This window comes from Crassostrea angulata, chromosome 4 (genome assembly GCF_025612915.1).
Source record: "Crassostrea angulata isolate pt1a10 chromosome 4, ASM2561291v2, whole genome shotgun sequence".
Lineage (NCBI taxonomy): Eukaryota > Metazoa > Mollusca > Bivalvia > Ostreida > Ostreidae > Magallana > Magallana angulata.
Window position 1 is genome coordinate 14,340,514 of NC_069114.1, and position 72,089 is coordinate 14,412,602.

Consider the following 72,089-nt stretch of genomic DNA (forward strand, 5'->3'; position numbering starts at 1 on the left):
GTGACTGGGTCTCCTCCTTGCCTGCAGGTAGGTATGCACGAGAGAGCATGTTCGCAATGACAAGTTCTTGCCCAGTCGGTATTTGAAGTTGAAAGTATACTTCTGTAGTCTGAGTAACAATCTCTGCAATCTAGGCGGTGCCTTTGATAGTGATTTCTTCAAAATGGATTCAAGCGGTTTGTGGTCATTTTCCACGACAATATCCACTCCATATGTGTATTGGTTAAAACGATTATGTCCAATTGTCACTGCAAGTAACTCTTTTTCTATCTGAGCGTATCTGGTTTCTGCATCGGTGAGAGCTCTTGAAGCGTAAGCACTTGATTTGTTTTCTTGTAGAATCACAGCTAATAGACCAAATTTCGAGGCCTCAACACTCACTACGACCGGTTCTTGACATCAAAGAAGGTAATTATGGGTGCTTCTGATAAAAAAAAATTGATGTCCTTAAACGCATCTTCCTGAGGTCGTTCCCAGTGGAATGTGATGTCCCTCCTTAAGAGCGTTCTGATCGGCTGTGTGACTCTAGATATGTTTGGTATGAACTTTGCTAAGTAGTTGATTGTCCCCAGTAGTCGTTCTACACCTTTCTTGTCCTCTGGTGGGAATATCTTGGTGATCGCTTCTATCTTCTTGTGGTCAGGTCTCACACCTTCACTACTAATGATGTGTCCTATGTAGCTCACTTCTGGACTACGAAACATACATTTCTCCTTGTTGAGAGTCAAGTTTATCTCCTTGCACCTTTCTAGCACTTTTCAAAGTCTCTGATCATGTTGTTCTCTGTTTCCTCCTCAGACTAAAATGTCATCTATGTCCACTTCTACTCCAGGTATGTGTATGAAGTGTTGTGAAATCCTCTTCTGGAATAACTATTGAGCGCTTATGACTCATCCTCGCAATCAACAACATTCACATGTTTTGATCTGCAGCATTTTTGGTAATGATTCGCTCCGTTACACCTATGACAACGTTTTCCGAATGCTGGACATTTCTTTTCCTCATGTGTATTACCACACCTTCCCCGTGACTTTTTGGCCCATCGATGCGGGTGAGCCTTCAGGTATATAGGCTGTTGTAGACTGTCCTGGTTGTTTTTGTTCCTCCAGTTTCCACAAGCTGAATGTTTGTCTTTCGGTTTATTAAACACTGTTACTGCTGTCGCTTCTTCACTGTGTAGGTCTTTTAGATGGATCACAGACTCTTCGCTGGCTCTGCATACACTTAAAGCACTATCTAAGGTCATTTGTTATCGCAAAGCAGTCTCTCTTTGACCTTTTCCGAATTTACTCCTCACACAATGCGATCTCGCAACATATCATTTTCCAGTGTCCCGAATTTACAGTTTTTAGCAATTACACGCAAATCAACACATACTGATCTATTGTTTCAGTCTTACCTTGCTGTCGCGTGTAGAATTTATGACGCCACACCATGATATTTTCACGTGATGCAGAGTAATCCTTGTATTTTTTAAACAAGGGTTCAATTTCCAAGGTACGGGGGGAGGGGGGGGGTCCAGGCAGTATTAATTTGTCGCTCCACTAAACACAGATCGCTATCATCAACACCGCTCCTATCACAGGATGAACCTCCGCCATTCAGTTAACTAAAAGGTGCTACAAGATTGCCGTTAAAAAAATTCTTTAATTTTTTTTAAAAATTTGTATTTGGTTTCAAAATTATTTTAGGCCTTTTTTCTATTAAATTAAAAGATGTTTTAAAAGCTTAAGGTGGCTTAAAGGTAACTTAAAGAAGTTTGGACATTAAGGCCCTATAAGTTGTTAAAGATAGTCTTTAAGCTGCCTTTAAGCCATTTTTACTCTTTCTTTAGGCCACCTTTAAGCAACACATATAGCTTAAAGGTGGCTTAAAGATCGTCTTTAAGCTACCTTTAAGCACCTTTATGCTATATTTAAGGAGAACTTAAAAGATGGTCATTCATCCTGTGAAAAAGTCTCAATTTATAAATATAGATATTATCTTTTATCTGTAATATAATTGATATATAATGATTAAGTTAAAGTAAATCCAACCTCCTGTGACGTCATACATTTTACATAAACCATGAATTCATTAAAATTCTTGCAAGTAGATTTGTAATTTCTATGTTATCAAAGGTGCACATCAAAAACTCAAATCATTGTTTACTTGGAGATATTCAATAATCGTTTTTCATCCTTATATTCGACATAATTCAATAATGAAAAAGGGAAATAACTCTTTTCTATTTTTCTCTAAGTGATATATCTAAATGCTATAATTTTTCTAATGTAAACAATTTTTTTTCTATTTTTTTAATTAATTTTAGTTTTCGGGCATAGTAAACAATAAAATTTTAAATAGAGAAACAAGTATCCATCCACTTATATTTAATTTTAAAACAAAAAAAGTGTGATTTTCAGATGATAATTTCAGCCTTTGGTTTTTATTCCCTTACATCTTAAATAGTATGGATAAATATATATTTTATTTATTTTTTGATGAAATTCAAGTCCAATAAGTAAAAAAAAAAAAGTTAATTTTTTAACTTTGAACCTATCATAGGTACGGAGTTACCTTAAGTTTGATGAATTATCCCACACACAGTATAAACAGTTAAATAAGTGATAACACCTTGAGCTTTGCGAATCGAAGTGATATTGCTTGTCCTGCACGATTCCCCCCAGATACATTTCAACCCGAAGTGTTTTAGCCCCGATCATGTAAAAACAACGAGAGAGAGAGGTTTATGATTTGGCGGGTAATTTCAAACATTTATGTGTGGCTTCAACAGGTATGTACGTAATTATTGTTAAACATGACTCTTATTTATGTTCGTTCCCATAGACGAGGGTGAGATTTTTACGTACAGATCGTATTCTTCCATTGATCCAACACAACAATTTTTAACATGCGTCGAGTTTGATTTGCGTTATTTTTTATCCATTGATTTTAAATTATTAATATTTAAAAATATTTCATAATAATGATCTGATTAGAGCTAAACTGGTGCATCTTTTTTCCCAAAGGAACCCCAATGGACCCAAAGATGATGACGAAATTCATATTAAACAACTCATTTTTCATTTCTAATCTGAGATGTCCTTTTGATAAAAATCCTGAACCAAATTTCCTCCACACCTATTTAGCAAATAAAGTTACGATTGTTTCAAAACTTGTATGATTGTGCAATGTTCTTAAAATGCATATTATAGTAAATACATATTAATATGAAAAATAATTAAAGTTTTCAATTACACTATAGCTTCCATCATTTATGCCCATGCGATAGCTTAAAACAAATCTCAAAGCATGTACATGTAATTCTACTTATCTTATCTGGGGTTTTTCATTTTGAAAATATTGATTGTCATCTCTTTTGACCATCAACACTTTTTAAAAAAAGATTCACAATGATAATGAAGTCAGAATACCAGAAAAAGATTTTGTAGACTTTGATTATGAAAATAAAAGAAGTGCTAATGGTGTCACGATTTTCATAATAACAGTTGTAAAAGCACAATAATTCGGTGTTAATTTATACTTTCCAACAAAATAGTTAACAAAAATGTAACAGCTTTTAAAGATATCAATAACATTGGCTAGAAAAAAATTGTCATTTGATAATTATTTGTTCGCTGAAATTAGAGTTTTGTGCTGACTTTTTTTGCTAAATAAACAAGAAATATATTTTTAAGACAATTTTTTGAAAAATATCACAAAGTCAAGAAAATTGACAGTTTTCCATTTTTGTTTCAAAATGCCACCGAAAGATAGAAAAAGGCTTTAAGGAATCCGTACTGTGAAAAAGAAAAAAAAAATTTCCGAAACACTTTGACTTGCAAACGCGCTAAGATTAAATAATATACAATTTCAACGGATCCAGAGGCGTGAAGAGAAGACGAATATTATTTACGCTTATAACAATTGTTAACAGAAAGCTTCTACACAATACTTCAAAACATCCTCCTCGAGGAAACTGTTGCAGGACTGTGCATACATATTTTAATAAAACTCAGATAATAACGCCACTACCAATTTTCGTGAGTAAACAGAGTACGTTCTCCATTTTATAAAAAATAAATTAGCATCTTTTATGACAATGGAAACATTTGCAAATAACTATTTTTGATGATATCAAGATCATAATAAGAGAAAAAACGATCGCAGACTTTGATAAATTTAAGAATAAAAAAAATATAAATGATGTCACTTTCAAAAAAAAAAAGTAGATGAGTTCGATATGAATTTTTACTCTTAATTGGACGACGTTTTGTAGAAGCTATTTCGAAGAAATTGTAAATCCCCCTTGTGGTATTTTTGGTTTTTTATATGCTTTAATTCATTAGAGAACGTTAAGTATACATGTTTTTTTTTTGTATTTTTTAGTCATTCTTAAACAGGGCTTCTAGTGGAGAATCCTTTAGAAAAACGACAGCGAGAAAATATAATTAAACAATCGTTTTCTTTTCTAGCGAAATACAAAAATTGGGTTTAAAAAAAATAACTTCTATGAAATATCTTTTAGTTGTTTTACTGCAAGCATTTAAAATCTACCTGGACTCTTAGTTGTGTGTGTCGTTACGCATCCATTGACCGCGGCCGAGGAGATCAAAACTTATCAAATATACACATAATTTGTGCATTCTCAACCCTCTTCAGTTTGTGGTGTATCGAATCAATATCAAAAATATTTATTTTTGTCGGAATGTCTTGTGCCAGTTATACCAGAAATACCAAGAAAGTGATCCCAAATATACTAAAGCAGCGATATCATAAGAACTACTGTCAAAGTCGCTACATCAAAGATTAAAATCCTTTGTGACAAAGACTTTTTTCCCTACCTCATCTCATTTTGTTGATACCACAAGTCCAATTATAAACAGGCGTTTTTTTTTTATATTTTTCGCAACGAAATTTTAAAAAGAGATCCGTAATACCCCAAATGACTGTTATTTTCCCCTTTATTTTATAAGTATTCGTTGAGTTAGCTTTAAATTTGCTTGGGACCGACAATTTTTTCCAAAATTCACCCATTTTTATATTTAACGTAAATGGACAAAAATGTAAAGGTTAAATCATCTATCATTATTTTTCATCAATGAGCAGACATTTAAGAATAAAAATATTCTTTTTTTATCAAATTAAAAATTGCTGATAGTTATTAGTTATTAATCCTAAACAAACACAACATAATATATAATTATATTCTTCTTGTTTCATCGTTAATGCGCTGATAAATCACTATTAAAATCCAGGTAAAATCTTGGATTGAAAGCAGACTACAGTTGTTATCACATCACAAATCACATCTATTGTTCTAACCCAATTATTAAATGTGTGCAAAACGGGAACACACCGGTCGCAGCCGGTTAATAATTACAAACGCGATCAGTGGTTATTTAATACACAATATCTGCAGCTTACTTGTGGGTTTGTTTAGCCGTTGACACAAAGAATTGTTTCAAAGAGTGTTTAAGAAATATAAATTTAAAGCAATATTATTTCTAATCTGAAACAACGTCAGACATATATCAATTGCGGGTATCTAAGTCTAAAAAAATGTAATGTATTTTAATTAGTAAACTGCATACATTACAAATCTACATGTACCTGGGTTCTTGTGTGTATATATCCGCGAAGGAGATCGTTCGCAGCTGGACTGCTTAGGTAAAAGGTGAAGGTCAGGTTCCAGATCTCATATTCTCCGAAGTTGACCGAATCTTGCTCATATATTTATGTCACATACTTACCTGTACCTCTAATACTTCAGCTTTAGAGCGCCTACGTTAAATGGTACGATATCCAGTGATCTCAAACAATGTTTCTTCGTCAAACGTCAGGGTCATATAAAACCTGTTTGGAAAATCCTTGTCTAACCATAAATGTATTTTTCTTCCAATGATTATGTTTGGCTCATACATTGCTATAAGTGCTTGTAAGTAAAAAGATGTACAGTGACCTTGAATCAAGATACATTTTCTTTTGAAATGGCATGGTCACATCACAGACCCCTTTGTCAATTTTCAATAAATTCTTAGTCAAAATTTGAGACTACAATAAAGTTTCATGCAAAGCTTTAATTCAAAAGTTCATTATTTAAGCAGCTGGGTCCTTTGAGAGAGACACTATTTAAATAATGTCAGGAACATTGCAGTATAACTCAAGATTTTGTTTTGCGTAAAGGGCCTTCAATGTCTATGTAGAGAGCCAATCTCATAGCATACAACTTAATATACTGCAGTCTTGACTGAGTGTTCTCTCTCATGGCAAAAATCTAGCTCATGCTTCTTACAAACAGTGCTTGATCTTAAATTCAGTTTATAATTTAAAGGTCAAAATCAAAGTTAACATCAATAAAACAGATGTCTATTCTATTTTGTCTCCTTCTTGTGTCAAATCTAGTTTTAGTTTCACCAAGGATATAAGTGGTGTGTTGTGACCTTGAAGAACTTTTTCAGTGAATAGTTACGCAAAGTGTCTTTCAATATCAGGCTATTTAGAAGTTCAAAACTCCAATGATGTATGATATAGTTGTGAAATACAAATAATAGATAAATCATAATTTGTATCTAAAATCTTTTAACGGTCTTTGTGGTAAAAAATTATTATTATAAATATGGCATTTGCTGTTAAGCAGTTTTTGATAAATTCGATCTTAATACAAGTATTTTGCACACATTTTTAATCATTTATACGCTATCAAATGTACTAGCTTGTATTTTTACATAACTTCACCAGTTCAGAGGAATGTGTTGCATTCTACGTCTCAATAAGAAAAAAAAAATGTAGTCTGGTAAAGGAAAACATCATAAAGTAAATTTGCTGTAGTTATTATAACGGATTCGTTATAAGGATATATTAACGAGTTACGAATATAACAAAGTTAATCCGTTGGTCCCTTTGGCTTCACTATAACCGAGATTTACTGTAAAAAGGAACAACTATCCAGACATCCTATTTTAATGTGCATTCAAAGGAAAGACCTTTCATTGCTCGCAATCGTGTCTAGTTAATCTTATTTTTATTTTCTGACCTAGAAGTGAAAAAATGTGCAATTTCCATAGATGAAGGATTACTATTTGTTCCTCTCATTTAGTTTTCAGGTTTTATTTCTATTTTATCTTCTTCATATTATTAGATATCATTTTATCAATATTTATCTTTAACTCATATACGCTGTAAATTGTTTGCAAGATATTCAAAACTTCAAAACCTGACTCTTCATCATAAAGGAAACACATTGCATCATCAGCTAATTGACATTTTTTCAATAGTGTTACCTGCTCTCCTACCTCCATTGTTTTGTACCATAGCTGTTGCTAGAAATTCCGCATAAACAAAAAATAAGAAGTGGACAATGCACTTGCTTTTCACCGCTGCGACCCGAGTTCGATCGCCGTGAATGACAGTGGTTGCATGAGATAGGTTATAGCGGTCGCCTGCGTCGTGTGGGTTCTCTCCGGGTACTCCGGCTTCTTCCTACACCAATGACCCCCTCGCGCTTACATCCGTGCCAACGAGAGATACTGATATAAGTTGTAGAACTGGTATATCAATCGTTGTAAAATAAGTAAAGTTCATTTTAAAGAAAAATTAGCATGGTGATAATGAACAGTCCTGTCTGACTCCTCAACCAAGGTCATCTTTGAATTTGCTGGTGAAAATATCGGTGCATAAAATTTTGACCCATAATTGAAAACTATATTTCGAGCACAATTTTCTTAAAACCTCATTAAAATAGGACCTCTTAAATATATCAAAGGCTTAAATAATCTAAAAGGTTCAAGCCTGTGCTGTTCTTAAGTTTTGTAAATGTACATGTGATATGGTCAGATAGAGTCCCTTATCTTCATATATCAAGTTTGATCAGAGTCATTAAGTTTAGGAAGAATACAAATTCGACTTGGCTGAAAAAATATTTTATATCGTATAAAGAATGTTGCCTACATCACAGTAAGACTAACGTCAAAAACATATTAATCTGCATGACGTTATTTGAATTTTGTACAATTTAATGTCAATTTAAAGGTCAAAAGACCGTTTGAATCTAAATTAAAAAAATTAAATTATAAGGAATGAATTCAAAAGCTACCCAATTTATACTTATATAAATTGGGTTGGAACAGTTTACGTTTCTTTATTAACCGCTTTGAGGTTTATAAAGCGTAAACTGTCCCAACCCATTTTATATTAGTATAAATTGAGTAGCTATTGGATTCATTCCTTAAATTCATCCCAAACCACTATTGAAATAAATTGTTTCAATAGTGGTTGTAATAAAACACATCCCTAATTACGATTGAAAAAAATATTACAATAGTGATTGTATTTCAATAGTAGTTGCAAAAAAATTCTTATAATTAAATATACCCCTAACCACTATTATAATAATGTGTTTTAATAGTTGTAAACGAAAGTGTTACACATAAACAGCATTATAAACGGATAAACAGTCACACTGACAGACCCAACATTTATATCTACGACTGTGAGTGAAAGCGGAGGACATATTTCAGTTTTAGTTTTGTTTCTATGGTTTGAACATATTTTCTTGTATATAAAATATACAATGGGTTTGAACACATTTTTTTTGCAACTAACTAGGTACTCACCCTATTACAAATAATTTACAATTGTCATAATCTATAGAATGAGATAATGACACACATATTATACATTAATAAATCTGCAAGAACTGATTATATCGGTAAGTTTATGCAGAGAAGTGAAATGTTGATATAAGTGTCATTATCAAAATTTTATTATCCACTAGTATAAAATGCTAATCTATAATACCAAAAATGTGTATTTTGAATAGTTGGTTAATCAAGTCTATTTCTTGCATTCTTAAATCTTTTTCAAACAAATACAAAGTTATTAACATCTTCTTTCTTACCACTTGTGTTTATATATAGGTTGCAAAGTTAATTTAATATATGAAATCATCCCAACTTCTGTTGAAAGGATTATTTCAGTAAGGCCATCTATTGAATAGTGGTTGCAAAGTGCTTCTTATGATGACATTAAAATGACATTCGCAACCACTATTATAAACTTATAAATAAGATACAAATAACTTTTACATGTACTTTCCAGACGTCCTTCTAATTTAACGTCAAATGATCTAACAGGTTCATTTTTGTTCTATTGTAAACATTTCAAAGAAATGCTTCGTAAGCGCAAGTCTACAGGAGGAGCTGTGCCTTCAACACAAGCAAAGAAAGCGAAGAAGCGTTTAACTGCTCAAGACAAACTAACACTGCAGAACAGTGAAACCCAGGAAACCAAGCAACCTAGAGAAGGTATCTTACCCTTTCAAACTATTCACTGTTAACTTTGGTATTCATGTGAGTGATTTAACCAAGCAGAACATGGTTCAAAACACATTTATTAAGGTCTTCAGTTTCGAACGAGAGACCTTTTATTGATTCTGATGGTAATTGTTCGTTTTTGTTATTCTTCTTCTAGACGTTTTTTAAAACTTTAATAACTGTTTGGTTTGTCATCCGATTTCATTCAAATTTTCAAGGTGTATTGTAAACTAGATTTAGTTTTTAAGTCACGAAAAGATGAGAAATAGTAACTTCCGGGTTCGAGTTATTCCCCTTTTATTCAAAATTTAAGACGCATTTGTTTCCGGCCAAGGCTCCGAAATGGTCCACAGCAAATCATCTAAAGTTAGAAATCTTTAAAATTGACACTTTGAATGTTTTTCTCTGATTTTTGTATTTTTTTTTTCAATTGTACCTCTTGAAGTATATAATCGATATCTAAATTTGAGAAATCTTTAAAATTGACACTTTGAATGTTTTTCTCTGATTTTTGTATTTTTTTTTTCAATTGTACCTCTTGAAGTATATAATCGATATCTAAATTTTAAAAATTTTGCTAATTGTTACTCATGTTTTTGCTTCGTAACGTTTTAGTTTGAATTATTTTCTAAATGCATATAGAAAAAAGTTGTTTTTAAATTAAAGGGCTTTCATTTGAGACCAGATAAAGGGGGCTTGCCGCTTAAATAAGGGATCTTGGCACCTGGAAAGTCTTTGCTGTATAACTAAAGAACGATACATGCTACGATAATGATGTCGCTGGAAAAGTTGTTTTTCATTATCTTATAAATCTAACTGTAATATAGTATTGTTTGGATATTGCATAACGTGCATACCCGCTTTCTTTTTGCTTTTGGGCAATAGCTCCCTGTGCGTAATAAAGTCGCAGTCAATACTTTTCTTGTCTAAATATATACCCAACTTATCACAGACATCCCTTTATCTGTTTTACGTGAAATCTAACTCTTCAATGCTCTGCAGTCTGGGAGTTAAATTTATGCATAGAAAATACGCATGGACTAATTTTCAAGAGTTCAAATTGATTTTCTAAAGCCCTGATTGGTCATAAGTTAAGGTAGTTTGGAAAGATCTCTTATCAATATATGTAAGTCCCTGGCAAGTGTAAGGAGAAGAGAGGGGTTTTATAAAGACTGATTGACAATCCTTTCTTGACTTGAAGCTGTAACGGAAGACCCCCTCGTTGCTTGCAACGAACTCGGCTCTAGCTGAACTTTTGCCACCTTCTGGGGGTCAAGGGGTTACCACTAGTCACAAGCGACTTCACCTGTGTAGTGAAGGGGGGGGGGGTTAATACCAAAGAGACTGCTACAAATAGAAAAATTGACAAGTTACATGCAAATTTTACCATCCATATAAATTATTTGACTGCACATCCCTCTACGTCAGCTTAATAACTTAAACCTATTTACACAGTTAAATAAGGGACAACAATTAGGCACATAGATTTTAGGAGTATTATACACAGTACATACTTTTCTATGGAACGCCTAGAGTGTCTTATTATGGCAAAAATAAATTCATTACGTGCTAATATCATTATGTACCGTGCATTATTACACTACTGGCTCTAAAAACCCCTGTCCGTATGAAAATCCCCTGTCTTCCCCTGTCACCCCCTGTGTTTTCACTGTCATCCCCTGTACATCCCCTGTGTGCCACTGTACAGAACCCCTGTGTACCCTGTCATCCCCTGTGCGCCCCTGTACACATCCCCCTGTGTGCCACTGTAAGCCCCTGTCACCCCCTGTACGCCCCTGTCATCCCCTGTAAGCCACTGTATACCCCTGTGCATGCCCCTGACATCCCCTGTACGGCTTTTGACTTTTTTTTTTAATATCATTTTCTTAATTCAGCTATTGAAATCACATGTGTCATATTTTGAGCTATATTTGCACTCAACAGCGCCGAATCACAAGACACACTGTTATCGTAATTTTAGAAATCACATGTTTTAGTTGATAATTTATTGATACTTTAATAATCATGCTAACAAAAAAAGATTTGAGATTCACCTGGTGGTAAACCTCAGGTGAAGGCGGGAATTATTTTTTATATTAGGTGTTCAAGCCTCAGTGCATGTTGTCCTTTGGAGCTCGGGAACATCGCTACTCCCTAATGTTCGAAAAAAAGACATAAGAATACAACCTAGAGTGAATTATTCATTTTTTTGAATTGTCTACAGATATATGTACACTTTACTTATGAATATCTTAAGCCTTTGAATCATATGATTCTTGGTAATAAACAACACACTAGAGACTAAGATCAAGAGCGGCACATGGTTTTTAATTTTGTATATATCTAAACATATAGGAGCGAACTAAAACCAATAAATCAGTCAGAATATAGAATTTATAATCAGCTATGTAACGATAGAGTACACCTTTCTTCTTTTTTCTAACCAAGTTCTTTGTTATACCTTTATTAATTTCCCGTGCATAGCAAAATAAAGCTTCAATAGCTTATATAAATTTGCCTAAGAAATTAGTTCATTATGTTTGTTCAATACGTTTCTGACCGGCTAATTGGAGAGAGAGAGAAAGAAAGAGAGAGAGAGAGAGAAAGAGAGAGTTTGCATTGATTTTGAATTAAATTTATTAATTATATAGTTTACCCTGGAATTAATTTCCTAGTAAAAATGCAATCCTAATTTTTATTACCTATTCTTTATCATTCCGCAGCCCTGGTCAGAACATACACAACATACATGTAAATGTAGAACTAGTGTGTTCTTTACATGTAGCCTAAGGAGTTTATACAGAGAGAGAGAGAGAGAGAGAGAGAGAGAGAGAGAGAGAGAGAGAGAGAGAGAGATTGCATTGATTTTTAATGAAAAGTTACTAATAGTTTAATCGGGAATTAATTTCCTAATATGTAAACATGCAATCCTAATTAATTTTCATAACCAATTTTCTATAATTATTTAGATTAACTTAGAGCTGTCATATTGATTTTTAATACATCAATGTTTTATACTAGACCAGATCAATTGATCAAAATACTTGAAGACACATGCTTAACAACTAGCTGATTGAAGCTACAGTTTTCAAAGGAGAAGATGTTGACATTATTTCACTCGGTCAGTGATTATATAATAGCTACTGTACACAGCCCTTCTTGACAATTTGCAGTTCACGGTAGCAAGAGATGATAGACACACGTGTACACGTATATATACACACAGTTCCTCAGATCTGAATGGTCGGTCAGTGATTATATAATAGCTATATACTGTATACAGCCCTTCTTGCCAATTTGCAGTGCACGGCAGCGAGATTAATAACAATGAGGTGACAGACACACGTGTACTTGTATATACACACACGTTCTCAGGTCTGGATGCTCGATAATGCTACACAATAATGCAATATGTTGTTCAAACACACCTTATGAACTTTTTTCCCAGTCTGCCAAGTAAAGAAACAAGAAATTGAAAATTTCAATTTTTCAGTTCTGAGAATTTCAAACATGAAATGATTGAAGAGCTTTAAATTCAGAACATTATTTGGCACAGTGATATTAATTAAAACTGTATATTGCTCTTTTATATTTTTCATTTTTCAAATGAAATAAAATTTAAATAAATGCCTGATATTTTTCTGATCCGAAACCCAGACCATTGTTTAAGATAATACATGTGTGTATAATTAAATGGTACCCCGTTACCGGCATTTGCATACAGTCACGCATTAAATCATCCATTAACGGTATCATTGCTCTACAGTGTATATGCATGAGGACAATTCTATAGAATAATGCATATAGATAACTCAACTGGAAAATGCACACTAGCTGATAGAAGTTAAAAGTGTCAATGGACCGGTCTAATCCCCCTTTCCGAAAAAAATCAACTCTCTCTCTCTCTCTCTTTCTCTCTCTCTCATGATTTATAAAAAAAACAATACTGACAGCAATTATCAGCGATTTACATGAACTTCATTAAGGCTGTTTAATTCTATGCATCATTACACTGGTCAAAACATTCAAAATATATCATTTCATCATTTCGATCGGTGTGTGGTTATCTGCACGTGCTGATCATGTTATACAGGGCACAGAACATTGCAGATTTCACGCACTCCTCCACTTATTTTTCTTTCTTTCTTTTTTTTTATACAAATTACAGAACACGGTCATTTGTATAAACTTAATGCATGTAATAAAAAAAGCGGTTTATCGGTATACAAGTATATCTTGATTTGTGTCAATGTTGAGACAAAATTATTTACGTTTGTAATATTGCCCTCTATGAAATGCAAAGAAAAACAAGCACCGTCTAAAACATGAATGCTTAATATAAATTTTTAAAAATCCGAATTAATTAACAGCTTTTTATTTACTTAGCGAACAGTAAAAAACAGTACAGGGGATGTCAGGGGCATGCACAGGGGTATACAGTGGCTTACAGGGGATGACAGGGGCGTACAGGGGGTGACAGGGGCTTACAGTGGCACACAGGGGTTGTGTACAGTGGCGCACAGGGGATGACAGGGTATACAGGGGCTCTGTACAGTGGCACACAGGGGATGTACAGGGGATGGCAGTGAAAACACAGGGGGTGACAGGGGAAGACAGGGGATTTTCATACGGACAGGGGTTTTTAGAGCCAGTAGTGTTAGTTATGTGGTGTCCTTGTATCATAAGGTGGTGTGCTGTGCTTTATCTTTATGTGGTGTATGTTGTTCAAATGAAGGGCCACACCCTCTTTCAAGGGGAGATAATTAAGATATATTGAAAATTTGTTTTTTGATTTTTTTCAAATATCTTCTTCTCAAAACTATAAGGCCAGAAAAGCTGTAATATGTACTAAAGCATCCTTAGGTAGTGTTGATTCCAGTTTGTTCAAATCTTGGTCCCCGGGGGTAGGATGGGGCCACAATGGGGGATGGATTTTTACATAGGAGTGTATAGAGAAAGTCTTTAAAAATCTTATTCTCAAAAACTATTTGGACAGAAAAGCTTAAACTTGTGTTGAGGCATCCTCAAATAGTATAGACTCAAGTTTGTTCAAATCGTGGTCCCCAAAGGGTAGGATTGGGCAATCAAATTTTTACATAGGAATATATAGAGAAATCTTTAAAAATCTGTTTCTCCAAAACTATTTGGTCAGAAAAGCTCTAATTGGAATTAAGTCATCTTCCGATAGTGTAGGTTAATGATTGTTCAAATCATGGTCCCTAAGAATACAATATAGTTGTATTTTTTTTTTAAAATGTTAGGTTAGAAGTACATGCAAATCATAAGTCATGCAGTTATATGCCCGATGCTGCAGTCTTATCTTTGTATTGAAAACCTATAAATATATAATAATAAATAAACCTAAAAAGGAACTTTGGCACAGCTAATAAAGAAAAGTGTCTTTTGTAATTTCTAATCTCTTACCATGGTTATACTACAAAAATATTTGTCTTCATGTTTGTATTACACCGTTTACATCATTCGCCAATTTTCCGTTTTGCGCCCGTCATATAACACGGGCATTTTGGATATGGGACAAATGAAGTCCGGCTTTAAGACAATCCGGGACTCATGTAAAAAAAAAGACAGATATTTAAGACAAAGACAGCAGTGCTTTTTGCTCTTAAATGCCGACTATGTCAATAAGGATTTGAGAGATATGCTCACTTCCTCGCTCATTAGATTTAGCTGTACAACAGCAATAGTGTTTCGGCAGTGTGATACGAGGTTCATGATTTGTCTATTTATTTTAATTTTTACGTTTTATATTTAATCTGCAAATCCGCCATATGTTGTCGAAGCAAGTGATTTAAAGTGCGTGGCAGATGAGATCCACTTTCTTAAAAAAAAGTATGTGTCAGTAAGAGTTTTGCATCGTTAGCCCATTTACGTTTGCACCCGTAAAGTTTGTAAACAAATTAGGAAGATAAATATCAGTTTTGAATTTTGCCGCTGGATCTACGTCAGCCAACTGTTAATTTTAAAAATTGTCACGTGACTTTGTTCTTTATCATAAGAAGTTTGTACACCACATAATAGAGTTTGTACATACATGTAACATAAAGATGTTTGAACATGACGTGATGAACAAAAACATTCATCGCTTAAAGAAAAAACCATGTCACATAATGATGCTAAACACATTATGTAAAGACACATAATGCCAAATGCAGATCACACATGGCTAAATATGCAATACTTGATAATGAATGCACATGCCATAATAATGAATGCCTATCACATAATTGACGAAGGACACCACTGAACGATTAAAGCACACTACATAATGATATAAGCACTTAACGAATTTAATTTTGCTATGATTAGACAATTTAGGTGTTCCATACTTTTCAATGCCATTAGCCCTTCCAGGTCTTTAAAGGGGCATGGTTCCGATTTTTGATCAACATTTTTTTCTCCCGATTTTAATGTTAACAATGCTTCAGTGAGGCAATTCTAATAGGCAACCAAACTTTGCATTTGAGAGTCATTTGGTGAGTTATTGGATAGTTACAGAGCTTACAATTCTTTGTTATGTAAACAGTGCTTTTGATTACATTTTGAATGTTGAAGTGAAGATTCCAGTTTTAGACCCAACATAAATATGTTAATTGTTAGGGACTGTTATTTATGCTTGAAATGAATAATAAGATAGACAAATCAGATTGAAAAAAGATTTTATACCGATATATTGAACCTATGTAAACAAAAACAGGACACGAGCCTTGTTTACAAGACAAAGAATTGTGAGCCATGCATCTTGCTTGTAAATCTGGGACTGACTCTCAAATTTCAATTTATCATTAGAAATGCAATCCTAAAGCATTAATAATGATAAAAACAGTAAAAAAAAATTGACCAAAATCGTGACCATGCCCATTTAAACATTTTGTATCATGGATAGTGTATTTGCATTTCAAAGCCTACTGGTCTGGTAATAAAATCCTCCCAATTTAATCGTACAACCTTACTATTATTCTGAAAAAAAGTCTGATTTGAATCTTCTTTTTTTATCTTAATATTTTGCTCGTTTATACACCGATTGTTTTGAGTATTTAAGATATGATAACATGCCTTGCGATGTTGACATTATGTATTCTATCGATTGAATTTCCTATCCAGCTTCGAATTATTCCCCTTTTAGTAAAATTAGAGAAACATACTAGATTTCGTTACTCGTAACGATTATGTCTTATTTTCAAACAGCTTGATTTGTTTGAACCCTTGCGGTGGGGACTGGAAGTGACGGTTGACAAAATAAAAGCGATTATATGCATTTTCTATCGAATGGTTTTTATCTATTTAAGTTTCGTGTATTGATCTTTTGACTTTCTGAGATCTCGTGGGTAAAACATTTATTCAAAAAACGCTTTCTGAGATATTTGAGATATCTCACCGGAAGTAGATTTTTTTTTAATTTAACATCGGATAGATGACATATGTTAGGATTATTACCTGTATTTCAATTCTATATAAAACAAATTAAATGCAAAAGATTTTTTTTTGAAGTGCTCCCGGTGACGATCGAAAGTTATGACAAATAAAACAAAATAATTAAATGACATATACAACTATAGGTCTATAATCCTACTTAGTATGAAGGCTCAAGTCCTTATCATTTTTCAGATCTCAATGTCACACTCTTTCTGTTGATGACCAGGAAGTGGACGACAGGAAATGAACTTTAAAAAAAATGAAAAATTGATACTCGAGATAATATTTTTTTCTATCACTCCTGAAAATTTACAAAAAAACTATTGAGCCATCTCTGAGAAATTGTGGAATTGATAAGAATCATCAATGCAAGCATTTTCTCTTCTACAATGCATAACAAAATATGTCTCCCTCTCTAGATATATTGCGTCAAAGTTTAAGTACTTTGGCACGTACAAATCCCTTATTACGTAATAACTGGGCGTTGCAACGATTTTTCCTGATATATATTGTTACGATCAACAACTTTGCTTCTATAATGCATCACAAAATCTTTATCGTTTTTAAGTTATTCGTAATAGACTTTACGAGTCGCTTGGCCCCTAAATAAAAAGGCCAGCCCTTTTTTTGATTTTGTTGGAAAGAACATTTAATTTTTTACCACTTTTGTTATATATGTTTTAACAAAATATCAACTTGTAAAAAGATACAGATAAAAACATATGCAAATTTTTTTATGAAAATTCGTACCCAATTTTCGAGCCTAGGCGAGGTAAAAAAAATTGCACCACTGGCGTAAAATACAATAATAGTGCACAACTTCAATCTATAGCCTACCTTTTCTAAAATGTCATAGTCATAGTCATATCTCTGATAGTTTCTGAGATCAGCTCTGCACAAAATACGTTAAAAATTAGAAAATCGGCCTTTAATCAAGACCGGAAGTGCCAACAACAAAACAATCAATGATATATAAAATTCAGATAATGTCCCATCACCTGAGAAAACATTGTTGAGATCGGTCGATTAATTTTCAAGATATTGCGTGCATAAAATTTTGGGAAAAGAATTATAATAAACAGTATGGATACAATAAGGTCTTCCGCTAGAAACGGAAGACCTCAATAAGAAACAGTACGAAAACAATAAGGTCTTCCGTTGGAAACGGAAGATCTTAATAATAAGAAACTGCACCAAAACTATTAATTAGCCTTTTAAAAGTGTTATTTCGTTAAAAATTAATTGTACAAGCCGATTAAAAGGAGAAAAAAATCAAATTTGATATCATCCCGTGCAAAATTCACTGTTCAGTTTTAACTTTATTTTGGACTTAACTTTTAAAATTAAAGGGACTTGGACACGATTTAACTAAACATTTTCAAATTTTGTTATTCCATTTTCAATGTTTATACTAAAAAATATAGAAGTTTATAATACTATGTCAAAATTTGAAACTCAAATATCAAGTTATAAGCAAGTTACAGAGTTCATAATTCTTTGTTTTGTAAACAAATCTCGAATATTGTCATTTTTCACATATATGTATTGTGATGGTGTAAGGTTTAATCAAATGTAACTTTGTTTTGTTGATAATAGTATTTATGAAGATATTGAAGTAGTTTTTAAAAAATTTGCATGTCATTTTGTCTAAGAAATGGTAAAATTCTACATTACATTTTTTGTAAACAACTATAAGACTCGAGCTTTGTTTAAATAACTATCAATTCTTACCTCTGTATCTCGCTTGTAACTTTACTTTAACATTTAATATTTTGGTCAATCATTTAAAATGCACAAGTGAACCATTTTATACATAAAAAAAATAAAAATAAAATTTTTAATCTCAAATCGTGTCCAAGTCCCTTTAACGTCTGCTTTGTAATATTTTCTCACAGTTTATTTCTTACAAAGTCACTTATTTTTTTAGTGATTGACACTTTTCGGACTCTGTATGCGGTTTCAAAGAGACAGAGTGCCAAGTCTCAAGGACTGCTAATCCCTTAAAACAATATTGTGCAATTATCAGTTTTTCATTTCTTGGACATCAAAGACTCATTGAGTTTATTAAATATTCCATATCTGTGAACCTTTCACTCAGCTTACTTATGGCATCACCTATACTCATTGTTCAGATTCTTATGTATAGTTTTGTACAATTGTCAATCGACAGTCTGGAATACGGCAGTCAGCCTCGGCCACGTCCGATTCGCCCAGAATCTTGAGTCCGGAGGCCACTACTGGTCATATCCGACTTGTTTGTTACATGTCTGTCTGTTAAATTGCTATAATGTTTCCATCGTTGAGTCTCGTCCAATAAATGTGGAACCCTGCATCAATTGCCTGTTTATTTCACTGGAACTGTAAACTGGTGGACCTTCGGGAATACGGCAATACTATCCTCCGTTTTACCTTACGGCCCACAGCGGGCCACAACCTTATATATGTTCCGTATTCGCCAACATTTCCTTCCCCACGTTCGTGCTGCACACGACGGATGCAGTTCCAGACGAATTCTCTAGCACCGTAAAATCTAATGTTAATTGTTAATCTTCGTGTATCCTTTCCGATTGGTCTTCAAATTCTAAACACTGAGATTATGATCTGCTAATGCAAACTCCGGGATCACTGCCCGCTTTCTTGTAGAAGCACTGCACTGCACTTGGCAAAAGTGTCAACTTCAGTTACTGGGGTACTTTTAACGGTGTTGAGGGTCTCATATTTTTGCTCTTCGACCCCATCGAGTTTGTAAAATTCTAAATTGAATAAACAATGTTCATGAATGTTCATGAAAACAGCTAGCTTTTTTTTACTTTGTAATTAGCTTAAAACAAATCTTATTAAATTATAAAATTCAGGGTGATGGTGCATAAGTTAATATTATTACGAGCTAATACAATCAATGTACCAACAATTGTTTTTCATTATCTACATGTAAAAATGACTAGGTAATCTCCCTATTACAAATTATTTACAATTGTCATAATCTATAGAATGAGACAATGACACACATATTATACATTAATAAATCTGCAAGAACTTATTATATCGGTAAGTTTATGCAGAGAATTGAAATTGTGATAAAGGTGTCATTATCAAAATTTTATTATCCACTAGTATAAAATGCTAATCTATGATACCAAAAATGTGTATTTTGAATAGGTCGTTAATCAAGTCTATTTCTTTCATTCTAACATCTTTTTCAAACAAATACAAAGTTATTAACATCGTCTTTCTTACCACTTTTGTTTACATATAGGTTGCAAAGTTAATTTAATATATGAAATCATTCCCAACTTCTATTGAAAGGATTATTTCAGTAAGGCCATATATTGAATAGTGGTTGCAAAGTGCTTCTTATGATGACATTAAAATGACATTCGCAACCACTAATTCTTTTTTCAATAGTGGTTGCGACAGGGGCAGATTTTTGGCCGTATCAAGTATACTATTAGTCTTTTAAATTATATTATAAAAGTTTTATAATAATAACACGGCAACAAATTGCCAAAGTCAACACATTATAAATGTATTCATTTTTCCAACACTATTGATAATCTATTTAAAACGTTATACTTATAAATAAGATACAAATAACTTTTACATGTACTTTCCAGACGTCCTCTAATTTCACGTCAAATGATCTAACGGGTTCGTTTTTGTTCTATTGTAAACATTTCAAAGAAATGCTTCGTAAGCGCAAGTCTTCAGGAGGAGCTGTGCCTTCAACACAAGCAAAGAGAGCGAAGAAGCGTTTGACTGCTCAAGACAAACTGACACTGCAAAACAGTGGAACCCAGGAAACCAAGCAACCTAGAGAAGGTATCTTACCCTTTCAAACTATTCACTGTTAACTTTGGTATTCATGTGAGTGATTTAACCAAGCAAAACATGGTTCAAAACACATTTATTAAGGTCTTCAGTTTCGAACGGAAGACCTTTTATTGATTCTGATGGTAATTGTTCGTTTTTGTTATTCTTCTTCTAGACGTTTTTTAAAACTTTAATAACTGTTTTGTTTGTCATCCGATTTCATTCAAATTTTCAAGGTGTATTGTAAACTAGATTTAGTTTTTAAGTCACGAAAAGATGAGAAATAGTAACTTCCGGGTTCGAGTTATTCCCCTTTTATTCAAAATTTAAGACGCATTTGTTTCCGGCCAAGGCTCCGAAATGGTCCACAGCAAATCATCTAAAGTTAGAAATCTTTAAAATTGACACTTTGAATGTTTTTCTCTGATTTTTGTATTTTTTTTTCAATTGTACCTCTTGAAGTATATAATCGATATCTAAATTTTAAAAATTTTGCTAATTGTTACTCATGTTTTTGCTTCGTAACGTTTTAGTTTGAATTATTTTCTAAATGCATATAGAAAAAAGTTGTTTTTAAATTAAAGGGCTTTCATTTGAGACCAGATAAAGGGGGCTTGCCGCTTAAATAAGGGATCTTGGCACCTGGAAAGTCTTTGCTGTATAACTAAAAAACGATACATGCTACGATAATGATGTCGCTGGAAAAGTTGTTTTTCATTATCTTATAAATCTAACTGTAATATAGTATTGTTTGGATATTGCATAACATGGGAGTTAAAAACTTCACATGAAGACGTGCATACCCGCTTTCTTTTTGCTTTTGGGCAATAGCTCCCTGTGCGTAATAAAGTCGCAGTCAATACTTTTCTTGTCTAAATATATACCCAACTTATCACAGACATCCCTTTATCTGTTTTACGTGAAATCTAACTCTTCAATGCTCTGCAGTCTGGGAGTTAAATTTATGCATAGAAAATACGCATGGACTAATTTTCAAGAGTTCAAATTGATTTTCTAAAGCCCTGATTGGTCATAAGTTAAGGTAGTTTGGAAAGATCTCTTATCAATATATGTAAGTCCCTGGCAAGTGTAAGGAGAAGAGAGGGGTTTTATAAAGACTGATTGACAATCCTTTCTTGACTTGAAGCTGTAACGGAAGACCCCCTCGTTGCTTGCAACGAACTCGGCTCTAGCTGAACTTTTGCCACCTTCTGGGGGTCGAGGGGTTACCACTAGTCACAAGCGACTTCACCTGTGTAGTGAAGGGGGGGGGGGGGTTAATACCAAAGAGACTGCTACAAATAGAACAATTGACAAGTTACATGCAAATTTTACCATCCATATAAATTATTTGACTGCACATCCCTCTACGTCAGCTTAATAACTTAAACATATTTACACAGTTAAATAAGGGACAACAATTAGGCACATAGATTTTAGGAGTATTATACACAGTACATACTTTTCTATGGAACGCCTAGAGTGTCTTATTATGGCAAAACTAAATTCATTACGTGCTAATATCATTATGTACCGTGCATTATTACACTACTGGCTCTAAAAACCCCTGTCCGTATGAAAATCCCCTGTCTTCCCCTGTCACCCCCTGTGTTTTCACTGTCATCCCCTGTACATCCCCTGTGTGCCACTGTACAGAACCCCTGTGTACCCTGTCATCCCCTGTGCGCCCCTGTACACATCCCCCTGTGTGCCACTGTAAGCCCCTGTCACCCCCTGTACGCCCCTGTTATCCCCTGTAAGCCACTGTATACCCCTGTGCATGCCCCTGACATCCCCTGTACGGCTTTTGACTTTTTTTTTAATATCATTTTCTTAATTCAGCTATTGAAATCACATGTGTTATATTTTGAGCTATATTTGCACTCAACAGCGCCGAATCACAAGACACACTGTTATCGTAATTTTAGAAATCACATGTTTTAGTTGATAATTTATTGATACTTTAATAATCATGCTAACAAAAAAAGATTTGAGATTCACCGGGTGGTAAACCTCAGGTGAAGGCGGGAATTATTTTTTATATTAGGTGTTCAAGCCTCAGTGCATGTTGTCCTTTGGAGCTCGGGAACATCGCTACTCCCTAATGTTTGAAAAAAAAGACATAAGAATACAACCTAGAGTGAATTATTCTTTTTTTTGAATTGTCTACAGATATATGTACACTTTACTTATGAATATCTTAAGCCTTTGAATCATATGATTCTTGGTAATAAACAACACACTAGAGACTAAGATCAAGCGCGGCACATGGTTTTTAATTTTGTATATATCTAAACATATAGGAGCGAACTAAAACCAATAAATCAGTCAGAATATAGAATTTATAATCAGCTATGTAACGATAGAGTACACCTTTCTTCTTTTTTCTAACCAAGTTCTTTGTTATACCTTTATTAATTTCCCGTGCATAGCAAAATAAAGCTTCAATAGCTTATATAAATTTGCCTAAGAAATTATTTCATTATGTTTGTTCAATACGTTTCTGACCGGCTAATTGGAGAGAGAGAGAGAGAAAGAAAGAGAGAGAGAGAAAGAGAGAGTTTGCATTGATTTTGAATTAAATTTATTAATTATATAGTTTACCCTGAAATTAATTTCCTAGTAAAAATGCAATCCTAATTTTTATTACCTATTCTTTATCATTCCGCAGCCCTGGTCAGAACATACACAACATACATGTAAATGTAGAACTAGTGTGTTCTTTACATGTAGCCTAAGGAGTTTATACAGAGAGAGAGAGAGAGAGAGAGAGAGAGAGAGAGAGAGAGAGAGAGAGAGAGAGAGAGAGAGAAAGAGAGAGAGAGAGAGAGAGAGAGAGATTGCATTGATTTTTAATGAAAAGTTACTAATAGTTTAATCGGGAATTAATTTCCTAATATGTAAACATGCAATCCTAATTAATTTTCATAACCAATTTTCTATAATTATTTAGATTAACTTAGAGCTGTCATATTGATTTTTAATACATCAATGTTTTATACTAGACCAGATCAATTGATCAAAATACTTGAAGACACATGCTTAACAACTAGCTGATTGAAGCTACAGTTTTCAAAGGAGAAGATGTTGACATTATTTCACTCGGTCAGTGATTATATAATAGCTACTGTACACAGCCCTTCTTGACAATTTGCAGTTCACGGTAGCAAGAGATGATAGACACACGTGTACACGTATATATACACACAGTTCCTCAGATCTGAATGGTCGGTCAGTGATTATATAATAGCTATATACTGTATACAGCCCTTCTTGCCAATTTGCAGTGCACGGCAGCGAGATTAATAGCAATGAGGTGACAGACACACGTGTACTTGTATATACACACACGTTCTCAGGTCTGGATGCTCGATAATGCTACACAATAATGCAATATGTTGTTCAAACACACCTAATGAACTTTTTTCCCAGTCTGCCAAGTAAAGAAACAAGAAATTGAAAATTTCAATTTTTCAGTTCTGAGAATTTCAAACATGAAATGATTGAAGAGCTTTAAATTCAGAACATTATTTGGCACAGTGATATGAATTAAAACTGTATATTGCTCTTTTATATTTTTCATTTTTCAAATGAAATAAAATTTAAATAAATGCCTGATATTTTTCTGATCCGAAACCCAGACCATTGTTTAAGATAATACATGTGTGTATAATTAAATGGTACCCCGTTACCGGCATTTGCATACAGTCACGCATTAAATCATCCATTAACGGTATCATTGCTCTACAGTGTATATGCATGAGGACAATTCTATAGAATAATGCATATAGATAACTCAACTGGAAAATGCACACTAGCTGATAGAAGTTAAAAGTGTCAATGGACCGGTCTAATCCCCCTTTCCGAAAAAAATCAACTCTCTCTCTCTCTTTCTCTCTCTCTCATGATTTATAAAAAAACAATACTGACAGCAATTATCAGCGATTTACATGAACTTCATTAAGGCTGTTTAATTCTATGCATCATTACACTGGTCAAAACATTCAAAATATATCATTTCATCATTTCGATCGGTGTGTGGTTATCTGCACGTGCTGATCATGTTATACAGGGCACAGAACATTGCAGATTTCACGCACTCCTCCACTTATTTTTCTTTCTTTCTTTTTTTTTTATACAAATTACAGAACACGGTCATTTGTATAAACTTAATGCATGTAATAAAAAAAGCGGTTTATCGGTATACAAGTATATCTTGATTTGTGTCAATGTTGAGACAAAATTATTTACGTTTGTAATATTGCCCTCTATGAAATGCAAAGAAAAACAAGCACCGTCTAAAACATGAATGCTTAATATAAATTTTTAAAAATCCGAATTAATTAAAAGCTTTTCATTTACTTAGCGAACAGTAAAAAACAGTACAGGGGATGTCAGGGGCATGCACAGGGGTATACAGTGGCTTACATGGGATGACAGGGGCGTACAGGGGGTGAGAGGGGCTTACAGTGGCACACAGGGGTTGTGTACAGTGGCGCACAGGGGATGACAGGGTATACAGGGGCTCTGTACAGTGGCACACAGGGGATGTACAGGGGATGGCAGTGAAAACACAGGGGATGACAGGGGAAGACAGGGGATTTTCATACGGACAGGGGTTTTTAGAGCCAGTAGTGTTAGTTATGTGGTGTCCTTGTATCATAAGGTGGTGTGCTGTGCTTTATCTTTATGTGGTGTACTTATGTGATGTGCATTTATTATCATGGCATGTGCATCTTGCATTATGTGATGGGCATATGGCATTATGTGATATGCAATCATCATTATGTGACGTGGAGTTATCATTATGGCATGTGCATTCATTATTATGGCATGTGCTATTTAGCTCACCCGAGCTAAAAGCTCAAGTGAGCTTTTCTGATCAAAATTTGTCCGTTGTCTTTCGGCGTTGGCGTTGTGGTTGGCGTTGTTGTAAACTTTTCTCATTTTCATCTTGTTCTTAAAAACCACTGGGGAGATTTCAACCAAACTTGTCACAAAGCATCAATAGGTGAAGGGGATTCAAGTTTGTTCAAATGAAGGGCCACACCCTCTTTCAAGGGGAGATAATTAAGATATATTGAAAATTTGTTTTTTGATTTTTTTCAAATATCTTCTTCTCAAAACTATAAGGCCAGAAAAGCTGTAATATGTACTAAAGCATCCTTAGGTAGTGTTGATTCCAGTTTGTTCAAATCTTGGTCCCCGGGGGTAGGATGGGGCCACAATGGGGGATGGATTTTTACATAGGAGTGTATAGAGAAAGTCTTTAAAAATCTTATTCTCAAAAACTATTTGGACAGAAAAGCTTAAACTTGTGTTGAGGCATCCTCAAATAGTATAGACTCAAGTTTGTTCAAATCGTGGTCCCCAAAGGGTAGGATTGGGCAATCAAATTTTTACATAGGAATATATAGAGAAATCTTTAAAAATCTGTTTCTCCAAAACTATTTGGTCAGAAAAGCTCTAATTGGAATTAAGTCATCTTCCGATAGTGTAGGTTAATGATTGTTCAAATCATGGTCCCTAAGAATACAATATAGTTGTATTTTTTTTTTAAAATGTTAGGTTAGAAGTACATGCAAATCATAAGTCATGCAGTTATATGCCCGATGCTGCAGTCTTATCTTTGTATTGAAAACCTATAAATATATAATAATAAATAAACCTAAAAAGGAACTTTGGCACAGCTAATAAAGAAAAGTGTCTTTTGTAATTTCTAATCTCTTACCATGGTTATACTACAAAAATATTTGTCTTCATGTTTGTATTACACCGTTTACATCATTCGCCAATTTTCCGTTTTGCGCCCGTCATATAACACGGGCATTTTGGATATGGGACAAATGAAGTCCGGCTTTAAGACAATCCGGGACTCATGTAAAAAAAAAGACAGATATTTAAGACAAAGACAGCAGTGCTTTTTGCTCTTAAATGCCGACTATGTCAATAAGGATTTGAGAGATATGCTCACTTCCTCGCTCATTAGATTTAGCTGTACAACAGCAATAGTGTTTCGGCAGTGTGATACGAGGTTCATGATTTGTCTATTTATTTTAATTTTTACGTTTTATATTTAATCTGCAAATCCGCCATATGTTGTCGAAGCAAGTGATTTAAAGTGCGTGGCAGATGAGATCCACTTTCTTAAAAAAAAGTATGTGTCAGTAAGAGTTTTGCATCGTTAGCCCATTTACGTTTGCACCCGTAAAGTTTGTAAACAAATTAGGAAGATAAATATCAGTTTTGAATTTTGCCGCTGGATCTACGTCAGCCAACTGTTAATTTTAAAAATTGTCACGTGACTTTGTTCTTTATCATAAGAAGTTTGTACACCACATAATAGAGATTGTACATACATGTAACATAAAGATGTTTGAACATGACGTGATGAACAGAAACATTCATCGCTTAAAGAAAAAACCATGTCACATAATGATGCTAAACACATTATGTAAAGACACATAATGCCAAATGCAGATCACACATGGCTAAATATGCAATACTTGATAATGAATGCACATGCCATAATAATGAATGCCTATCACATAATTGACGAAGGACACCACTGAACGATTAAAGCACACTACATAATGATATAAGCACTTAACGAATTTAATTTTGCTATGATTAGACAATTTAGGTGTTCCATACTTTTCAATGCCATTAGCCCTTCCAGGTCTTTAAAGGGGCATGGTTCCGATTTTTGATCAACATTTTTTTCTCCCGATTTTAATGTTAACAATGCTTCAGTGAGGCAATTCTAATAGGCAACCAAACTTTGCATTTGAGAGTCATTTGGTGAGTTATTGGATAGTTACAGAGCTTACAATTCTTTGTTATGTAAACAGTGCTTTTGATTACATTTTGAATGTTGAAGTGAAGATTCCAGTTTTAGACCCAACATAAATATGTTAATTGTTAGGGACTGTTATTTATGCTTGAAATGAATAATAAGATAGACAAATCAGATTGAAAAAAGATTTTATACCGATATATTGAACCTATGTAAACAAAAACAGGACACGAGCCTTGTTTACAAGACAAAGAATTGTGAGCCATGCATCTTGCTTGTAAATCTGGGACTGACTCTCAAATTTCAATTTATCATTAGAAATGCAATCCTAAAGCATTAATAATGATAAAAACAGTAAAAAAAAATTGACCAAAATCGTGACCATGCCCATTTAAACATTTTGTATCATGGATAGTGTATTTGCATTTCAAAGCCTACTGGTCTGGTAATAAAATCCTCCCAATTTAATCGTACAACCTTACTATTATTCTGAAAAAAAGTTTGATTTGAATCTTCTTTTTTTATCTTAATATTTTGCTCGTTTATACACCGATTGTTTTGAGTATTTAAGATATGATAACATGCCTTGCGATGTTGACATTATGTATTCTATCGATTGAATTCTCTATCCAGCTTCGAATTATTCCCCTTTTAGTAAAATTAGAGAAACATACTAGATTTCGTTACGAGTAACGATTATGTCTTATTTTCAAACAGCTTGATTTGTTTGAACCCTTGCGGTGAGGACTGGAAGTGACGGTTGACAAAATAAAAGCGATTATATGCATTTTCTATCGAATGGTTTTTATCTATTTAAGTTTCGTGTATTGATCTTTTGACTTTCTGAGATCTCGTGGGTAAAACATTTATTCAAAAAACGCTTTCTGAGATATTTGAGATATCTCACCGGAAGTAGATTTTTTTTTAATTTAACATCGGATAGATGACATATGTTAGGATTATTACCTGTGTTTCAATTCTATATAAAACAAATTAAATGCAAAAGATTTTTTTTTGAAGTGCTCCCGGTGACGATCGAAAGTTATGACAAATAAAACAAAATAATTAAATGACATATACAACTATAGGTCTATAATCCTACTTAGTATGAAGACTCAAGTCCTTATCATTTTTCAGATCTCAATGTCACACTCTTTCTGTTGATGACCAGGAAGTGGACGACAGGAAATGAACTTTAAAAAAAATGAAAAATTGATACTCGAGATAATATTTTTTTCTATCACTCCTGAAAATTTACAAAAAAACTATTGAGCCATCTCTGAGAAATTGTGGAATTGATAAGAATCATCAATGCAAGCATTTTCTCTTCTACAACGCATAACAAAATATGTCTCCCTCTCTAGATATATTGCGTCAAAGTTTAAGTACTTTGGCACGTAAAAATCCCTTATTACGTAATAACTGGGCGTTGCAACGATTTTTCCTGATATATATTGTTACGATCAACAACTTTGCTTCTATAATGCATCACAAAATCTTTATCGTTTTTAAGTTATTCGTAATAGACTTTACGAGTCGCTTGGCCCCTAAATAAAAAGGCCAGCCCTTTTTTTTGATTTTGTTGGAAAGAACATTTAATTTTTTACCACTTTTGTTATATATGTTTTAACAAAATATCAACTTGTAAAAAGATACAGATAAAAACATATGCAAATTTTTTTATGAAAATTCGTACCCAATTTTCGAGCCTAGGCGAGGTAAAAAAAATTGCACCACTGGCGTAAAATACAATAATAGTGCACAACTTCAATCTATAGCCTACCTTTTCTAAAATGTCATAGTCATAGTCATATCTCTGATAGTTTCTGAGATCAGCTCTGCACAAAATACGTTAAAAATTAGAAAATCGGCCTTTAATCAAGACCGGAAGTGCCAACAACAAAACAATCAATGATATATAAAATTCAGATAATGTCCCATCACCTGAGAAAACATTGTTGAGATCGGTCGATTAATTTTCAAGATATTGCGTGCATAAAATTTTGGGAAAAGAATTATAATAAACAGTATAGATACAATAAGGTCTTCCGCTAGAAACGGAAGACCTAAATAAGAAACAGTACGAAAACAATAAGGTCTTCCGTTGGAAACGGAAGATCTTAATAATAAGAAACTGCACCAAAACTATTAATTAGCCTTTTAAAAGTGTTATTTCGTTAAAAATTAATTGTACAAGCCGATTAAAAGGAGAAAAAAATCAAATTTGATATCATCCCGTTATAAGCAAGTTACAGAGTTCATAATTCTTTGTTTATTAAACAAAGCTCGAATATTGTCATTTTTCACATATATGTGTTGTGATGGTGTAAGGTTTAATCAAATGTAACTTTGTTTTGTTGATAATAGTATTTATGAAAATATTGAAGTAGTTTTTAACAAATTTGCATGTCATTTTGTCTAAGAAATGGTAAAATTCTACATTACATTTTTTGTAAACAACTATAAGACTCGAGCTTTGTTTAAATAACTATCAATTCTTACCTCTGTATCTCGCTTGTAACTTTACTTTAACATTTAATATTTTGGTCAATCATTTAAAATGCACAAGTGAACCATTTTATACATAAAAAAAATAAAAATAAAATTTTTAATCTCAAATCGTGTCCAAGTCCCTTTAACGTCTGCTTTGTAATATTTTCTCACAGTTTATTTCTTACAAAGTCACTTATTTTTTTAGTGATTGACACTTTTCGGACTCTGTATGCGGTTTCAAAGAGACAGAGTGCCAAGTCTCAAGGACTGCTAATCCCTTAAAACAATATTGTGCAATTATCAGTTTTTCATTTCTTGGACATCAAAGACTCATTGAGTTTATTAAAAATTTCATATCTGTGAACCTTTCACTCAGCTTACTTATGGCATCACCTATACTCATTGTTCAGATTCTTATGTATAGTTTTGTACAATTGTCAATCGACAGTCTGGAATACGGCAGTCAGCCTCGGCCACGTCCGATTCGCCCAGAATCTTGAGTCCGGAGGCCACTACTGGTCATATCCGACTTGTGTGTTACATGTCTGTCTGTTAAATTGCTATAATGTTTCCATCGTTGAGTCTCGTCCAATAAATGTGGAACCCTGCATCAATTGCCTGTTTATTTCACTGGAACTGTAAACTGGTGGACCTTCGGGAATACGGCAATACTATCCTCCGTTTTACCTTACGGCCCACAGCGGGCCACAACCTTATATATGTTCCGTATTCGCCAACATTTCCTTCCCCACGTTCGTGCTGCACACGACGGATGCAGTTCCAGACGAATTCTCTAGCACCGTAAAATCTAATGTTAATTGTTAATCTTCGTGTATCCTTTCCGATTGGTCTTCAAATTCTAAACACTGAGATTATGATCTGCTAATGCAAACTCCGGGATCACTGCCCGCTTTCTTGTAGAAGCACTGCACTTGGCAAAAGTGTCAACTTCAGTTACTGGGGTACTTTTAACGGTGTTGAGGGTCTCATATTTTTGCTCTTCGACCCCATCGAGTTTGTAAAATTCTAAATTGAATAAACAATGTTCATGAATGTTCATGAAAACAGCTAGCTTTTTTTACTTTGTAATTAGCTTAAAACAAATCTTATTAAATTATAAAATTCAGGGTGATGGTGCATAAGTTAATATTATTACGAGCTAATACAATCAATGTACCAACAATTGTTTTTCATTATCTACATTTAAAAATGACTAGGTAATCTCCCTATTACAAATTATTTACAATTGTCATAATCTATAGAATGAGACAATGACACACATATTATACATTAATAAATCTGCAAGAACTTATTATATCGGTAAGTTTATGCAGAGAATTGAAATTGTGATAAAGGTGTCATTATCAAAATTTTATTATCCACTAGTATAAAATGCTAATCTATAATACCAAAAATGTGTATTTTGAATAGGTCGCTAATCAAGTCTATTTCTTTCATTCTAACATCTTTTTCAAACAAATACAAAGTTATTAACATCGTCTTTCTTACCACTTTTGTTTACATATAGGTTGCAAAGTTAATTTAATATATGAAATCATTCCCAACTTCTATTGAAAGGATTATTTCAGTAAGGCCATATATTGAATAGTGGTTGCAAAGTGCTTCTTATGATGACATTAAAATGACATTCGCAACCACTAATTTTTTTTTCAATAGTGGTTGCGACAGGGGCAGATTTTTGGCATTTTCAACATCTTCTCAAGAACTACTGGGCCAATTTCAACCAAACATGGCACAAATCATCCTTAGGCAAAGGGAGTTCAAAGTTGTGAAAAATAAGGGCCACACTCGTTTTCAAGGGGGGATGATTAGAAATTAATAAAAAAATTCGAGAAATTTTAAAGAATCTTCTTCTCAAGAACCAGAAAGCCAGGAAAGCTGAAACTTGTGTGGAAGCATCCTCAGGTAGTTTAAATTCAAAGTTGTGAAATTCATGACCCCCGGGGGTAGGATGGGGCCACAATGGGGGGTCGAAGTTTTACATAGGAATATATAGAGTAAATCTTTAAAAATCTTCTTCTCAGAAACTAATCAGCCAAGAAAGCAGAAACTTGTGTGGAAGCATCCTCAGGTAGTGTAGATTCAAAGTTGTGAAATTCATGATCCCTGGGGGTAGGGTGGGGCCACAAAGGGGGGTCAAAGTTTTACATAGGAATATATAGAGTAAATCTTTAAAAATCTTCTTCTCAGAAACTAATCAGCCAGGAAAGCTGACACTTGTGTGGAAGCATACTCAGGTAGTATAAATTCAAAGTTGTGAAAATTATGACCCCCAGGGGTAGGGCGGGGCCACAATAGGGGGTCGGAGTTTTACATAGGAATATATAGAGTAAATCTTTAAAAATCTTCTTCTCAGAAACTAATCAGCCAGGAAAGCTGAAACTTGTGTGGAAGCATCCTCAGGTAGTGTAAATTCAAAGTTGTGAAAATCATGATCCCTGGGGGTAGGGTGCGCCACAATGGGGGGTCGAAGTTTTACATAGGAATTTATAGAGTAAATATTTAAACATCTTCTTCTCAGAAACTAATCAGCCAGGAAAGCTGAAACTTGTCTGGAAGTATCCTCAGGTAGTGTAGATTCACAGTTGTGAAAACATGATCCCTTGGGTAGGGTGAGGCCACATTTGTGGGGGGGGGGGGGTGTTAAAGTTTTACATAGAATATATAAAGTAAATCTTTTAAAATCTTCTTCTCAGAAACTAATCAGCCAGATGATTCTTTATAATTGTTAAGACTTTGGCTCCAGGACAATTCTTCGGCCTCACAAGAAGGTTTAGAGTTTAGATGTAGCTTAATATCCCATATATAAACAAATGTAAAGGATCTTTTTGAGGACTTCAATACTCAACATGTGATATGACTATAAAATCATCCTGTTAGAAAAGGGACTAATGATTATAACCATAAGAATATCCAGCGGGAAAAATGGATTTTATTTATACAGGATCTACATGTATTATTGTACATTGTCCAGATTGTTTGTATTATGACTCGATTAAGCTAATTTTATCATACCTATTGTTCCTCAGGTGAGCTAAGTGGCCCATGGGCCTCTTGCTGTTATTCTTCTTCTAGACTTTTTTTAAAACCTTAATAACTGTTTTGTTTGTCATCCGATATCATTCAAATTTTCAAGGTGTATTGTAGACTAGATTTAGTTTTTAAGTCACGAAAAGATGGGAAATAGTAACTTCCGGGTTCGAGTTATTCCCCTTTTATTCAAAATTTAAGACGCATTCGTTTCCGGACAAAGGCTCAAAAATGGTCCACAGCAAATCATCCAAAGTTAGAAATCTTTAAAATTGACACTTTGAATGTCTTTCTCTGATTTTCGTATTTATTTTTTTCAATTCTACCTCTTGAACTATATAATCGATATCTATGTTTCAAAAATTGCTAATTTTTACTCATGTTTTTGCTTCGTAACGTTTTAGTTTGAATTATTTTCTAAATGCATATAGAACAAAAGTTGTTTTTAAATTAAAGGGCTTTCATTTGAGACCAGATTAAGGGGGCTTGCCGCTTAAATAAGAGATCTTGGCACCTGGAAAGTCTTTGCTGTATAACTAAAAAACGATACATGCTACGATAATGATGTCGCTGGAAAAGTTGTTCTTCATTATCTTATAAATCTAACTGTAATATAGTATTGTTTAGATATTGCGTAACATGGGAGTTAAAAACTTCACATGAAGACATGCATACCCGATTTCTTTTTGCTTTTGGACAATAGCTCCCTGTGCGTAATAAAGTCGCAGTCAATACTTTTCTTGTCTAAATATATACCCAACTTATCACATACATGCCTTTATCTGTTTTACATAAAATCTAACTCTTCAATACTCTGCAGTCTGGGAGTTAAATTTATGCATAGAAAATACGCATGGACTAATTTTCAAGAGTTCAAATTGATTTTCTAAAGCCCTGATTGGTCATAAGTTAAGGTAGTGTGAAAAGACATCCTATCAATATCTGTAAGACCCTGACAAGTGTAAGGAGAAGGGATGGTTTTATAAAGACTGATTGACAATCCTTTCGTGACTTGAAGCTGCATGTAACGGAAGACCCCATCGTTGCTTGCAACGAACTCGGCTCTCGCTGATTTTTGCCACCTTCTGGGAGTCAAGGGGTTACCACTAGTCACAAGCAACTTCACCTGTGTCGTGAAGGGGAGATTAATACCAATGAGACTGCTACAAATAGAACAATGGACAAGTTCCATGCAACTTTTTGCATCCATTTAAATTATTTCACTGCACATTCCTCTACGTCAGCTTAATAACTAAACCATATTTACACAGTTAAATAAGGGACAACAATGAGGCACATGGATTGTAGGAGTATTATACACAGTATATACTTTTCTATGGAACGCCTAGAGTGTCTTATAATGGCAAAACTAAATTCATTATGTGCTTAAACATGTATCATTACCGTATATCATTATGTAGCGTGCATTATTCGTTATGTGGTATCCTTGTATCATAAGGTCGTGTGCTTTTATCGTTATGTGGTGTACTTACGTGATGTGCTTTCATTGTCATGGCATGTGCATCTGGCATTATGTAATATGCATTTGGCATTATGTGATATGCAATCATCACTATCATTATGGCATGTGCTATTTAGCTCACCTGAGCTGAAAGCTCAACTGATCTTTTCTATTGAAAATTTGTCCGTTGTCTGTCGGCGTTGGCGTTGTCGTTGGTGTTGTTGTAAACTTTTCACATTTTCATCTTCTTCTCAAGAACAAATGGGATACAAGTTTGTTCAAATGAAGGGCCACACCCTCTCTCAAGGGGAGATAATTAAGATATATTAAAAATTTGTTGATATTTTAAAAATCTTCTCCTCGAAAACTATAAGGCCAGAAAAAATGTAACTTGTACTGAAGCATCCTTCGGTAGTGTAGATTCAATTTTGTTCAAATCATGGCCCCCGGATGTAGGGTTGGGCCATAATTGGGGGATCAAGATTTACAAAGGAATATATAGAGAAAATCTTTAAAAATCTTCTTCTCACAATGGGGGATGGATTTTTACGTAAGAGTGTATAGAGAAAATCTTTAAAAATTTTATTAAGGTCTTCCGTTTCCAACGGAAGACCTTATAGTGATTGTAGTGTTTTTTCTTTCTTTCTTTGTTTCTTTCTTTCTTATTTTTTTTCTCTCCTTTTTTATCGGCAGAATTTCTCAGAGATGGCTTGATAGATTTTCCTGAAAATTTAAGGACTGATAGAGAATGATGATATCTCGAGGCGTTTTTCTCATTTTTTTTAAATTCATTTCCGGTCGTCCGTTTCCTGTCCCGCGTCAAAAAACCTTGATCCCCTCGAGATCTCAGAATCGGCAAATACTTGAACATCGAAACTTTGTGGGGTGAGAGATCCATAGTCGTAGATGTGTCTAAACTATTTTGTTATGTTCATCGTAACTTCCGGTCGTAACCGGAAGCACTTCCAAAATAAGTATTTTTACGCATTAAATTCTTTTATCTGGAATAATTATATATAAGTATAAATCTATATATTGGTAATCTATGCGATGTCATATCAACAAAAAAAATATATTATCAATAAGATATCTCAATTATCTCAGGTAGCTTTTTTAAAACACATTTTGTACCCACGAGATCTCAGAAACTCTAAGTGATCAAAGCACGAAACTTTCATGGATGATAGACATTTGATTGAAGATGTGTTTAAATAGTTTCATTTTGTCTGCAGTCACTTCTGGTCCACAAAGGAATAGTTCAAACAAATCGAGCTGTTTATCAGTTTAACTTTTTTCCTTTGATATTTGTAGTTAGCTCGATGAACCATAATATACAAAAGGCAAGTATACAAGAAATATTTAATACAATTTACATTGAGCACTTCCGTTTGTCCATTTCCTGTCCCGAGATAAAAACAACCTTATTTCAACGAGATCTCAAGAACAGTAACAACTTGAACGACCAAACTTTGCGGGATGATAGACCTATGTGTTTACATGTGTTAAAACTATTTTGTTTTGTCTGGAGTAACTTCCGGTCGTCACAGGAAGTACACCCAATTTGGATTTTTAAAAAATATTTTGGTTATTAAGCATGGCAGTAACATTTCTGCTATAGAAATTCTAATGGTTATCTACACATGGTTAAAAAAAAACCAAAAAACAGTTCTACCTCCGACATCTCAAATATCTCAGGTAGCCTTCTTTTTTAAAAACAAAATACCCACAAGATCTCAGAAACTGTGAGAGATCAAGACACAAATCTTATATTGATATTTGATATTTTATTGAGCATGTGTTTAACGGGTTTCATTTGGTCGTACGTCACTTCCGGTTCTCAATCAAATCGTTCAAGCAGTAGAGTTTTTTTTTACTTCAGATCCTTTTTAACATTTTACTCAAAGTAGTTTACAGTAACGTACCGTAGGTAAATGTACTAAAATATCTACTTTCAGTTTCTTTAATCACTTCCGTTTGTTCGTTTCTGGTCCCGAGACATACACCTTTTCTCAACGATAAATTATAACTAGCAACAACTTGAGTATCTAAACTTTGAGGAAAGACAAAGCAATGTGTGAAGATATGTTTACTATGTTGCGATAATCCGGGGTAACTACCGGTCGTAACAGAAAGTATTCAAAAATTGACATTTTGTTTTTTTGTTTTGTTTATTTCTTTGGAATTCCTGTAGAGTATACATTATATCCATTTTCTGTTTACATGAAAAATGGATTTTTTTGTACAGATTAATACATGATGAACGGAAGACCTTTTTGTTGCTATAGCAACAAGAGTCTAGTTCTCAAAAACTTCTTGGACAGAAAAGCTTAAACTTGTTTTTAGGCATCCTTAAATAGTGTAGATTCAGGTTTGTTTAAATCATGGTCCCCAAATGGTAGGGTGGGACCACAATAGGAATATATAGAGAAAAGCTAACAAGTCTTCTTCTCAAAAACTATTTGACCAGAAAAGCTTAAATTGGAGCTGAACCATCCTCAGATAGTGAAGATTCAAGTTTCTTCAAATTATTGTCCCCGGGGATAGGGTGGGGTCACAATGAGGGGGACGGGTATACTTATACATAGAAATATGTATAGCGAGAAAAGCTTTAAAAATCTTCTTCTCAAAAACTATTTGGCCATAAAAGCTCAAATTAGAGTTCAAACATTTTCAGATAGTGTAGATTCAAGTTTGTTTATATCATTGTCCCCAGGGGTAGGATGGGGCCACAATTGGGGATGAATTTTTACAAAGGAATATATTCACTGTATAGAGAGAAAAGCTGCTTTAAAATTCTTCTTCTCAAAAACTATTTGGCCAGAAAAGCTCAATTTGGAGTTGACGCATCTTCAGGTAGTGTAGATTCAAATTTGTTCAAATCATGGTCCCCAGGGGTAGGATGGGGCCACCATGGGGGATGAATTTTTACATAGCAATATATAGAAAAAAGCTTTAAAAATCTTCTTCTCAAAACCTATTAGGCTAGAAAAGCTCAACTTGGAGTTGAAGCATTTTCAGATAGTGTATATTCAAATTTGTTCAAATCATAGTTCCAAGGGGTAGGGTGGGGCCAAAATGGGGAGTCAAATTTGTACATGGGAATCTATAGAGAAAAGCGTTAAAAATCTTCTTCTCAAAAACAATTTGGCAAGAAAAGCTCTAATTGGAGTTGAAGCATCTTCCGATAATGTAGATTATAGGTTGTTCAAATCATGGTCCCCTAGAAAACTATTTGCTAATTCAATTATTTATAAATCAATTAATTTATTTATTTATATACCGTTTACTTTTACGCACACGCAGGACGTTTCCCAGCTTCAGTTAGTTTTTCTTAATATTTCTTTATTGGCATTTAAACTGCTAGTGCCCAAAAAATTAGAGTGCTAGGCTACATTTGGAGTAAGAATATTTTGAATCTGTCTTTTAGAGCATGCAAAATGCAATTGAAGGCTTTCAAATAAAGTCATAGCATCTATTTTTAATTGAAACTATATATCCAAATAGAAAATTACATAACATATACATGTAATTTGAATTATATTTATGGAATTACGTAGTGGAAAATTTAGAATTTTGAAATTGCGGAGATATGGGAAAAATAGAATGGTATGAAAGTAAGGTCGCGACAGATCTTTATCTGCAAATCCGCCATCATTAGGAACTTATTTGCTGATCCATTGCACAAATGATTTAAGAAGTGAGCATAGGTATCTCCCTAATAAACAGCGGCAAAGATAGTAATTTGTCTCACAATAATAATCAATTTATTATATAGGGTTGTGCCAGCATATTTATTTATGCAATATACATGTATTTTTTTTTAAAGGTTAGGTTAGAAGTACATGCTAATCATAAGGCATGCAGTTATATGCCCAATGCTGCAGTCTTCTCTGTATTGTAAACCTATAAATATTAAGTACACTTTGAACAACTGCACATCTCTTTTTATTTTGTCAAGCCTTTGAACATATTTTATTTATATCAGTTTGAGGCATTAGTGCCACAGGCACCTGACGTTATATATTCTTCTCATAATAGAAAGAAATACAATCAATCTAATAATACACAAGATACACATCAACGACATCTTAGGTTTATCTAAAACTGTCAAATCAGCTGAAAGTTTTGCATGATACTTGTCAAAAAAATTATTCTGCGTTCATCTTCGTTTTCCAATCGCAGGCACGTAGCATCAAAGGAAAAATTATATACGAAAAATGACGTCACAATGTACTGGCGAGAAATGGTACTCGGCGAGAACTGGTCGCACGCCAGTAGGGAAATTAAGTTTTGAGGATTTTTTAGGATGTCTGCCTCCCCCCTACCTTTCAAAAACGATGCTATGTGCCTGGATCGGCCCATCAACACCTAAGTTTACAACCTGTTCAGAACTGTGCATTACACCTGTCATTAGTAATAATCACCACTGAATCTGGATCTACTGCATACCTGGGATTTTCACAGAGTGCATAAATTCATTATTTATAAATTATTGGCAATTACTCTTGTGGGTATTTTTTTCTTTTCTTTTGAGAATTTTAAGCAGAAACTTACAAAATGCTTTTCCTGGTTATTTTGATGAAATTGCATTGCTACATATTTAACAGTTCTGTTACTTCTATATTTTTAGTTCAAATGTAGGAACTTTGGCACAGCTAATAAAGGGAAGTGTCTTTTGTAATTTTTAATCTCTTACAATGGTTATACTAAAAGGTGTGACGGACTTCATTTGTCCCATATCCAAAATGCGAGTGTTATATGACGGGCGCAAAACGGAAAATTGGCAAATGAAGTAAACGATGTAATACAAACATGAAGACACATATCATTGTCACACCATTTAGTATAACTTTCCTACATTTGAATTATAAATATCAGTTTTGAATTTTCCCGCTGGATCTACGTCCGCCAACTTTTAACGTTAAAAATTGTCACGTGACTTTGTTCATCATCATAACGAAGTTTGCACACCACATAATGAAGTTTGTACAAAACATAAAGATGTTTGAACAGGACGTGATGAACAAATAAGTACATCGCTTCAAGAAAAAACCATGTCACATAATGAATGTTTAAAACACATTATGTAAAGACACATAATGCCAAATGCAGATCACACATTGCTAAATGTACATCACTTAATGATGAATGTACATGCCATAATAATAAATGCCTATCACATAATTGAAGAAGTCCACCACAGAACGATTAAAGCACACTACATAATGATATATGCACTTAACGAATTTAATTTTGCCATGATTAGACAGTTTAGGTGTTTCATACTTTTCAATACCATTAGCCCTTCTAGGTCTTTCAATAGGCATGGTCACGATTTTGGTCAACATTTTTTTATCCCGGTTTTTATGTTAACAATGCTTCAGTTAGGCAATTTTAATAGGCAACCAAACTTTGAGAGTCATTTGGTGAGTTATTAGCTAGTTACAGAGCTTACTATTCTTTCTTATGTAAACGGCGCTTTTGCTTTCATTTTGAATGTTGAAGTGAAAATTCCAGTTTTAGACCCAACATGAATATGTTAATCGTTAGGGACTGTTTCTTTATGCTAGAAATGAATAAGAAGATAGACAAATCAGAGTAAAAAAGATTGTTTACCGGTATATTGAACCTATGTAAACAAAAACAGGGCACAAGCCTTGTTTACATGACAAAGAATTGTGAGCCCTGCATCTTGCTTATAAATTTGGGACTGACACTCAAATTTCAATTTATCATTAGAAATGCAATCCTAAAGCATTAATAATGAAAAAAAAGGTCTTACGACCTTACTATTATTCTGAAAAAAGTCTGATTTGAATCTTCTTTTTTTAATCTTAATGTTTTGCTCGTTTATACACCGATTGTTTTGAGTATTTCAGATATGATAACATGCCTTGCGGTGTTGCCATTGTGTATTCTATCGATTGAATTTCCTATCAAGCTTCGAATTATTCCCCATTTAGTAAAATTAAAGAAACATGAAAGATTTCGTTACGAGTAACGAGAATGTCTTCCATCCAATTTTGTTTTATATGATACGATTAAATATTGATACTCTCTGCCAAATATGAGATCCTGTGATACTAGTTTTCTTTTTCTCGAGACCGGAAACGGACGAACGAAAGTGATTAATGAAAGTAAAAGCAGTTTTTTTATACATTTGCTTAGTGTACATCACTGTTTATCATGCTAGACGAAACACCAAAGACAATCGGTTAAACTTGGTAAAAACATGAATTGTATGAACTCTTCTAGTGAGTACCGGAAGTGACAGTTGAGAGAAAAAAAAACCGTTAAACACATCTTCAACCAATTATCTATCATTCATAAAAGTTCGTGTTTCAATCACTTACAGTGACTAAAATCTCGCGGGTATTAAATATGTAAAATGGATAAGTACCTTAGATATTTGATATAACTCACCGGAAGTAAAATATGTTTGCTTATTTAACATATAAAAGATCGTGTAATGATATACCGGTATTCATTCCATGTAAAAAAAAAATATAAGGAAACAAATATATTTAAGAGCTTTTGGTGACGACTGGAAGTGACGACGATTCAAAAAAATAATGTAAACACGGATACATTCTTAGGGTTATCATCCCACAAAGTTTGATTGTTCAAGTCATCACCGTTTTTGAGATCTCATTGCTTTTTGTGATCGGCTTCGGCCTATCAAGGTTGTGTCCATATGAGGCATCAGGCAAATGCGTCCACGTGCGCACACATTCCGCTTGCATAAGTAGTTCTTTAAAAAACTTGGAGTTTGGTTTAGTATTTATATAACATTTTACTCAGTTTTATTTCAATTCATTTACCTTAAGAGATGCAAACATACATAAAATACAGTTCGACCTGTTAACTCAAGAATGCACATTTTGTATCACGTGTAAGAACTTCGATCAAAAGATTCATTCAGTAATGCAGTTGGCCTCGATGAACTGACCTCAATCATAAGAAGATCTCCATGAACTGACCTCGATCTATAAATGTTGCATAATAGCAGCTAGGAAAACAGCTTGATTTATAAACAAGGTTAGGTTATAATGCGACCTCAAAAGCAAGTTATGATGACATTTAATGTTTTTCAGTCGCATTAAATTATTCTAATACAACTCTTTCTTTGTATACGTGTTAATGCTCTTTGAAGAGCCCTACCCAGTATTCTGAAGAAGAAGAAGATACAGTAACATTTAATAATTACGTTAAAAAATAAAAAAACTAGACAAAGAGTTTACGAACGGTTTTCCCCAAATTTATTTCAAAAATAAATTTGTTGACGGTTTGTAATGATGAAATTATTGTGTACAGATTCAAAATATTCTATATTTTGTAAAAATACAGTACTTTTTTAAATTATTTTACATCAAACTGATCATGTTGATTGCTTCTAGCTATCAATATATCATTATTGCCGATCATTCCTTTAAAAAGAATACTTGGGTTTTTTTTGTCTCTTGACAGGAAACAGACAAACAGAAATGATCAGTGAAAAAAAGAAGTTATTTTTTCTTGAACATTGGACACTTGTATTCTATTGTTTATCAGTGTTACTGAAATTGTCAAAGAAAAACAGTTAAACTTTCAAACAGCTTGATTTGTTTGAACCCTTGCGGTGAGGACTGGAAGTGAAGATTGACAAAATGAAAGCGATTATATGCATTTTCTATCTATTTAAGTTTCGTGTATTGATCACTTGACTTTCTGAGATCTCGTGGGTAAAACATTTATTCAAAACACGCTTTCTGAGATATTTGAGATATCTTACCGGAAATAGATTTTTTTGCATATTTAACATCGGATACATGACATTATAAAGGATTATTACTTATATTTCAATTCTATATGAAACAAATTAAATGCAAAAGAATTTTTTTTTAAAGTGCTCCTGGTGACGATCGGAAGTTTTGACAAACAAAACAAAATAGTTAAATGTCAAATACATGTAAAACTATAGTTCTATAATTCTACTTGTCTCCCTCTCTAGATATATTGCGTCAAAGTTTAAGTACGTTGGCCCCTAAAATCCTTATTTACGTAATAAATGGGCGTCGCAACTATCATTCCTGAGTTATATTGTTACGATCAACAACTTTGAGTCGGCTCAAGATTTACAACATGCGCTTGAAGAATTTTGTATATATTGTAAATACTGGAAACTTACAGTTAATGTGAAAAAAACCAAAGTTATGATATTCTCCAAAGGACCTGCTCCTAAGTTCTCATTTATGTACAATAATGATAAATTAGAAGTAGTTAAAGAGTATAACTACCTAGGAATATTATTTTCCCGATCTGGTTCTTTTTGTAAAGCCAAGAAACACTTGTGTACTCAATTCCAGAAAGCTATGTATGGTATTATTAGAAAAATAAGATATTTTGACATGTCCTTTGATATTCAGTTAGACTTATTTGACAAGGTTGTTTTACCAGTTTTACTATACTCTTGTGAAATATGGGGTTACGAAAATATTGATGTTATCGAGCGTGTACATTTAAGGTTTCTTAAACACGTACTTAACTTGAAAAGTAGTACCCACAGTTTTATGGTTTATGGGGAGACAGGTCGTTTTCCATTATACATAACAATTTATACGAGAATGATTGGATTTTGGGCAAAGATGATGTTATGCCAGGAGAATAAGTTATGTAAAACTATGTATATGTATCTTTATAATTGTTACATTAGAGGTGAAATCAATAATAAGTGGCTAGTTTGTATAAAAAACATTCTTGATAGCTGTGGCTCATCCTTTGTATGGCACCAGCAAAATCCTGTTAGCGTAAAATGGTTATAAAATATTGTCAAACAAAATCTTAAAGATCAATTTGTCCAAATATGGAATAGTGAATTAGATAGTTCGTCAAAAGGTGCTATATATCGTATTTTTAAATGTAATTTTTGTTGTGAAGACTATCTATTAATACTTTCACGAAAATTAAGAAACTTGTTTGTTAAATATAGAACTACAAACCATCACCTCCCTATAGAAATTGGTAGGTGGAACAATACTCCACGTGAAGATCGCAAATGCGGCTTATGTGAAGCCAATCAAATTGGCGATGAATTTCATTATGTTTTAGAATGTAGTGCACTGTCACATGTAAGAAAAAAAATGTTTAGTGATTAATATCTTAAAAACCCAAACATCTTAAAATTTAGAACTCTAATGTCGTCTTCAAATCATGTAATACTTATGAAAATGTGTACTTTAATTAGAAAAATATTTGATTTGGTCGGTCATCCTACGTAACAACAATAACAAATTCATTGTTTACTTTATTCTGTTTCTTTTTGTAAATCCTGCTTTTCTTATACTTTTGTATATAATTCTTCTGCACCTCATGTAGCATTATATGTTGAATGAAAATTCGTACCCAATTTTTGAGCCTAGGCAAGCTTAAAAAAATGGCGCCACTGGCGTAAAATAAAAAAAAAATAGTGCACAACTTCAATCTATAGACTTACTTTTCTAAAATTTCAAAGTCATATCTCTAATAGTTTCTGAGATCAGCTCTGCACAAAATAAGTTGTCAAAAATTAAAAAATCGGCCGTAAATTGAGACCGAAAGTGCCGACAACAAAAACAATCAATAATATATAAAATTCAGATAATGTCCCATCACTGTGAAAAAATTGTTGAGATCGATCGAATAATGTTCAAGAAATGGCGTGCACAAAATTTGGGGAAAAAATAATAATAAACAGTACGAAAACAATAAGGTCTTCCGCTCGAAACGGAAGACCTTAATTAGAACCAGTACGAAAACAATAATAATAAGAAACTGTACAAAAACTATTAATTAGCCTTTTAAAAGTGTTATTTCGTTAAAAATTAATTTTACAAGCCAATTTAAAGGGAGAAAAAATTCAACCTGTATCACCGTGCAAAATTCACTGTTCAGTTATAACTAAGTCTTTATTTTGGACTTTATTTTTAAAATTAACGTCTGTTTTGTAATATTTTCTCACAGTTTATTTCTTACAAATTCACTTATTTTTTTTAGTAATTGACACTTTTCGGACTCTTTATGTGATTTCAAAGAGACAGAGTGACAAGTCTCAAGGACGGCTCATTTCTTAGAAAAATATTGTGCAATTATCAGGTTTTCATTTCTTGGACATCAAAGACTCATTGAGTTTATTAAATATTTTATATCTGTGAACCTTTCACTCAGGTTACTTATGTCATCACCTGTCAATTTATACTCATTGTTCAGATTATTATATATAGTTTTGTACAATTGTCAATCGACAGTCTGGAATACGGCGGCCAGCCTCGGCCACGTCCGATTCGTCCAGAGTCTTGAGTCTTGAAGCCACTACTTGTCATATCCGACTTGTTTGGTACATGTCTGTCTGTTAAATTGCTATAATGTTGCAATCGTTGAGTCTCGTACTATAAATGTGGAATCCTGCATCAATATTATCTGTTTATTTCTCTGGAACTGTATACTGGTGGACCTTCGGGAATACGGCAAACCTATCCTCCGTTTTATCTTACGGCCCACAGCGCAGCACAACCTTATATATGTTCCTTTTTCGCCAACATTTCCTTAACTTCCACCCGTTCGTGCTGCACATGACGGATGCAGTTCCAGACGAATCATCTAGCACCGTAAAATCTAATGTTAATTGTTAATCTTCGTGTATCCTACCCGATTGGTCTTCAAATTCTAAACACTGAGATTATGATCTGCTCAGGCACACTCCGGTATCACTGCCCACTTTCTTGTAGAAGCACCGCACTTGGCAAAAGTGTCAACCTCAGTAAATGGGGTCGAGGGTCTCATATTTTTGCTCTTCATCCCCATCGAGTTTGTAAAATTCTAAATTAAATAAACAATGTTCATGAAATGTTAATGAAAACAGCTAGCTTATGTTACTTTGTAATTAGCTTAAAACTAATTTTATTAAATTATAAAACTCAGGGTGATGTCGCATAAGTTAATATTATTACGAGCTAATACAATCAATGTATCAACAATTGTTTTTCATCATCTTTATGTAAAAATTACAATAACATTTCAGTTGAATGGGCATGGCTTTCAAGATAATTGATAGATGCACGTATATATTTTCTCAACATCCCTTGACTGTGTCTGATATGTATGGACCGTTGTACTGATAAGTTTATCATGTTCATCGATTATACATTCTTCTACAGTTATTACCGAGATCAAAAAGATGCCGCTGACATTATTCCCTAATATACACACGCAAAATAAAACTATAGTTGAGACAGCGCATCAGTGATGTCTTTATATAAATGCTTTGGATTTTCACGTCGGGGTTAATACGCAAACTTTTTTTTTCGTTTACAGCAAAATAGTAAAACATTTATTAAAACAATTGACAAAATAACATTATGTTTAATAAAAACTAGACTTTGACCCGTGTATGCACGGGTTGACATTGCATATCGGACATTTACGAAATAGGTATATTGACACACGTTATTATTGACAATTACATAATGATAATGCTATTAATTTCACTACACTTTCCTTAGTTTGAATAATCTAACTGTGTCTCGGGAAAGGCCCTCACCACAGTTAGAATGCTTCCCTTGTACTCGTAATATAGCAGAAAATTGAAGAATCGCTCCGGAACGATTTTGGAGAAAGTTAATGAAGTTGCCTTGAAAATAACAGTCAAATTCATCACAACAAACCTTTTTGAGACTGCAAATACCTTTTGATCAACTAAAAATCTTAATCCATAGAATATAAGAATTCAACATCTTTTCACCAACGTACACGTATTTTCTTTGTAAAACTGGGTCCGTAGGACATTATTCATTTTTACGATAAAACATATTCAATCTTCACGCTCCTAACAAATATAATGTAACTTTTTTGCATTTAATCAAATATTTTTTGTCATCACGAAGACAAAAGTAAGTACTTAGTTGAAATGTATATTTGTTATTTTATACTTTCTCTCATAAGAAATCATTAATATATATGAACAGAATATATAGCAAAAGTCCAACGAAAATTTACCCGTATTTGTATTATCATTTCTAAGTTTATTCATGCAGATGTGATATTGTGGAAACATAAACTAAAGATTACGTTAGCGTGAATGTATTGCGGAAGCGCAAGATTGTAAAATCCAAAACATCCAGGGATTTCCGGGATTTATGAGGAATTTTCGTTCATTATTAATTAGCGATGCTTAACTGAGAAAAAATAAAAACAAATTGGTAATCCTCAAGTACCAATGATGTTTAAAATATATAAAACAAAAGACAGTATTCTTCCGATGTTTCGGTATTAAAGACCAAAAATTCGAGTCTAGTATTTTAATATAGCAGTATAGATTACTAAACCAAAGAGAGTGGCACTCTCTTGCTCTGATCTCCACCTATAATTTCTATTGGAGAAGTGTTTTGAAATAAAGGGTGGTATAAAAGGCATGGTTTCGGCAATAATCTTATTAACGTTGTTTCTCAACTTCTTTTCACCTTACTCCATAAACCTCTTAGCGTGTATTAATGATAAATATAGATATTTGTTTAATATTATGGATCTATTTTCGTTAAAGTCTAAACTCAAGGATTGCGTCTATTTTAAGAATAAACTTTTTAAAAAAATTTTCACTGTAGAATCACGAATTGAAAAGGCCATATTTGACCAATGGGAGCAGGACGACTTTTGTTTTATTTCAACGAATGCGTGTAAAGAAGTAGAGAAAATAATAAAAAACAGGAACCTGGTTATTGTGGCTGGTCACTCAGGATCCGGAAAGTCGGCCATCATTCAACATATTGCGCTCCAATACAGAGAACAAGGCTGGACCGTAAAACGAGTAAAAAAGGTAGAAGACATCGTGGATGAATATAATTCAAGTCGATTTAAAAAAGATAAGACTATTTGTGTTTTTAATGATCCATTGGGAAAAGAATATTTTGATGAAATTTTGAATAATTCGTGGCAAACAAATGAAGAGGAATTAAAGTTGTACTTAGAAACAGCAAAACTCGTGATGTCGTGTAGAAATCACATTATTTCTGACACGAGAGTGACACACTATCTTGTGAACCCATCAGATATTTTAAACATCGATAATAACAAAAATAAATTATCTGTTAAGGAAAAACGGCAGATTTTGAAAAAATATACCTCCGATATTCATTTTTCCGCCAAGGATCGCCATAAGATCGTTGAAGTTGAAAGATATTTCCCGTTATTGTGTAAATTGTATTCTAGCAAAGAGGAATACAAAAATAAGGGTATAGAATTTTTTACAGAACCTGTAACAGTGTTGAAAAAGGAAATACTAGGGTTCAGAAAAAAAGACAAGGGTAAATATTGTGCTTTAACTCTTCTTGTACTTTTTAACGATGATCTTTGTGTAAGTGAGTTATTAAAAACTAAAGACAAGGAAAACAAATTTAAACATACGTTAAAACTTTGTGGATTACCAGAGAACACACCACCTTTAGAAATTAAAGACATTCTTAACTCCATAAAAGGCTTTTATGTCAAAAAAATTGATGATACGTATCATTTTTATCATGATTTTGTGATGGAAGTTACAACTCATGTATTTGGAACAGATTATCCCGCTGAAACAATAAAACACGCTGATATTGGATTCCTCAGAAAAAGAGTAAAATTAGGAAATTGTGACGAACACGGCGACTCTTTCACTATCTATTTAAGTGACAGATACATTGACGAACTTGGACAAAGGCTTTATATTGAACTGTATGGAGAACGCCTGGTAGATGTCGTACTTAACCCTTGTCTCAGGAATGAAAAAGTAATTGAAGTACTGAAAAAGAAGATAACAGATCATCCCGAAAATCTACAGATGTTGTTAGAAACCAACAAACTTTCAATTTATAAACAAGAGCTTGATCGGGCATCTGAAAAATTAATTATGCATAAATTTACATTTTTGAAATTAGAAAATGCAGTATCGCCTTTGTTTGCTGTCATTGCATTTTGTCATACACAATTATCACAATATTGCTTAAACAACCTACAAAAAATGCAAACTAATTTTATCGAATGTTTTCCTGCTCTGTGTTGCAATGGTTCAGTAGAATTGTTTACTTCTGCTTTTAAAGGCCATGCAGAAGAATCTTTAAAAAAAACATGGGGAAAACTTTATCCTATTCACATTGTATCTCTGTTCCATAATTATGAATTACTTGTTGAGTTGATTAAAATAGGCGTAAAAGTCAATGAAATGACTGACGGACACGGTGGTTGGACGCCTCTTATGTTAGCAGCTGGTAACAATACTGAATTCCGGGAATATAACAATATAGAATCAGGTGCAGAACGAAGAAATAAAACTGTACAACTTTTACTGATTAATGGAGCAGACATTAATTTATGCAACAAAAACGGAATCAGTCCTCTCTATATAGCTTGTCAAAACGGACATGATAGCACTGTACAACTTTTACTGAGTAATGGAGCAGACATTAATTTATGTGAGGAGCACGGACTTAGTCCTCTCTATATAGCTTGTCAAAACGGACATGATAGCACTGTACAACTTTTACTGAGTAATGGAGCATACATTAATTTATGCAAGAAAAACGGAGCCGGTCCTCTCTATATAGCTTGTCAAATCGGACATGATAGCACTGTACAACTTTTACTGAGTAATGGAGCAGACATTAATTTATGTGAGGAGCACGGAGTTAGTCCTCTCTATATAGCTTGTCAAAACGGACATGATAGCACTGTACAACTTTTACTGAGTAATGGAGCAGACATTAATTTATGTCAGGAGAACAGAGTTAGTCCTCTCTATATAGCTTGTGCAAACGGACATGATAGCACTTTACAACTTTTACTGAGTAATGGAGCAGACATTAATTCATGTCAGGAGCACGGACTTAGTCCTCTCTATACAACTTGTGCAAACGGACATGATAGCACTGTACAACTTTTACTGAGTAATGGAGCAGACATTAATTTATGTCAGGAGAACGGAGCCAGTCCTCTCCATATAGCTTGTCAAAACAGACATGATAGCACTGTACAACTTTTACTGAGTAATGGAGCAGACATTAATTTATGTCAGGAAAACGGACTTAGTCCTCTCTATATAGCTTGTGCAAACGGACATGATAGCACTGTTCAACTTTTACTGAGTAATGGAGCAGACATTAATTTATGTCAGGAAAACGGACTTAGTCCTCTCTATATAGCTTGTGCAAACGGACATGATAGCACTTTACAACTTTTACTGAGTAATGGAGCAGACATTAATTTATGTGAGGAGCACGGAGTTAGTCCTCTCTATATAGCTTGTCAAAAGGGACATGATAGCACTGTACAACTTTTACTGAGTAATGGAGCAGACATTAATTTATGTGAGGAGCACGGAGTTAGTCCTCTCTATATAGTTTGTTTTGATGGACATGATAGCACTTTACAACTTTTACTGAGTAATGGAGCAGAGATTAATTTATGTCAGGAGAACAGAGTTAGTCCTCTCTATATAGCTTGTGCAACCGGACATGATAGCACTGTACAACTTTTACTGAGTAATGGAGCAGACATTAATTTATGTCAGGAGAACGGACTTAGTCCTCTCTATATAGCTTGTCAAAACGGACATGATAGCACTGTACAACTTTTACTGAGTAATGGAGCAGACATTAATTCATGTCAGGAGCACGGACTTAGTCCTCTCTATACAACTTGTGCAAACGGACATGATAGCACTGTACAACTTTTACTGAGTAATGGAGCAGACATTAATTTATGTCAGGAGAACGGAGCCAGTCCTCTCCATATAGCTTGTCATAACAGACATGATAGCACTGTACAACTTTTACTGAGTAATGGAGCAGACATTAATTTATGTCAGGAGAACAGGGTTAGTCCTCTCTATGTAGCTTGTCATAACGGACATGATAGCACTGTACAACTTTTACTGAGTAATGGAGCAGACATTAATTTATGTCAGGAGAACGGAATCAGTCCTCTCTATATAGCTTGTGCAACCGGACATGATAGCACTGTACAACTTTTACTGAGTAATGGAGCATACATTAATTTATGCAAGAAAAACGGAGCCGGTCCTCTCTATATAGCTTGTCAAATCGGACATGATAGCACTGTACAACTTTTACTGAGTAATGGAGCAGACATTAATTTATGTGAGGAGCACGGAGTTAGTCCTCTCTATATAGCTTGTGCAAACGGACATGATAGCACTTTACAACTTTTACTGAGTAATGGAGCAGACATTAATTTATGTCAGGAGAACGGAGCCAGTCCTCTCCATATAGCTTGTCATAACAGACATGATAGCACTGTACAACTTTTACTGAGTAATGGAGCAGACATTAATTTATGTCAGGAGAACAGGGTTAGTCCTCTCTATGTAGCTTGTCATAACGGACATGATAGCACTGTACAACTTTTACTGAGTAATGGAGCAGACATTAATTTATGTCAGGAGAACGGAATCAGTCCTCTCTATATAGCTTGTGCAAACGGACATGATAGCACTGTACAACTTTTACTGAGTAATGGAGCATACATTAATTTATGTCAGGAGCACGGAATCAGTCCTCTCTTTATAACTTGTGCAAACGGACATGATAGCACTGTACAACTTTTACTGAGTAATGGAGCAGACATTAATTTATGTGAGGAGCACGGAGTTAGTCCTCTCTATATAGCTTGTCAAAACGGACATGATAGCACTGTACAACTTTTACTGAGTAATGGAGCAGACATTAATTTATGCAACAAAAACGGATTCAGTCCTCTCTATATAGCTTGTGCAACCGGACATGATAGCACTGTACAACTTTTACTGAGTAATGGAGCAGACATTAATTTATGTCAGGAGAACAGAGTTAGTCCTCTCTATATAGCTTGTGCAACCGGACATGATAGCACTGTACAACTTTTACTGAGTAATGGAGCAAACATTCATTTATGTCAGGAGAACGGACTTAGTCCTCTCTATATAGCTTGTCAAAACGGACATGATAGCACTGTACAACTTTTACTGAGTAATGGAGCAGACATTAATTCATGTCAGGAGCACGGACTTAGTCCTCTCTATACAACTTGTGCAAACGGACATGATAGCACTGTACAACTTTTACTGAGTAATGGAGCAGACATTAATTTATGTCAGGAGAACGGAGCCAGTCCTCTCCATATAGCTTGTCATAACAGACATGATAGCACTGTACAACTTTTACTGAGTAATGGAGCAGACATTAATTTATGCAACAAAAACGGATTCAGTCCTCTCTCTATAGCTTGTCAAAACGGACATGATAGCACTGTACAACTTTTACTGAGTAATGGAGCAAACATTCATTTATGTGAGGAGCACGGAGTTAGTCCTCTCTATATAGCTTGTCAAAACGGACATGATAGCACTGTACAACTTTTACTGAGTAATGGAGCAAACATTCATTTATGTCAGGAGAACGGAATTAGTCCTCTCTCTATAGCTTGTCAAAACGGACATGATAGCACTGTACAACTTTTACTGAGTAATGGAGCAAACATTCATTTATGTGAGGAGCACGGAGTTAGTCCTCTCTATATAGCTTGTCAAAACGGACATGATAGCACTGTACAACTTTTACTGAGTAATGGAGCAAACATTCATTTATGTCAGGAGAACGGAATTAGTCCTCTCCATATAGCTTGTCATAACAGACATGATAGCACTGTACAACTTTTACTGAGTAATGGAGCAGACATTCATTTATGTCAGGAGCACGGAATCAGTCCTCTCTTTATAGCTTGTCAAAACGGACATGATAGCACTGTACAACTTTTACTGAGTAATGGAGCAAACATTCATTTATGCAACAAAAACGGAATTAGTCCTCTCTATATAGCTTGTCAAAACGGACATGATAGCACTGTACAACTTTTACTGAGTAATGGAGCAGACATTGATTTATGTATGAATGATTCAGTCAGTATTTTATTTATTGCTTTTGTTTTTAGACGTTACAAAATTGTAAATACTATACTCAACAATGGCGCAGACACTAGTCTGGCTTGCGGATGGGAAGTTAATCCCGCCCTGGTTGATTGCTTTGATAAACAAGATGGCACAGTGGTATTTTTGATGCAGAGAGACAACATTCAAAATAATTTGTACGACCCGGATTCATATTTTTCTCTTTTTGTATCATGTCAGGTGGAAAGAGTGACAAGAATGATATTTTAAAAAAAGTGTTAATGGTATCATACTTATATTATATTCAAATTGTTTAATAAAGCTGACACACACACACGCACGTATATATATATATATATATATATATATATATATATATATATATATATATATATATATATATATATATATATATATATATATATATATATATACACACAATTTAGCATATTACTGCAATCTTCACGCTGAAAACAAACATTTGAAAATCCTCGGATTCCGTGTTTGAAAGTGTTAAATACAGTAACTGAAGAAAAAATGGCCCCAAAAAATTGAAAGATACACTGTATTCTTATTCTGGTTGACGTTATTTCTCATTTAGAATGAGTGAAAAGTCTCTGATGAGTATACCTATCATTGCCGATAAGTGTTGGCATCTTCTTTGTATTGGATGAATACATGTATATATAAAAATTGTCTCACGAAGAGTTCATCTGCATTTACAGCTATCGACGTAAATAATATCAATTCACATTTAGCTGAACCATATTACTTGTAACATGCATGTCTTGTGAATTGAGGAAATAAATTGATGGGAAAAAACGTATTTATATCACATGTTTATTGAACAAGAAAAATGCCCCAAGAATCAGGGAAACTACGTTTTGTAATATCGTCGCTAAAAATTAAGCTATTGGTAAGGCATCTCTCTCCCTCTCTATCTCTAACACACACACACACACACACACACACACACACACACACACACACACACACACACACACACACACACACACACACACACACACACACACACACACACACATACATGCATTACCGACCATTCGAGGACTATGACACCCCACCTTCCTCCGAGGACCATACTTTCTAATTGAGCTATTGTTTCAAGATTCGGTACTTTAATAGGATATGGCTCTAGTTACACTATGGGAGGTTGCAGCATGCAGTATTTAGGTAATTAAAGCATGGTATTTTCACTATGCTTTAGAGGACGTTCCGGTTTCGTGAGAGTACGTTGTGTTAACTTGAGAGGACGGTGTGTTAACTTGAGAGGACGCTGTGTTAGCCTTGAGAGGACGTTGTGTTAACTTGAGAGGACGATGTGTTAGCTTTGAGAGGACGGTGTGTTAGCCTTGAGAGGACGTTGTGTTAACTTGGGAGGACGGTGTGTTAGCCATGAGAGGACGGTGTGTTAGCCATGAGAGGACGGTGTGTTAGCCATGAGAGGACGGTGTGTGTTTTAACCATGAGAGGACGTTGTATTTATCTCCCACAAAGCAATCAACGTTTTTACTTTTGATCAATCTTACTATGTACTGTAAAAACGTGCGACATGTGTTCGCAATGATTTATTATTTTTCATGCACAATCGGGAGGTGGTATCAAAATGCGTAGGTAATATCCTGAAGTAGAAGGCACTTTTATTATTTCCTGAGAATTTTTTTTATAAAGATTGAATATACCTTAAAATGAACTAAACATATGAATGTAACCAATCATGGAAAACATAAGCTATGAAGGACAACAGTTCTGGAAATAAACTTAATAAATTTCTAAACTTTAAACAGAAAATATTCTTAAAATTACTTGTTTTAGGGGTTATTTTCCTATCAAAAAACAGTGTCGACAACAGTCGTCAATTTCAATTTTTTTCATAAAATCTTTGCAATGCATGTAGTCTATATTGTTTGATAAGAAATTCCTCTGAAATTGGTGTTGGAACTGAGCTCATTACATCAAAATTAGCATTTAGGATGCATGTCATATGCTAAATGTTATATGCAAAAAAAGCTTACATCATGAGATTTAACAATTCAGTGTATTTGATTTTAGAAAAGGAAAACCTCCAACATACTAGAAACCGATATGCTAAATGGAGTGGTGTTTTTTTTGTATGTTACTAGTACTTGTTGTATTCATGACTACATGCCAATGTATAATAGTGGATAGTAAATAGATATTCCCCTAAAAAAACTCGATAGAGAAGTATTTCTCTCTGAAAACTGGCCCCAAAAAAGTAATCCCCGGAATAAATTGCACAAGAATTGTATTTTCCTTAAGTAAATCCAAACAAATGATTTTTATTTTTAAACTTTCCAAAAAAAAAAGACAAAAGATATTCATATCCTATGAACAAAGAGGATGTTGCAGAAAATACTGCTAAATTAATCGAGAGTATGGGAGTATGGTGTTCCAATAGAGCCACTTTAAAACTTCGTTGTGTTAGCCGTGAGATGACAATTTGCAGTAACCTTTAGACGTTTTATCACATCCTTTATATTCTGCTTAAACGATAAAATAGCTACTATTTTCACAATACTTTTAGTACATCATTTTTAGACGCATGACGTTAAAATAAGAAAGTAAAATTGGTAAGTAAAATATGGTAATAACGAACGGTGTTCAAAATCAAATGTCCAAAGGAAAAAATACAAAACAGGAGCAGAGCAAACAAAAATCTCTACAAAAATTAAAGAAAGGATCAGGTGGTGATAACGAACAGTGTTCAAATTCAGAAGTCCAAAGGAAAATTACAAAACAGGAGCAGAGCGAAAACGGGCCTCTATAAGAAATTAAGAGATATGATCAGTTGCCATGGAGGAGTGAGCATCCTCTGCTGACCGGTCACACCCGCCGTGTGCTCTTTGTGGTAATCGGGAAAACGAAAAAACCCGTAGACAATTCGATTAATAATGGTCTTACAATACGTATTTTAAAAAACCCTCAGTCAGCATTCGAACTAGCGGAAGTATTTTATCAAATTGTTTGTAAGTAGCTAACCTCGTTTTAGAAATTGTTCATAAGTAGAGCATGCCCTTGCGTATTGAATCAAATGAGAGACAAAAATTCCATATGCTTTTTTTCTTTCTATCTCTCGTATATAACTCTTTTGCAAATTATCATATATTTTTTTTTTTGCACCAATACCATATATATGTGAAATTTTAAAAAAGCTTCAATAAAATGTTTCAAAAAAGCAAGTAAGCAAACTCCATATGCAGGTGATAAAGGTATATTGCTACGTAACTAAGGTAAGTTAACGATAGAATATGGGGGACTGCCCCCCCCCCTCCCACTTTTTCTCGCAGCAGACACATTTCTTAAGTTACATATATAAAATTGAATTAAAGTGGTGTGCCCCCCACCCCCACTTTTTGGGGTAGCATATAGAAATGAAAGAGAATATAAGGACATCAAGAGTGAAAATGAAGGTAAAGGAATACAAAGTACCGCCCACCCCCCCCCCCCCCCCCCCTCCCTCCAACGAATTAAGATTATCAAGATTTTGAGATTCGAGAATTTGCTTCTTCTTTTTTTCTTGTCAAGGTTTTTTTGATGAGGAGAAATCTTAGTATAGATTATTCTTATGATAGCTTTGGTTTTTGCAAAGTTTGACATGATGGACTTAACTTTTTCCTAAGATATTTCTAAGCGTATAAACTTTCTTAAGAATAATCTTAGCCTGCCTGACGGTCTTTTTTACAATTGACGACTACATTTGCAATTTGTGTGCAATTCTTTTTCTGCGATCGTGGGGGCAATATAAGAGTGTGTCATCTTAGGCGTTTACTCAATATAAGGTATGAGAATATTTACAATTATTTTACGAAGAAGCTCTCGTAAACATTAAAGAAAGACAAGGATGATGTCCTGTGGACGATTGCTCGAACACCGTCAATTGTACATACGATGATCAATAACCAGTGGTATGGAAATCACAGGGCTTCCTAAACCTAAGGTGGTATGGGACATCTGTCGATATTAATGTGGATTAAAGTACATTATGATTGAAATACTTTCACCGGTTTAGAATTTTTATATTTTACAATACCTAACCAAAAATACCTTTAAAAATAGTTTGAAAGGTAAAAATTGTAAAACCCACAATGGGATTCGAACTCATGACTTATAGAATCATAGTAAATCCTCTAACTCACTGCGCTACGCACTTAGATGACAAAATTGGTAAAGAAACTACTTATATAACTGCACTAAATTTTATTGTTTATTTCGATAAACAATACGTCACAACATGGAAGTGTCCCATACCACCTTAATTAAAAATGCCAAAGTGTCTTTAACATAGTACTGTACTCTTCCGGCACAGTCATCGCAGACCGATAAGGAAAAAACAAAGAAATTATATTCACAGTACGAATAACGGCTTACGAATCTTATATTAGAATGTGTATTACTTACAGGTATAAATAAACAAATCTGTCGAATGACGAATAGCCAGCACTAGTATTACATGCGCGGTTCCAGAGGGGGGGGGGGTCGCCCACCCCCCCCCCCCCCCACCCCGAAAAAAAATCTTGAACCACACAGAGGCGAAGACTTCAGTGCGAAGTTGCGAAGGAGAAGGAGCGATAGTAGTATTGCTCCTTTGCCTTTGCAACTTCGCACTCTCGCCTTCGCATCTTCTCGCTTCGCCGTCGCATCTTCGCACTTTCGCGCCTTCGCCTTCGTACTTTCTCTTTCGACTCTTCGCACTCTACCATTTCGTCCCAGAGGCAAAAGTGTGAGGGTCGAAGTGGCCCCATCGGAACATCATTTAAAAAAAACACACCTATTTAAACAAGCCGATAAAAAAACGTACGGTGTCGTGAGAAAAAAGGAACCATTCAATTTACTAGTTAAGATTCCAATTGAATTTAAACTGTTTGACAAAACAAGCTTACTTGTCTTATAATACGGATGCGAAGTGTGAAGCTATAAAATAAAAGTCTACAAATTATAGTACGCATCCATTTAATATTTTTGAAACATATATTTCAACTTAAAAGCTTCACGTCGTCATTGATGGTCAATGGAGAAACTGGTCGCTAACCTCTTTATATTAATGTATTTAATAGAATGGTTTCGTTTTGGAGATGCGAAGGCGAAAATGCGAGGGTGCGAAGGCGAATAAGCGAACTATTATAAGCGTATTATCGCTCTTTCGCATCTTCGCAATTTCGCCTTCGCCTTTCAAGTTTGTGGAGCCCTCAATCGTGCGGATCCAGATTTTTTTTCTAGAAGAGTGTTGGGGGGGGGGGGGGTGGGCGATTGATTATTGTATTTGCCGCGGTTGGGAGGGGGGTCCGAGGCATATTCTTAGTAATTTTAATTTGCGAAATTAATAATATTGAAATTTCCAGAGAGAGGGAGGGGGGTCCGGATCCCTCTTATCCATAAAATTTCGTGCATGAGCAAGGAATTCGAATGTCGTATAATGAAGTTCAATGTTACTGTGTTTGAACCACAGTATTGATTTAAGGTAAGAAGACAGCTGATAAGTGATAGAAATCTTGAAATCACTACCTTTTATAAGGAGAATATAATGATTAGACGAAGCCAACACTGGTAAACAAAAAAAACCGCATTACCCAGTAAAATATTAATGAACATCCATTGAAAGCACGTGTGCTTATTATGATAATATGCATGCGTACCAATAACAAATTCATCGGCAAGCCTCGGGTGAGTACGGTATCCATACCATCACTGATGGTCAATGGAAAAACTGGTTGTTAACCTTTTTATATTAATATATTTACTAGAATGGTTCGTTTTTGGGATTAACTAAAGCCGGCTCAAGAAAATTTAATTGTAAATGTTCATATATTATATAAACACGTGTGCACACTGTAGTTCGTATACTACAGTTAACCTGTGGTTGTACTTGATCTGTACACATGCAGTCAGAGGACCCTGTGTTTGTACTTGAGCTGTACACATGCAGTCCGAGGACCCTGTGTTTGTACTTGAGCTGTACACATGCAGTCCGAGGACCATGCATGTGTTTGTACTTGACATTTATACTTGCAGTTTGTGTTTGTACTTAAATTGTATACATGCAGTCAGAGGACCCTGTGTTCGTACTTGATCTGTATTCACATGCAACCAGAAAAGATCTCGATGTTGAATGTATATACCATATAGATAAGTATTCAAAACTAATATAATTTTATTTAAAATTGGTAAGTAGATAAAAACAACAATAAAAACGCGTTTTGGTACAAATTTATACATATTGCAGTAATAACACTACCAACTACCACCGACCACCAAAATATTTAAATAAATCTCATTTTATATAAATGCTGATTTCCTGGTGATCATGATAATTTGGTTAATTCCATATCAGGTTCTTTTTTCAAAGCCCCCAAAACGGTATTCGATGTGGCTACTTTGATCTTCGCATTTTCGCCTACAGGGCGTAGATCTATGCGAGAGTGCGAAGTTGTGAAGGCGAAAGTGCGAAGTTGCAAAGGCGAGGAGTGAAGGTACGAAAATGCGACGGCGAAGCGCGAAGATGCGAAGGCGAAAGTGCGAGCTTGCAAACGCGAAGAAGCGAACTACTTTCGCTCCTTCGCACTTTCAAGTTTGTGGAGCTCTCTATCCTGCAGATCCAGATTTTGTTGTAGGAGAGGGTGGGGGGTCCCGAATGATTACTGTATTTGCCGCAGGGGGGGGGGGTGTCCGAGGCATATTCTTGGTAATTTTACTTTGTGAAATTATTAATATTGAAATTTCCAGAGGGGTGTTGGGGGGGGGGGGTCTTCCCCATCAAAATCCGTGCATGAACAAGGAATTCGAATGTCGTATACTAAAATTGAATGCTACTGTGTTTGAACCACTGTATTGATTTAAGGTAAGCAGACAGCTGATAAGTGACAGGAATCTGGAAGTGCATATGTACACATTATGGCGAGCATTACCTATTATGTAGAGTACATAATGATTAGACGTAGCCAACACTGGTAAACACACAAAAAAAATCCAATGCCCCAATAAAATATTAATGAACATCCATAGTAAGCACATGTGCTTACTATGATAATATGCATGCGTACCAATATCAAATGTATCGGCAAACCTCGGGCGAGTACGGTATCCACGCCGTCATTGATGGTCAATGGAGAAACTGGTCGCTAACCTCTTTATAAATGTATTTACTAGAATGCACACATCTGTAAACATGCAGTCAGAGGACCCTGTGTTTGTACTTGAGCTGTACACATGCAGTCCGAGGACCCTGTGTTTGTACTTGAGCTGTACACATGCAGTCCGAGGACCATGCATGTGTTTGTACTTGAGGGGGGGGGGGGTGTCCGAGGCATATTCTTGGTAATTTTACTTTGTGAAATTATTAATATTGAAATTTCCAGAGGGGTGTTGGGGGGTGGGGGTCTTCCCCATCAAAATCCGTGCATGAACAAGGAATTCGAATGTCGTATACTAAAATTGAATGCTACTGTGTTTGAACCACTGTATTGATTTAAGGTAAGCAGACAGCTGATAAGTGACAGGAATCTGGAAGTGCATATGTACACATTATGGCGAGCATTACCTATTATGTAGAGTACATAATGATTAGACGTAGCCAACACTGGTAAACACACAAAAAAAATCCAATGCCCCAATAAAATATTAATGAACATCCATAGTAAGCACATGTGCTTACTATGATAATATGCATGCGTACCAATATCAAATGTATCGGCAAACCTCGGGCGAGTACGGTATCCACGCCGTCATTGATGGTCAATGGAGAAACTGGTCGCTAACCTCTTTATAAATGTATTTACTAGAATGCACACATCTGTAAACATGCAGTCAGAGGACCCTGTGTTTGTACTTGAGCTGTACACATGCAGTCCGAGGACCCTGTGTTTGTACTTGAGCTGTACACATGCAGTCCGAGGACCATGCATGTGTTTGTACTTGAGCTTTACACATGCAGTTTGTGTTTGTACTTGAATTGTATACATGCAGTCAGAGGACCCTGTGTTTGTACTTGAGCTGTATACACATGCAACCAGAAAAGATCTCGATGTTGAATGTATATACCATTTAGATGAGTATTCAAAATTGATCTAATTTTATTTAAAATTGGTAAGTAGATAAAAACAACAATAAAAACGCATTTTGGTACAAATTTATACATATTGCAGTAATAACACTACCAACTACCACCAACCACCAAAATATTTAAATAAATCTCATTTTATATAAATGCTGATTTCCTGGTGATCATGATAATTTGGTTAATTCCATATCAGGTTCTTTTTTCAAAGCCCCAAAAACGGTATTCGATGTGGCTACTTTGACCTTCGCATTTTCGCTTACAGGGCGTAGATCTATGCGAGAGTGCAAAGTTATGAAGGCGAAAGTGCGAAGTTGCAAAGGCGAGGAGTGAAGGTACGAAAATGCGACGGCGAAGCGCGAAGATGCGAAGGCGAAAGTGCGAGCTTGCAAACGCGAAGAAGCGAACTACTTTCGCTCCTTCGCACTTTCAAGTTTGTGGAGCTCTCTATCCTGCAGATCCAGATTTTGTTGTAGGAGAGGGTGGGGGGTCCCGAATGATTACTGTATTTGCCGCAGGGGGGGGGGGGGTGTCCGAGGCATATTCTTGGTAATTTTACTTTGTGAAATTATTAATATTGAAATTTCCAGAGGGGTGTTGGGGGGGGGGGGGGGGGTCTTCCCCATCAAAATCCGTGCATGAACAAGGAATTCGAATGTCGTATACTAAAATTGAATGCTACTGTGTTTGAACCACTGTATTGATTTAAGGTAAGCAGACAGCTGATAAGTGACAGGAATCTGGAAGTGCATATGTACACATTATCGCGAGCATTACCTATTATGTAGAGTACATAATGATTAGGCGTAGCCAACACTGGTAAACACACAAAAAAAATCCAATGCCCCAATAAAATATTAATGAACATCCATAGTAAGCACATGTGCTTACTATGATAATATGCATGCGTACCAATATCAAATGTATCGGCAAACCTCGGGCGAGTACGGTATCCACGCCGTCATTGATGGTCAATGGAGAAACTGGTCGCTAACCTCTTTATAAATGTATTTACTAGAATGCACACATCTGTAAACATGCAGTCAGAGGACCCTGTGTTTGTACTTGAGCTGTACACATGCAGTCCGAGGACTCTGTGTTTGTACTTGAGCTGTACACATGCAGTCCGAGGACCATGCATGTGTTTGTACTTGAGGGGGGGGGGGGTGTCCGAGGCATATTCTTGGTAATTTTACTTTGTAAAATTATTAATATTGAAATTTCCAGAGGGGTGTTGGGGGGGGGGGTCTTCCCCATCAAAATCCGTGCATGAACAAGGAATTCGAATGTCGTATACTAAAATTGAATGCTACTGTGTTTGAACCACTGTATTGATTTAAGGTAAGCAGACAGCTGATAAGTGACAGGAATCTGGAAGTGCATATGTACACATTATGGCGAGCATTACCTATTATGTAGAGTACATAATGATTAGACGTAGCCAACACTGGTAAACACACAAAAAAAATCCAATGCCCCAATAAAATATTAATGAACATCCATAGTAAGCACATGTGCTTACTATGATAATATGCATGCGTACCAATATCAAATGTATCGGCAAACCTCGGGCGAGTACGGTATCCACGCCGTCATTGATGGTCAATGGAGAAACTGGTCGCTAACCTCTTTATAAATGTAATTACTAGAATGCACACATCTGTAAACATGCAGTCAGAGGACCCTGTGTTTGTACTTGAGCTGTACACATGCAGTCCGAGGACCCTGTGTTTGTACTTGAGCTGTACACATGCAGTCCGAGGACCATGCATGTGTTTGTACTTGAGCTTTACACATGCAGTTTGTGTTTGTACTTGAATTGTATACATGCAGTCAGAGGACCCTGTGTTTGTACTTGAGCTGTATACACATGCAACCAGAAAAGATCTCGATGTTGAATGTATATACCATTTAGATGAGTATTCAAAATTGATCTAATTTTATTTAAAATTGGTAAGTAGATAAAAACAACAATAAAAACGCATTTTGGTACAAATTTATACATATTGCAGTAATAACACTACCAACTACCACCAACCACCAAAATATTTAAATAAATCTCATTTTATATAAATGCTGATTTCCTGGTGATCATGATAATTTGGTTAATTCCATATCAGGTTCTTTTTTCAAAGACCCAAAAACGGTATTCGATGTGGCTACTTTGACCTTCGCATTTTCGCTTACAGGGCGTAGATCTATGCGAGAGTGCAAAGTTATGAAGGCGAAAGTGCGAAGTTGCAAAGGCGAAGGAGTGAAGGTACGAAGATGCGACGGCGAAGCGCGAAGATGCGAAGGCGAAAGTGCGAGCTTGCAAACGCGAAGAAGCGAACTACTTTCGCTCCTTCGCACTTTCAAGTTTGTGGAGCTCTCTATCCTGCAGATCCAGATTTTGTTGTAGGAGAGGTTGGGGGTCCCGAATGATTACTGTATTTGCCGCAGGGGGGGGGGGGGGGGGGGGGTCCGAGGCATATTCTTGGTAATTTTACTTTGTGAAATTATTAGTATTGAAATTTCCAGAGGAGTGTTGGGGGAGGGAGGGGGGTCTTCCCCATCAAAATCCGTGCATGAACAAGAAATTCGAATGTCGTATACTAAAATTGAATGCTACTGTGTTTGAACCACTGTATTGATTTAAGGTAAGCAGACAGCTGATAAGTGACAGGAATCTGGAAGTGCATATGTACACATTATGGCGAGCATTACCTATTATGTAGAGTACATAATGATTAGACGTAGCCAACACTGGTAAACACACAAAAAAATCCAATGCCCCAATAAAATATTAATGAACATCCATAGTAAGCACATGTGCTTACTATGATAATATGCATGCGTACCAATATCAAATGTATCGGCAAACCTCGGGCGAGTACGGTATCCACGCCGTCATTGATGGTCAATGGAGAAACTGGTCGCTAACCTCTTTATAAATGTATTTACTAGAATGGTTTCATTGTTGGGCTTAACTAAACCCTGTCACACCAGGCTGCGTCCCCACGGCGTTGTAAAATTCATGGAATCGCCGTAGGATCGCAAGGAAAATTCAGAAATAATGTACAGTTTTATTTGAAAATTTTACAACTGGAGAAGTCACGGCGTCCTGACGGCGACCTAGGCGGTCTTACGGAGCTCCCACGGCGTATAACTGCGTTTCGCGGAGTTCTACTTGGCGATTAACTGCGCTCTCGCTGAGTCTCCGCCGAGCGCTCATGACGTGCTAGGAGTTTTTACCGCGCGTCCACGGCGTGCTCTGTGCGCTGACTGCGCTCACAAGACGTTCTTTACTTCTTGGTAGGTTAATATTAATTTGTACAATTGTATGGGAAACAAATAAGAATTTACAACTAGTATATAAATGATTTAAAAATTGTTGTGATTTTATGTTAAGCTACATTGTAATTGAAACATAGTTACTTCTAAACAATTTGTGAAGGACTAGGATTAAACTCTTAGTAGTCAGGTCTACAAAAAAGATCCGTTATTAGTTGTTAGAAAACATTGAAAAGATGTGAAAACATCAAAACCAAATGGCGTGAATTCCATCTACGTCCATCGATTGGTCTTGGAATATTAGCAAATGCTGCTTTTTACATAGTCATCTACATCCAGTTTGATAATTATTACATCGCTTGCTATTGTACAACAACCATTTTTCGAGTTTTCGTGGTCCTGATGACAACGCACTAGAAACGCCGTGGGAGCCCAGTATAAACGCAGAAAAAACGTCACAAGAGCGCTATGAACCAGCAACAGCTCTTTGGGGTCGCTGAGTGAACGCAGCCAAATGGAAAACAACTTGTTCAAACGCTTTAGATGCGCAGTGAGAGCGCATTGAGAGCGCGATAGAGACGCAGTGAGATCCCAAAGGACTCCGTTAGGTCTCCGTGCAAGAGCAATTAACTTATCACTGCGTCTACACTGCGATTAGCTGCGTTCCTTGAGCGCACCGACGGAGCTCTCGTGGCGCTGTTGGAGATCTTACGGCGCTGTCACGGCGACCTCACTACGCTTTTACGGCATGTTTAGAACGCCGAGCCACGGCGCATATTTTGTGCATGTTCAAAGTGCGCGCCGTCGCATGGCGTTCTTAAATGATCAAGGCGATCCCACCGCGACGGACGAAGATGTAGTTATGTTGTTACAGCGCTGAAGAAGACTCTACTGCGTTTACCTTGGCGTTTTACATTATTTAAGGACGCAGCGGGATCGCCGTGAGAACGCAGCTCCGGTGTGACAGGGGTTTGAAGACGGCTCAGGAAAATAAAATTGTAAATGTACATGTACTAAAAAAATACTTATGCACAGTGTAGTTCGTATACTACAGTTAATCTGTGGTGATCAGTACACATGCAATCCGAGGACCCAGTGTTTGTACTTGATTTGTACACATGCAGTCCAAGGACTCTGTGTTTGTACTTGATCTGTACACATGCAGTCCGAGGACTCTGTGTTTGTACTTGATCTGTACACATGCAGTCCGAGGACTCTGTGTTTGTACTTGAATTGTATACATGCAGTCAGAGGACCCTGTGGTTGTATTTGATCTGTATATGTATATGCATTCAGAGACCCTGTATTTGTACAATTACAATTTTCAGACCTACTGTGGTTTCATCAATATTTGTTGAATACCAATTTTCGTGGATTTCGTTGTTAAGTTGCTCCACAAAATTAGATGTTCATTGAAGTGCAATTTCTATTAACATTTTGTATTGATAGGTTCATTGGCCACGAATTTACTTATCCTTGAAACTGTGATTTTTACTATATCCACGAAAATTGATACCCTTGAATATTAATAAAACCACAGCATATATTTACATTTTCCAGTGTCTTTGCTTGTGATAACACTACGTACCGATTTTGTACTATATAACCCATAATACAAATGACGCCAAATTGAGGCACCAGCGGGGTTTGCTTATTTATATTTTTACAATGTATATTTAATCGTACGATGGCATAAAACTATATAAATATAAGTAATAAGGAATCATTCTTTTAATATTATGAGGTAATAATTTCGGTTGGGGTGTGATCAAATCTATCATAAAGCCCTTCGGGCTTTATTGGATTTGATCACGCCCCGACCAAAATTATCACCTCATAATACTCAAAGAATGATTCCAAGTTTAATAATATTCCTTATATATTTTCGAGAAAAAAAACTCCTAACTATTCGTAAGAAAATCAAAGGTGGAATAACACATCATAACAAAATGGCTGACCTCTGAACGAAAGGATATTTCGTTTTATTAAAAGGATTTTATCGACGGCAACATGTAAGTTATCCAATAGCCGAATAGATAAAATGTCGGACTTAAGATGAAGATAAGTGATAAATGTCCGTACATCACGAGTTCGAATCCTGCTGGGGCTTTTGTTGTTAACTTGCATGTACTTATTGAATTTTTTAGATATTCAATTTGTATACCTAAACTGTAAATATTTCGCTTATTTGACATATGTACAGTTTATTTATCATTATATCTTTCATAATCAAATAATTCACTGTTTATTTGAATGACTTTTTCCATGTGGGTTATTCGACCTTATCTATGCTAAATTTTCTCATATTGGCAAGCGTAAATCGTCTTTTATCTTACATACTCGTTGAAAGTTTTCATTGCGTTCGTTAATGCTAAAATTCGTAGTTATCGCACAACCATTGTATATTTTCAAATATACATGCATGGTCTGGCAGATCGAGATTACAAATGAAAATTCGCTATAATACAAATACAATAATGAAATTACAGGCGTCGTTTAGATGAGTTATTGAATGGGCTTTCTTCTGCTATTACATGTACAGTATCATATTCCTACATGTACAGTACATGTACCTATTTCAACTCTACATTTAACTTCGGGTGTCCACGTTTTCTTTCGGGGGGTAGGGAGTAGGGGTACAACATACGTATGTTTAATATTCACAGGTTCACTGAATATTTAACACTGAGAAAACTTTAGATCAGCTTGTCCTTTGGTTGTAAATATATGTACATTTTCAGTAAGGGGGAACCTGTTGTTGTACTTAATATGTATACATTCAGTCAAAGGACTCTGTCTTTCTACTTGATCTGTAAACATACAGTCAGAGGACCCTGTTGTTGTACTTGACCAGTCTGTACATTTGCTATCAGAGGACCCTGTGTTTGTACTTGAGCTGTACACATGCTATCAGAGGACCCTGTGTTTGTACTTGAGCTGTACACATGCTGTCAGAGGACCCTGTGTTTGTACTTGAGCTGTACACATGCTGTCAGAGGACCCTGTGTTTGTACTTGAGTTATATAAATGCAGTCAAAGGACCCTGTGCTTGTACTTGATCTGTAAACACGTGCAATCAGAAGAGTACTCGATGTTTGCATATACATGCCATTTAGATGAATATTCAAATTACAAGTTATAACTAGTAGGCTAATTGTTCGAGAACAATTAGAGGTCTTTCCACCTAATATTTTGATGAATTGCTAGATTGCTCAATAAGATATACAAAACATTACTATACCTATGATATATGTTGTACTATAAAATGGGAAAACCACAAGGCCATTAATTGATAAATGGTTTTAAAAGAGATTTTTTAGTTTTATTATTATCAAGCCATTTCTTTAAAAATTCCGTGTGGTATATATCGGTAAAGATTTATCTAATTACTTTTCTGAATTTTTTTCCACTTACTATGAACAAAACTGAGCCAAGTGAATATTCTTTACACAATCGTATAAACAGTAATGCTAACAATAGAAGAGAGTGATCTACAGGCTAGCTGTCTTTGTACAAAATGAATAACAAGTTCCACTTGAGTAACCACAGGACTTGATGTGATACCTGGCTGACACAATTGAATACCATATTGCGCAATCCAGCAAGCTATTGAAACCCTTACTATAATTCTGTATTTCAAATGATATGAAAATTCATTAATTAAAAGACTTCTAAATGACGTTGACCTTTGACCTTTATGTCATTTTGTTTGGCCAAGGTAGAGGCTTCTATTCCAAGTGGTCCGAAGTCTGTACGACAAATAATAAAAAAGTTGGAAATGATTTTATAGAAAATTAAAAACTTTCAGGGGGAATAACTACTAGTAGAGGGCCTCAGATCCTTTCGGTATGAATAGATTGAAGAATCCTCCAAGTGTACTGAATACATTGGTAAAAGTTCCAAGTCTTTATCTTTTATGGTTTCAGAGGAGTAGCGATAACAAGCATTTCGTACAATAGGGGCTATAACTCTGTAATTATTCAAAAGTATGAGCCAAGGGGCTATATTTTAAATTGTCTTAAGATGTCCTACTAAATCCATAAAAAAGTTTTTCTCTACCACCCTTAACAAAAGAGATATAAAAACTCATTAATTAACGGCTTCTCAAATGACCTTGACCTTTGACCTTTTTGTCATTTTGTTCGGCCAAGGTAGACGTTTCCATCCCAAGTGGTCCGAAGTCTCTATGATAAATAATAAAGAAGTTGGAAGTGATTTTATGGAAATTTAAATAATTTCAGGGGCAAATACTACTACAAGGGGGCCTCAGATCTTTTTGGTATGAATAGATTGAAGAACCCTCTAAGTGTAATGAAGACATTGGTAAAAGTTCCAAATCTCTATCTCTTATGGTTTCAGAGGAGTAGCGATAACAAGCATTTCCTTCTCAAAGGGCAATAACTCTGTAAGTTCTGGGAGTTCTTTGACACAGGGTCAATTGGTACTATAACTTTTAATGAGCAATTACATAAAGTTTAAATTGTTTGGATAACTCTAATAATAAAAAAGTCACTCCGAGCTAAATAGAAAAAAAGAAGAAGAAGAAGAAGAACTAGTAGACTAATTGTTCTCGAACAATTAGAGGTCTTTCCACCTCTTTGTTTTCTATGTTTGAAATAAGATTGCTTCAATAGAATAAATTATTTTTTCTGCGTTACTTCATAAAAAAAAACGTCAAACGATTAAGTTTGCAATTTTTTAATGCTTGACCTTGACCTTTGACCTTCATGTCATTTTCATCTGACAAGGTAGATGCTTCAAAACCAAATGGTCAGATGTATCTATGATTATTGATTCAAAAGTTATTTGTGTTTCTTTATTGAATGTTCGAAACCTTCAGGGGCAATAACTGCTAGAAAGGGACTTTGGACCCTGTCGGTATGAATAGATTGGAGAAGCGTCTAAGTATACTGAATACATTAGTAAAAGTTTCAAGTCTCTATCTCTAATGGTTAATGAGGAGTTGCGATAACAAGCATTTTGTACAATAGGGGCAATAACTCTATAATTATTACATGGTAAGGGTCAAAGGGTTATATTTTGAAATGTCTTAAGATGTCCTTCTACATCCATGAAAAAGTTTTTCTCTACCATCCTAAACAAAAGAGATACAAAAACTCATTAATTAAGAGATTTTCAAATGACCTTGACCTTTGACCTTTATGTTATTTTGTTTGGCCAAGGTAGATGCTTCCATCCCAAATGGTCCGAAGTCTCTATGATAATTAATAAAAAATTTTGAAGTGATTTTATGGAAATGTAAATACTTTCAGGGGCAATAACTTCTAGATGTGGACCTCAGATCCTTTCGGTATGAATAGATTGAAGAACCTTCTATGTGTACTGAAGACATCAGTAAAAGTTTCAAGTCTCTATCTCTTATGGTTTCAGAGGAGTAGTGATAACAAACATTTCGTACAATAGGGGCAATAACTTTGTGTTTATTCAAAGGTATGAGCCGAGGGGCTATAGTTTAAAATGTTTTAAGATGTCCTAATACATCCATGAAAAAGTTTTTCTCTACCACCCTTAGCAAAAGAGATCTAAAAACTCATTGATTAACAGATTTCTAAATGACCTTGACCTTTGACTTTTATGTTATTTTGTTCGGCCAAGGTAGACGCTTCCATCCCAAGTGGTCCGAAGTCTCTATGATAAGTAATAAAAAAGTTGGAAGTGGTTTTATGGAAATTCAAATACTTTCAGGGGCAATAACTGATAGAAGGGGGTCTCAGATCCATTCGGTATTAATAGATTGAAGAACCCTCTAAGTGTACTGAAGACATTGGTAAAAGTTTTAAGTATCTATCTCTAATGGTTTCAGAGGAGTAGTGATAACAAGCATTTCGTAAACAAGGGCTATAACTTTGTAAGTTCTGGGGGTTATCAGGATCAGGGTCATTTGGTATTATAACTTTAAATGGTCAATTACATGAAGAAAAAATTGTTTCAATATGTCTAATAATAAAAAAGGTGTCCCTTGGAAAATAGAAAAGAAAAATAATAAGAACTAGTAGACTAATTGTTCACGGAACAATTAGAGGCCTTTCCACCTTCCATAATGATTAAAAAAAATTCCCGAAAATGTTGATAATTATTGAGAAATTAGAGAAAAATCAATTTACGAAAAAAAAAATGAAAAAAAAAAATCGGTTCCGCACAGTGGTATCGATCCGAGTACCCTTAGATTCCTAGGCGAGAGTGTTGCCACTACGCTATTTCGCTTGCTATCTGATGGAAGGTAAAATTTGTTGAGTTGTGTAGTGAATTTGGATGATGATAGAAAGAAGAGATGAAGCGTTCTTCTGTCCATCTAAAATTGATACCCAACGCTGAGGAACCTTTAGAATAGATAGGGGCTTAGCGATTGGATGGGAGGGCAGTATTTGTTCACCAGTTTATTAATAAAAATCAGTGCCGCTTGTAAACAATGTGGCCGGATAGCGTTGACTAAGAAATCAACAGGCCAGGTCAAACTCTGGTCGCCAGCGGGTATTTGAAGGTGTGGGAACATTTGTTGGAACTCAGCTGATGCGAATTCTCCTTGTGATTTGAAATGCACGTGCTTAGAAATCTATTAAATGTCATGCATTCGTGGATTACAAGTACGGAAAATCGGAACTGAATTAAGACCAGTCATGTATTTCAGCCAAGTCGGGAAATAAACAAACTGAAAGAAAATGTAAATTTAATTCATCTAAAATCGGGGTCTGGGAAGGAAGAGTTATCTTTCGTTGCACTTCAACACAAGTCGTCACAGGTTGCCGATAGAAATGTAAACAAAGATTTTCAGTGAAATTTGAGCATGAATTTATTAGATACAAATATCGAAGCGTTGAAATTTCGTTTCTCGGGACGATGGTTCGATGCCGCTGAGGTGGATAACTTTCTTCAATAGGGTTCATTTCGTTTGAAATTTGGCAGGCAATTAGATTCAGGTGTGGGGAACAGTCCCATGGATTTTCGCCGAGTTCTACAGAGTTTTACTGGAGCTGGAATTTTTATTTGGAGGCGTAGTCTAAAACGCGGTCTGGAGTCAAATGGCAGGCAGTTTTTCACCTTTTTAAAAAATTCTGACAAACGGTTGTAACGCTTTTTTAGGTTTAATTTTAAAAAGGAATATTAAATTTCAAGTTCAAATATCGAGGGTCATGTTCATATAAGAATTAAATCCTTGTATAAAAGAAGGGGGGGGGGGGACAAATTGTTCATAAAACTGAATCCGATATATATGTTGCATACACTTATTACTCATAAGTTCTAAGAGGTCAAAGGTCAAGGTCAGGTCAAAGGTCAAAGGTCAAGGTCAAACCTAAAAATAAGGGGGGGGGGGTGTGGGTTGGTTGTTTTAAAGAGCTTATTGCACATATAAATGAATCTGAAATGTATATGTTAAATATACTTGTAACGCATCAGTCCTTTAAGGTCAAGGTCAAGGTCAAAGGTCAAGGTCAAACCTAAAAATAAAAGGGGGGGGGGAGGGTGAATTTGTGTTTGAAAGAGCTATTCGTACATATAAATGAATCTGATATGATAGATGTTGCAGATACTTATAACACACCAGTCCTAAGAGGTCAAAGGTCAAGGTCAAAGGTCAAGGTCACTCATAAAAAAAAGGGGGGGGGGGGGTGGTGTGTGTTTATTTCTAATGTGTTTGTGAAATCAATGAAATTGAAAGGGGAATTACTGCCAGAAAGGGACGTTGGACCCTTTTGGGATCAATAGATTGAAGAAACTTCTAAGTGTAATGAAGACATTGGTAAACGTTTCAAGTCTCTACCTGTTTTGGTTTCAGAGGAGTAGCGATAACAAGCATTTCGAACAAAAGGGGCAATTACTCACTAACTATTACAAGACGGGAGCTGAAGGGCTACATTTTGAAATGTCTTAAGACGTCCTACTACATCCTTGATCAAATTTCTCTATATCACCCTAAACAAAAGAGATACGAAAACTCATGAATACACAGGTTTTCAGATGACCTTGACCTTTGACCTTTACGTCATTTTGATCGGCCATGGAAGACGCTTCCATCCCAAGTGGTCCGAAGTCTTTGTGACAAATAGTAAAAAAATTGGAAGTGATTTTATGGAAATTGAAATACTTTCAGGGGCAATAACTGATAGAAGGGGGTCTCGGAACCTTTCGGTATGAATAGATTGAAAGAGCGCCTAAGTGACTTACAGACGTTATTAAAAGTTTCAAGTCTCTATCTCTTATGGTTTCAGAGGAGTAGCGATAACAATCACTTCGTACACAAAGGGCAAAAACTTTGTAAGTTCTGGGAGTGATCAACCAAAGGGTCATTTGGTATCATAACTTTTAATGGCCAGTCACATAAAGAAAAAAATGCTTTAATATCTCTTAAAACAAAAAAGCTGTCCCTGGAAAAAAAGAGAAGATAAAAAATAAGAATAATAATAAAAAACATAAGAAAAACAAAAGGTCTTTCACCTGAA

The 72,089-nt window shown here is 34.9% G+C and overlaps 1 protein-coding gene across 1 annotated transcript; it reads left to right on the top strand.

Annotated features, from left to right (window-relative positions):
• Nucleotides 1-20,234: 20,234 nt before the first annotated feature.
• On the top strand, nucleotides 20,235-52,659 carry LOC128179884 (serine/threonine-protein phosphatase 6 regulatory ankyrin repeat subunit B-like). The gene is made up of 5 exons (XM_052847570.1): nucleotides 20,235-20,549; nucleotides 46,957-47,655; nucleotides 47,911-49,737; nucleotides 49,837-51,507; nucleotides 52,099-52,659. Exons 1-5 carry the CDS (start codon nucleotides 20,414-20,416, stop codon nucleotides 52,533-52,535), a joined length of 4,770 nt encoding a protein of 1,589 aa, XP_052703530.1. The 5' UTR covers nucleotides 20,235-20,413; the 3' UTR covers nucleotides 52,536-52,659.
• The last annotated feature ends 19,430 nt before the right edge of the window (nucleotides 52,660-72,089 follow it).

Coding starts and splice junctions, on each gene's coding strand:
- LOC128179884 (XM_052847570.1), top strand. CDS start 20,414: ATGCTTCGTAAGCGCAAGTCTTCAGGAGGAGCTGTGCCTTCAACACAA. Junction 49,738..49,836: donor TATAGTTTGTTTTGATGGAC/ATGATAGCACTT, acceptor GTGCAACCGGAC/ATGATAGCACTGTACAACTT. Junction 51,508..52,098: donor CAGTCCTCTCCATATAGCTT/GTCATAACAGAC, acceptor CTCTCTTTATAG/CTTGTCAAAACGGACATGAT.